The sequence below is a fragment of the Cyprinus carpio genome, chromosome B13, assembly GCF_018340385.1.
Source record: "Cyprinus carpio isolate SPL01 chromosome B13, ASM1834038v1, whole genome shotgun sequence".
Taxonomy (NCBI): Eukaryota; Metazoa; Chordata; class Actinopteri; order Cypriniformes; family Cyprinidae; genus Cyprinus; species Cyprinus carpio.
The window spans coordinates 7,896,974-7,969,062 of record NC_056609.1 but is presented as its reverse complement, the minus strand read 5'-3'; the positions used below and the strand labels follow the sequence as shown (position 1 = coordinate 7,969,062).

General features: G+C 37.6%; 1 protein-coding gene across 1 annotated transcript; it reads left to right on the top strand.

Annotated features, from left to right (window-relative positions):
- Positions 1 to 19,710: 19,710 nt before the first annotated feature.
- On the top strand, positions 19,711 to 48,059 carry LOC109101022 (extracellular tyrosine-protein kinase PKDCC-like). Its single transcript, XM_042736332.1, has 7 exons — positions 19,711 to 20,872; positions 30,220 to 30,342; positions 35,793 to 36,067; positions 36,151 to 36,230; positions 37,514 to 37,621; positions 43,993 to 44,166; positions 46,969 to 48,059. The coding sequence occupies exons 1-7, from the start codon at positions 20,168 to 20,170 to the stop codon at positions 47,061 to 47,063; spliced, it is 1,560 nt and encodes a 519-aa protein (XP_042592266.1). The 5' UTR covers positions 19,711 to 20,167; the 3' UTR covers positions 47,064 to 48,059.
- Positions 48,060 to 72,089: the final 24,030 nt, after the last annotated feature.

The window sequence follows — 72,089 nt, the reverse complement described above, 5'->3', positions numbered from 1 at the left end:
CATAGACATGGCATAGACATGACAGACATGACATAGATATGACACTATAGATACACTCTGCAAGGAGGCCCCATTCACCTGAGGTTACAGTAGTTAGTTAGTTTGATTTACTACTGATTTCTTAAGGGGAAAAAATGGTGTAAGGTTTTGTGTGCTTCAAATATAGCAAAAAAAAAAAAAAAAAAAAAACCCGGCACAAGTTTTCCTCCAACCATTTGAATAAAATACATGATATGTGCAGGTTATTTTATATTCATTTTTTTATATCTATTTTAATTTCACTTACACTTTTTAATTTTTAGTTTAGTTTTAGTGCTGCCAAAATCTCTATGCTACATCGTATCATAAATAGCAACATTACATTTCTCAAGGCTGTCTAGTTTTAATGCTAATGTCATCTACTTGCATGTTCATATATTGTCAAAACAGCTAAAAAAATGTAAACAAAATAAATAAAAATAAAATCTCATAATGTATTTTGTGCCTAAATAGTGAACTCCATTTCCACCACTAAAGAAAAAAAAAGAAACAAAAAGAAGATAATTGCGACTTTTTATCTCACAATTTATTATTGTTTTTTTCTGAGGTAGTTTTAGAGACTTCAGAGACAGAGGATGTATTTTTATTTTTCAAATTACTTCTTATTTGAATAAATTTAGATAAGTAGTTTTCACTGTTGCTGTAAACAAAAGCAGCTCCACAAAAAGAAAATTGCCTTCAATTCAGTCTGATATATAGTGTCATTGCACTCTCAGAAAGAGATACAATGTACTAATACTTTAATGTGCTAATATGTACTCTTTAGGGGTAAATGACAATTTTATTTATTTATTTATTTTTTTATTTATTTTTTTATTTTTTTTGTGAATAGGTGGCATATGGCTGGAGCAGAAACTGTTTATGATGTTTTAAAATACTGGTGAGAACCATCTTGTGCTGAAATTGGTGGTTTCATAACACTTTATGTAAATTTGCTTAGAAACATTCTGTGAATCATGACTCCTCAGCGCTCACTTCACTTACATCAACTGAATCATCAAAACTTTGGTTCAGTCAATGAGTAAAATCTCTCCATGGCCAATCAAAAACAGCACCAACGTTTTCTCAGCATGCCCCGCTCTCTTTGCTCTGCCTGCCAAAGTGGACTTGGCAACGTCAGAGGCAGTTTGAGTCTTCGGACAGATCACAAACACACACACATGCTTTTACTCTCATGTGCTTCCAGAGCCTTTAGTCAAACTAAGCCTTTGCGACACATAGGAAATGGGACTGTGACGCCCACAGATTTTATGCATACCATTCAAATTCACACCAGTCAACACTGTTCGTCAATGTCTTTGTATGTTAGTTCAGTGGTTCTCAACTGGTTTTGCTTCAGGACCCAGCTTTTACATTGGACATTAAGGGGAGAAACCAAAATTGTTTATTGTCCAAAGATCCTAAAAACCTGAAATCTGAACCCCTCCAACTTGTTGTTTAGATTTCCATTAAGAGGTTCAAGCCTTAAATAGGGGGATCAAACCACATAATTTGCACCCTGTCCACATAAATGGCATATCAATCATAGTGATGATTTAGCATACAGTACATGTCCTCAAGCAGATCCTTGCACAGATGGATGAGTGGTGAGTTAGTTGGTTTGATTGCTCTCAGTGCTCTCACAGCATGCTTCATAAACACTCGCAGGAGCTGCGTGAATCACTGTTTGCTTTGGGTTTTCTTGTCTATTTGCTTGTCACTACTCAAGTCTCTTTATAGTCATAAAAATGATAAACTAGTGAACAAATGCACTGGAGCTGTGAAGAAACTCGTATCAATCCATTTCGCTATAAACGTGGGTCCTGATCACCTTTCTGAGGTTTATTTGGCAATAATAACCAATTATTAGTAGAAATATTGATTTGAGTTATCAAGTTGCTCACTTTTAGGAAACACAGAGAAACTTGAGAACACAAACGCAAGCCTCATTAACCAGAAAGAATTACAATTACCATTCACAATCATCAAAAAACAAAAATATGAATATCAACATCTGAACAGTCAAAACAAACAAAATCAACATCCTCATCCGCATTTCCTATATTTTAATATATTTAAGCTACATTTATTTGATAACACACAGTAAAAACAGTAATATTGTGAAATATTTTTACAATTTCAAAAATGATATGCTGATAATATGCTGATTTGCCTGCTCATGTATTATTATCAGTGAAATAAATAAATAAAGGATGCTATGAATGTTACAAAAGATTTAAATTTCAAATAAATGCTGTTCTTTTTAACTTTCTATACATCAGAGGATCCTGGAAAAAATACCTTGTTTTCCACAAAAGCTTTAAGTAGCAAAAACATTTCAATGTGGATAATAATAAGCATTATTAATAAGTGAGCACCAATAATACTTGATAATAACTGAGCAGCTAATCAACATATTAGAATGATTTCTAAAGGATCATGTGACATTGAGGACTGAAGTAATGGTGCTAAAATTCAACTTTGCATCACAAGAAAAAAAATCTCACATTTTAAAATATATTACATTAGAAAACAGCTATTTTAAATTGTAATAATATTTCACAATATTACAGTTTTTACTGTATTTTTGGCTTTTGAGAGACAAGTTGTGTTTGTGTGTGTGTGTGTGTGTGTGTGTGTACCATTCAATAATTTTAATAGCGAAATCTCTGCATCTGGTAAATTGTGTGTTTCTGCTCAACAAGAACACAGATTGAAGAGATCATTGGATAGCATTCTCTCTTATATAAGTCATTTATTAGTTATTTTGGCTGCTTCAGTCGCTCACACACAGATGAGGCATGTCCTGTCCAATGTCAAAGGAGGGCAGTGTAGTGTCAGTAGGGTGAGAATCAGACTGGCTACTGTGTGTCTCACAGTTTCCCAGCAATCCTCCCTCACTGCAGTCGGCCACAGGAATGCAGAAAATAAGTGATTCTCCAGCGTTCACACACACTCGTCTTCAAACACACACATGTACGAGGCTAAATGCCACGGCATACATCGGAAACACACTAGTCTTGCAAGATACTTGATGGGTCAGTCGTTCACAGAGAGGCCTGGGAATATTTACAGTGAAATCCGGTTGTTAGTTGTATGTTGCCATTTGTTCCATAACATTTTATTAATTTTAATAACCTCATAAATACAGTGTAAACCAATCTATTAGGTCTGTCCTGTTTCCAAACAAAACACTGCAGATTTGAAGCCTTTTTGTTAAGAAATCCAAATTATTACTATTGTTAATATTATTACAGTAAAATACAGTATAATACTTTAACCTTAACTTTAACAATCAAGTTAAAAAGAATGGCAGATAAATAAAGATTCTAAAGTCTTTTAAACCATGCAGGCCCATTCAAGTCAATCTCTTTATTTTCATACAGTAACAGGTTACTTAGTGTACTCAGTCAATAAACTAATTACATATGTTGACAGTTGAATTACTGTTACTGCTCTGTGTCACTACTTTCACACCATGACAGACAAAGTACATGTACAAAAAAATACTAAATAGCAAGTTACAAATTACAGATATATTTGTAAATAAATAATAATAATAACAATAATCTAGCAATATACTGTATCATATTTGATATGCAAATTACTAAGGCCTCTGAATTATCTTGTACACAATCTACTACATGACTACATGCCTTTATTTTTTATTTTTTTTATAAAGTAAAAGTAAGAATAATTGTTTTATTGTTAGTAATATTTTAAGATTTTTATAAAGTAAAAGTAAGAATAATTGTTTTATTGTAAAAAACATACTAATAAAAGCCTGTTGTATGTATCAAATATGATAATCATTGTCTGCACACACAGCAACTTACTTGACACACAACACACACACACACACACACACACACACACACACACACACACACACACATTTAGTAAAAGCCTGTTTTATGTTTCAAATATGATAATCAGGCTTTTGAGGAACATTTATTTATTCATCAATAAAAACTATAGAGCTTTGATCATATAACCAATAAGAATTTAAACGTCACAAATTAAATAATTATCAAGACAACTGATATTTACATGCATTTTATGTATGTGCTGTAGTCTGCTATATTGTTATGAAGATCATTTTTGACTTATATACAATTTCCTCTAACATTTTGGCCATAAAAATATATGCGAATTGCATATTTTATCTCAATTTGTTCCTCTGAATAAAACTGAGGTGTTTTTTTCCTCCTTGAATATAATCTCCATATTCACTTGTATCATACTATATGAAACACAAAACCAAAAATTAAAAAAAAAAAAAAAAAAAAAAAAACAGCACATCCAGACTTTTAAAATATTTTCAAAATAGTTTGTGTAAAGGTTCAATGCAAAAAAAAAAAAAAAAAAATAAAACAAAAAAAAATTTAAACATTCTAGATGTGTAGTAAACCAATGCAGATGTCAACACAGTGCAAATATTATATTTGTGCATATTCCAAGTTTCTAGACACTAGATGCTGAGGTAGTGCAAATATTATGAGCATGCACAAAATGTTAACAGTTAAGTGCAGAAGATCACATCAACAGTAGTGCAGTACAGTATGAGGTGCTTACAATGTCAGCAGCAATGTAATGATTAGTGAGTGGAATTTTGATTCTATAACAATTCTGTGATAATGATTCCACAACAAACGTAATTTGGATAGAAAGGAGGCATGTTTCCATATGCATAGACGTTAACCAACCCATAGGGCTTGGTCAAGTTGAACTGCAGATATAGTAGATAATGAAAAAGACTCATCGTCAAACCTGTTATGACAAATAACAGAATCATAACTCAACCCCAGTCAAAAGCTGACTCGCCTATTTATTTAACCTTCCCATGAGCCCCTGCTTATACCAGCCACAGGAGTCCACGCATTGGCAGCAAGACAAGACTCAAAACTCTAAACACATTCACGGATGATCTGCATTTGACAGAAATCAAAAATACACCCTAGCCAGCCAGATCTCTTTTTCCCGTGAGGAAACTCAGTATTAGCTGTTATCGTCAGTTACGACTTTATGAATCATCTGCAAAATATGAAACTGGGTGTTGCTTTAAAGCTTTGAGTATATATTGATCTGTAGCTCATCATCAGAATCACTGCTGACACTTCACACATGTAACAGATGGTCTGTTGGACATTTATAGGAGGATCCGCTGGAGGGACTATCCAAATAAAATGCTTCCACATCTCTGCATTATGAGACCTGCCCTCGGATACACGCACACGTAAGAGCTCGTATAATCAGACTTATCCCAGGTCAGCTGGAAGGGTTGATTATTGAGTTCTGATGTGGTTGGCAGAGAGATCCTTCATGTCTTGTTATATATAAAACTAAGATTAAATACATCTGAAATGTTAATCAGATGCTCCCAAGCCAAACACACTCTATCACTCATGAATACACACAAAAGCCTTTCCCCCTGTGCTCCTCTTTGAATAACACTAGCAAGACTTTGTGGTTTTTTTCACAGAAGTATGAGTGTGTGTTCATGTTGACTGAACTTTGAGTGTGTTTCCACTTATCCAGAGGAGACTTCAAGATGAGTCCTGTCAGATCAGACCACTTACTGTAGTCAGTGTGTAATGATGTGAGCCAGCGGGAGATCTTTACAGTGAATCAGGAGGAACCACTTTTATATTTTAAGATATTTTTTCAGCTATGGCCACTTTTGGCCATGTAAAGTTTTGGAAATGAAACCGAATTTACTGGTTTTCCAATTATGTATCTGTCAACACAATGATATGGTTTTCATAACCTAACCTTCCAATATTCAGATTAGTGCTCAATCAAGCATATTCTGATTTCATCTTTATTCTATGTAACTTAAAGGGTTAGTTCACCCAAAAAGGATAATTTTCCCATGTTTTACTCACCCTCAAAGCATCCTAGGTGTACAGTATAAGACTTTCTTCTTTCAGGTGAATCCAGTAGGAGTGATAAAAAAAAGTCCTTGCTCTTCCTGTCACACTACTGTGCCGGAAGGAACACAGAGTCGAGAGTATTCGAGAGAGTCTTTAATAATCCAACACAAGGGTAAATCCAACATGGAACACAGGAGGAAGACACACGGACTGACTTGTAGACCCGACAAAACTAAACTGAACAGACTAGGACCTTTATACATAAGAAAGTTGGGGAAACAGGTGAGAGGAATGACTAAATTAACAGGGACATGGAACACATGGGGCAAAACTAGACACCTGGAATAAAATTAACCAACCACACGAGACAGAAACTGGGTCACAGGGGCAAAAACACACATAATGAGTCCAGGGGTGTGACATTACTCCCCCCTCCCAGAAGGTGTGACCTTGCACCGTAGAAACAACAGAGGGAGTTGTGGGTGGGAACTTGGGAGGAGGTTCTGGTGGAGGACGGACCCCGGGAGGGGGCCAGCAAACAGAGACCACTGAGGAAGGAGCCAGGGAGGAGACGATGGAGGGAGGAGCCAGGGAGGAGACAGGAGGGACCTGGAGCAGGAGGACCCCAGCAGGACCCAGGCCACAGCCATAACGACGGCCCAAGGTGGAGCCCACGGTGGGAGGAGTCAAGGAGGAGGAATGGCCGCCGACTCCAGGAGGCCGACCAACAGCGGCGGAGCAGGTGGAGGAGGAGCCCGAGGCAGAGAGCCGAAGAGCCAGAGTGACAGGGAGGATCTGGAGGTCCTAGGCAGAACCGATGGTGCCGGCGATCGAAGCAGAGATGTGGATCGGGAATGAAGGAGCCTGACAGAGCCTGACGGAGCCAGAGGGACGGAGGGACGAGGCGAAGCCAGAGGAGAGGAGTCCCGAGGCGCAGGATTGTCGACGCCAGACCAAGTCGGAGCCGGAGGGACGAGGGAGCCAGATGGAGCTTGTGGACTGCCGGGCCACGGTGGAGAGGAGGGAGCTAGGAGCCATGGTGGGGCCAATGGGTCAAGGGGCTAAGGCGGAGTCCAGGCCTCAGAGCCTGGAGGCGGAGGTGAGGGAGACTCCGACCAGAGCTCTCACGCATTTTGGAGGAGCGACCACAAGAGGGCACAATGATGGTGGGCTGAGGGTGAGCAGAGGGGCTGCCAGACGACAGCGGTGGAGGAAGCAGGAGCGGATGGGGGGGGCGGGCATTTTGGAGGAGCGACCACAGGAGGGCATATTCTAGGAGCAGGCACTGGAGGACACATTCTAGGAACAGGCACTGGAGGACTTGAAGCCCCCTCAGGGCTGGACGAGGAAAACAAGGATGAAGGAGGGCTGGACGGGACCAGCGGAGACGACGGAGAGATAAGAGGGGGCAGTTCAACTTTCAGTTCAGATTCCCAGTCTATATGATCCACCTCCTCATTTTGGCCCTTTTGGCGCGCCATATCCAGCTCACCCTCAGCCGCGGTGCAGGGGGCGGAGCTCACACACCTGGACTGACGTCACGGCGACTTGCTCCGCGGCAATCCTCAACTCTGTCACTCTATGTGGCAATCCTGGCGAGATCCTCTATAGGGCAGATGGTGAGAGGTGACCCGGGCTCGAATACCCCCCCAGCACAACAGGGAGATGGTGGGCTGGGCTCTGGGTCTGGAGTGGACCTGGCGAGATCCTCCATAGGGCAGATGGTGAGAGGTGACCCATTTCTCGCCAGAGTCCACTACACAAATTCCTCCCGAGGACCATCTTCGGACGACAACGCTCTGCACTCGGTGTTCAGGCTCGCTTCATAGAAAGCTGGTGTTGTGAGCTAGCAACAAGAACTGTCTGGTATGGTCCTTGAGAGATCGGCCTTCCTGCTCCAGCAGGAGGAGGAGGAATTCGGGGCGAAGGAGGGGATCCATGAAACACTACGGAAAGAAAAAGGACTGAGGAAAACCGGCAAACAAACGGAGGGGAGACACACAATTTTAACTGTCTAGGTCAGGTCTTCTATCACACTTCTGTGCCGGAAGGAACAAGGAGTCGAGAGTAATCGAGAGAGTCTTTAATAATCCAACACGGGGGTAAATCCAACATGGAACACAGGAGGAAGGCACACGTACTGACTTGTAGACCTGACAAAACTAAACTGAACAGACTAGGACCTTTATACATAAGATAACTGGGGAAACACGGAATGACTAAATTAATGGGGACAAGGAACACATGGGGAAAAAAAACTAGACACACCTGGAATCAAATTAACCAACCACGGGTGGCAAAAACACACATAATGAGTCCAGGGGTGTGACACTTCCAAGCTTTATAATGGCATAGGCGTGTTTTTTTTTTTTTTTTTTCAACAGTCCAAAAGTAGTCAAATAACGTGTATCCATCCATATTAAAACATGCCTCACATGGCTCTGTGGGTTGAATAAAAGCCTGCTGTAGCATTTTTGTAAGAAGTATATCAATATTTAAAATGTCATAAACACATTTCTGGAAACCAAAATATTGGTTTAATCAGGTTGTAGCAAACAATATATTTTCATGAAGCATGCATAACCAGAATATGACCTTTTAAATGCAGTCATCAAGAAGAACAATCTTATACTGAGCAGAATTTGGCCATATTTCAATTATGCAAACTGTTTGTCCTGGCTGCCATGATCTGATTAAGCCAATATGAAGAATACTTTTGTGCAGTGTATACCTTATTCATAATATCTACGCTAAATCAGTTAATTACTCTCCAGTTTTCTTTACAGTTTTCTATTTTGCCTTCTTATCTAGTGACTTGTTAGTTAGTTATATAGCAATTTATGCTTGGTTTATGGCTTGTTTGAATAGGTAGCAGTTTCTTTTGTTCACTAAATTACCTGTTCTTTGAAATTGGAATGCTAGATTAGAATAAAAGAATGACTTGTGTAGTAGAGCTCTAGGCTTTCTCTGGTTTGCTACATGTCCATTGTTGTGTTTTATGTTTTGTGTTAATCCAGTGTTAATCAGAATCAGATAATTCAATGAATGAAGGTCTTATGAATTTGGAACATCATGAGGATGAATAATTTTTATTTTTGAGTGAACTAGCCCTTTAACTATCCATGTCTTTGTTTGTTCAGAATATGCTGAATACATATTCAAGAGTATCTGTAAAGCATGTAAACTTTAGAATAATTTTCAGAATAAAGACTTAACCAGATTATGGACCTTAATGTGTAAACATGTTCAGGGTCTATCTATATAATGAAGGTTAAACACATGTAATGACACTATGTATAGTAATATGTATTGAACCTTCTACTGAGGTTTTGATCTGACAGACGTGACCCCTGTCTGGGTCAGTGGTTATCCATCACAGCTCAGCCCCAGTACTGAGACACTGTACCCTGTCAGAGCATGTAATTTCACCCCTCTGGGTACTGGATGCAGGGGACACTGTAACTGAGCCCCATACAGAGTCCAACAGAGCCACTAATCCTCCTATTCTAAAGCACGTCTTCACCCTCCCCACTCCAGCTGTGTCACATCCATCTATGTCCACTGCCAGACACACGCCACCTTCATGTGTCCACCATAGCAACTGTCAGAGAAATGAGTGTCCACTGATGTCCTGTCATTAGTGGCCTAATGGTTAGAGAGTTTGACTCCTAAGGTTGTGGGTTCGAGTCTTGGGCCGGCAATACCACGACTGAGGTGCCCTTGAGCAAGGCACCGAACCCCCAACTTCTCCCATAAATGGCTGCCCACTGCTCCGGGTGTGTGTTCATGGCGTGTGTGTGCTAACTGCTGTTTGTGTGCACTTTGGATGGGTTAAATGCAGAGCACGAATTCTGAGTATGGGTCACAATACGTGGCTGTATGTCACTTCACATCACATCACATTATACAGACCAGAAAGTGATAGTTCATCCAAAATTCAAAATACTGTCATTTACTCTCACTAATGCTGTTCCACTGCTCTGTTTTTAACACCAGCCTATTTGGTAAACTTAAGCTCTTTATTAAATGTTTACTGTAAATGAGAATGGGAAATTGCAGGATAAAGCCTAAACCAGTCAATTTCAGGGGAGTTGTGAGTTTATAAAAAGCTAATAATTAATTCAATCAGATGTAATATTAAAATAAATAAACAGGGCTGAGCAATGTATTGAAATAAAACCGAAAGCACAATATAATTTATAAATATCCTTTTAGATTTTCATTATAGAAATGTTCAAATCTCAATATTTGACAAAATTATTGCTACACACACACACACACACACACACACACACACACACACACACACACACACATTCCTTTATAAATCCTAAAAATATAAAATAATATATAATTAAATGTTTTATATAATATAATATAATATAATATAATATAATATAATATAATATAATATAATATAATATAATATAATTTTATACATACATAGTCCTTTATGAATCCTAATTTTATATATATTGTGTGTGTGTGTGTGTGTATATATATATATATATATATATATACACACTGTATATATGTTATTATATATGTATATTACTTGCATACCATGTGACCATTAACCAACGTCAGAGAACCATGAATATGCAAATGTGTTGTCAAATTAATAAAATATTAACTTAAATTCTCAGGGTGTATTTTAAGTAAGGGGGGTTTGACTGACAAAAAAATTTGGGAACCTCTGGCCTGAACTGGAGTGTGTGCTTGTGAACATACGGGTACATGTGTGGATTCTCATCATCTGCCTTTGCATGTGTTTATGTTAGCATACACGTGTGTTTTAAGCGCTGTCTGAGCACCCTGGACTCCGCAGTCTGTGGCGCCTTCCGATATGACAACGGAGCTCCGCAGCAGGGAGCCCTCATCACATGCCCTGAGAGAGAGAGTAGAGTAGAGTAAACTGAGCTTAGTTCTGGCACCAGCCGTGTGGAGAGGCCAGAGCAGGATGATCACTCTGTGTTTAGCGTGGCTTAGCGCTGGCCGTGATGGATCTGAGGGGGTGGGCAGAGTAGTATAACAGTATATTGATTTAGTTTCATCTGTACTGCGTGTTGTAGCCAGATGTTCAGAAACCAGATTGTAGCATCAGATACAGATTCAGCTTAGCGAGGCCTGATGCTGCCTGATCTCTTTCTTTTAAAAGACTTGACTGCTTCAACATACAATATTGAAGAAAATTTTTGACTAAGATGGTATTAACATGCTTAAGTCATATACATCAGCGCTTTTACTAGAAGAATACTTCGAGCGTACTAAAAATGCTATTAAGTTTAACTACATTTCAAGCTTGATACTGCAATTTATCATTAGATTTATGCATTTGGCACTTTTATCCAAATTATACTATTGTTCAAAAGATTGGGTTTTTAAGCAGATTTTTAAATGCTTTTTATACATACCAAAGCATACTCTCACTGTGTTTTTTGTATGTTTTTTTATTTCTCCAAAGAAATTTCAGAACAAACAATATATTTGTTTCTTGGTTTTCTAAGTAGCTTTCCCAACCATGGAAAGCTCCTTGATCATAAAAATTTTAACACTTTAGTATAAGGATCAATTCCCACTATTAACTATTGCTTATTAACATGCCTATCAATAACATATTGACTGTTTATTAGTACTTACAAAGCACATGCTCTGCATGACCATATTCTACATCCCAAATCCTACACAATGCAAAAAATTAACAACTACCTTACTAACTATTAATAAGAAAAAATTGTGGTTAATGGTTTGTTAATGTTGAGAATTGGTCCTCAAAATAAAGTGTAACTGTGACCTAAAAATTCTTGAAAACAATGAAATGAGAGTTGTGTTATCCCAAAACGCCAAACGTTTGCATTGTGTCTTCAGCCCACACACCTGTACAGAGTCTCATTGGCAAGTATGACACACAAATGGACAGAATGCGCTTTCTGTCAGGCCTCAGTAAATGTCTGTTCCCCTCACAAATAGACAGATCCCATGAGAAACCATTGCCTCTCTTTCATTCTATCTGTTTTTCACTCTTCTAACCTGTGTGATGACCTTCAGGTGCACTGACTCCATACCTTCAACCTGGACATCTGTGCGCTGGCAACAATGCTCCTTTTCCTCCACCCCGCTCCCCCTCTCTGTGCTGCTCATTCTGTGTGTGTTGCTGTCTGGGTGCTGAGAGGCCCCATTGTGAGCACTTGCTCCCCAGGCGCCCATTCTGCTGCTGCAGGCCGGCGCTCTTTGCAGTCATCCCCCCACCGATCAGGTTCCCCTTGTGGCAGGACACAGACCCCCAGTCCCCTGAGCATCCTGCCGTGGCGGTCACAGCCCAATAATCCTGCCATCTAAAGTGGCTACATGGCGGTCTGTCAGTGGCCGGGCCAGATGGCTGTGTGCGGTTTAAAGCGTCCCGGCTTCTTTGTTGACCGAAGGGAATGATAGAGTTTCAGCTGACCAGATGTTTGACAGTGACCTGAACACTGTCTGGAGATACCATACGTTACGTTTTACAATTTTACTGGTAACTGAGTCTCACATATATATTTTTTTTCCTTAGACTTTTAAAAATCATTTTAAATTTAAATAAGAAATATTTTAGTAAGTAATATAAAAACAAATCAATAGATATTGTATAAAGACAATGAAGCCTACTTTGATTTTTTTTATTGCATCAAGACTTTATTTTATCGCATAAAAATATGAACAATTATGATAATGCATTACATTTTATTTTTTTAATTTAATTTCCAATTTTTGTTTATTCTCATTACTGTAATATAGTCATGTTTTCTGTTTTGCAACAAAAGAAAAAAAAGAAAAGGTTGTATGACAGTAGTATGAATTTCTGAACTCTTGAAATATTTTTTTCTTCCCATTTTTAAGGGTAAAAATGTTGTAATAATTTGCTAGAATCATTTAATTAGAGGTGAATAAACTTAAAAATAAATGTTCTATTTAGAAATGTTCTAAATGTTCTAAAGTGGGCTTAATATTCTTTTAAACAAAAATGTTTTTTCTTCCTTTTTTATTTAATTTATGTATGTATGTATGTATGTATGTATTAATGAATGAATCAATGAATGAATGAATGAATGAATTAATTAATTAATTAATTAATTAAGAAGTACAACCTGGATAAGTTCTGGCCAGCCCAAAAAGTTGTAATATTTTGTTAAAATTCTTTAATTAAAGGTGGATAATCTATTTAAAAGAAATATTCCAATTAGAAAATGTAATCTTCCTAAAAATATACTTAATTTTCTTTGAAACATCATATAGGGGTAAAATCTTGACTGCAAAAATGTTACAATAAATTGTTAAAATCCTTAAATAAGAGGTGGAATTAGAGGTATTCCTGTAAATATTCCTTTTAGAAATCTTAATGACACTAAAATTGGTTTCATTTTTTTTCTCCTAATTCTTTAATTAGAGGTGAATAGCTCTATTTTTTTCTTCAGTTAGAACATTAACAGCCTGATGCCATAGACAAAATACAAAGAGCTTCCTTATTCTCTAGGATTTTTCTTTTCTTTTTTTTTTTTGCTTGTATTTTGAAAACTATTCATTTGCTGCCTCATAGAACCCTGAATCCAATATGCTGATCTGAAGTGCCTATCATATTTTTTTTTTAAATCGCCAAAGAACAAGTGAACTTACTGTGAACCTAATTTAAAGACTTCGGCTCATTAAAGCCGTCTGTTGTAATAGATCACAAGAAAGTTAAAGGGATAGTTCATCCAAAAATGAAAATTAGTCCAAGATTTACTCACCCTCAGGGCATCCTAGGCATGTCTGACATTCCTCTTTCAGATGAACACATTTGGACTTTCGACATTGTCCTGTCTGTTCCAATCTGTATAATTGCAGTGAATGATGCCCTTGTTTCTGAATCCCAAAGAAAAGTATCCATCCATCATAAAAATACTCCACACGGCTCCGGGGTGTTAATAAAGACCTTCTGAATCAAAACGATGTGTTAGTTTAAGTAAAATATAGATTCTTAAAACTTTATAAACTGTAATGTCCAGCTTCCGATCGCTTAAGCAGGCGTGTTCACAACAAGGCAGTGTGTATGACATAGGCGTAATGAAAGGAGCAATAAGATCCAGGGAGAGAGTGACGAATGCGGATGCACAGAGGAGAAAGCAAAACAAAACACCTGCCACAAACTTATTTAAACATCCTGGGTATTGACACAAATGCACCATTTTCACCATATGCTGAGTATGCTCTTCTGTATCATCCGCGCCACAAGGATGTGCTGTTTCTAAGTGTATTTAGCTTTGATTTGAAAGAAAATAGTGCACTCTTGTGGTGCTGCTGATACAGAAGAGCATATGCAGCATACGGTGATATGGAGAGACACAGAGGAGACTGCTGACAAAGGAATTGTTGAATACAGTCATTATTTTTGTTTTCTTCGCTTACAAAAAGTGTTCCCGTCGCTTCATATAACCCAGATTGCATGTCTGATGGCAGGTTGAGTATTCTGACGACGACTTTCATACCTTTTATGGACCTTGACACTGATATTTACTTGGCAGTCTATGGGACAGTCACAGGCCTCCCGGTTTTCATCCAAAATATCTTGTGTTCCAAAGACGAACGATGCTTTTACGGGTTTGGAACGACATGGGGGTAAGTGATTAATTACAAAAATTTTCATTTTGGGGTGGAACACCCCGAATCCGTGTGGAGTAGTTTTATGATGGATGGATACTTTTTCTTCAGCTTCAGAAATGGGGCACCATTCACTGCAATTATACAGATTGGAACAGACAGGAAAATGTTGAATATAAGTCCAAATGTGTTTGTCTGAAAGCAGAATGTCAGACATGCCTAGGATGCCTTGGGGCTGAGTAAATCTTTGGCTAATTTTCATTTTTGGGTGAGCTATCCCTTTAAGAAAGGATGTCCCATGTGCTTAATAGCAGTAAGCAGGTTTACCCTAAAGATTTGCACAACAAACGGTTCTTCTGAACTGTGATCAGTTTTCATTTAAAGTACATGTTTTGCTGTATTTTTGTTGTTTATTTTAAGATCATTACCTAGTATTCTGCATTGTGTTTTGCCTCTCAGTACAGGAAGAGAAAAAGGAAAATTGCACAAGATCCGCAAAGATTGTGGCAGCATCCCAGAATGCGACTGTAAAACCACAGGGACTGGTAGGATGATGCCCGATTAACTGCAGCAGTGAGGGAGCATCATCCAATTTTCTGCCTCACTGCCAGAGTGAAGCAATACTGTGCGTTGATACAATGACCTGAGCTAACCTCTTTATTAGACGGTCTTGATTGAAAACATCTGAATTCAGCTTTAAAGACATGCTTAGAGAGGGGCTCCTTCTCGCTCTTCCTTACTTGGGCACAGCCAATGTTGAGATCAACAAAATCCACTTAAACTCTTTTCCTGAAATCTGATTGCTAAAATATGCATCAATAGAAGGCCTAATAGTTTAGGGTGTATGTCACAAAGCTGCTTTATTATTAACTGATGTGGTTTAAATAGAAATAATTGACTGACAGTGTTCATGGAACGCATGCAGGTCTGTCTCATTAAACCATGAGGTGAGCTCACCATAAATATGCTGCCATATATATGGCATGAAAGCATTAAAAAATATTTGAATACAGTTACATAAATCTTGTGTTGACGTCTGACTCATTTTGTCTCTAAATCACCTCAGCAGAAAGCAGATGAATCATCCAGGTTTGCAAAAAAGTATGCAAAAGTATCTATAATACATCTAAGTAACGGTAATACTGTAACATATTATTAATATTCAATAAACCATTTTGTATTGTAATATATTTTAAAATGCAATTTATTCATGTGATGCAAAGCTGTATTTTTAGCATTACTCCAGCCTTACTGTCACATGATCCTTCAGAAATCATTCTAATATGCTGATTAACTGCTCAAGAAACCTTTCTTAATATTATCCATGTTAAAAAAAAAAAAGAGTAATACCTTAAAACCATGATATACTTCAAATGTTTGGGGAAAGAAAGGAAGAGAGAGAGAGCAAGAAAGAAAGAAAGAAAGAAGAGTTGCAGAGATGAGTGTCTGCCATCAGTGCCTCAAGGAGAACTTCAAACTGATAAGACACGGTCTAAACTGTCAAACCTGATTTAACCTAAAGATGGGAATGTGTTTGCAGTTTGGGTGCTTTACGTAAGCTAAATGCTTTTTTACTCCCTTTCTCTCTATCTGTCCATCTCTCCTCTTCATTTCTTTGCATCAGTGACTGTGCTGACATTAGCTATAAAGTACAAAATCCAAACAAAACAAATGTACACCAGGCAAATTGACCTTAAGTCACTGTGGTTTCAGCAGCTATGAATCATAAAAATTTTGGTCTTCACCCTTTTTTCCCCCACCCTGAGAGGAAAAATGAAAACTGTAGGCTATGCATGACCGTTTTCTATAAACATAAATGAAAGTTCGTGCTGAGGAAAGCCAGACATGCGCTCTGGATATTCACAAGACGCACTTCAGATATTGCTGCTCAGCATATTTCATTACAAACACAGTAGGTATGACTCAAGAATGAGCTCGACTCCAAAATGCAACTAAATGCTTTGTTTATAAATGCTGAATTATGATGTTTAGCTTAAAAATGCTAACAAATGTCCTGATAAAGTACATTAACGATAATTAGTGATGTTAAAATGCGCTACAAATGAAAATATATAACAAAACAGTCATTTGTGTGCGCTCTAAAATACAACAGAAAAGAATAAATTGCTCTCGCCGCCTATTATCGCAAACACACAGATGCTCCACCCTTCCACATGCTTTACTAAAGGTGGCGTAAAATGCAATGGAAATGTGAATGCGGGTCGATAAACTCCCCAATAATCCACTCAATCACAAAAACGTCAATCAAAGGGAAACTCTCCGTGCCTGCAGTCACTCCAAATGAATTTATATGTTAACGTGCGTTTAAAAACACAGTGGGTTTGGGGAACACAGGGTTTGCTCCATTGTCTAGGGAAACCCCCAAGAAATTGAATTTTTCTTAAGGCGGATTAATGCGTCTCCACCTGCCCAGCGAACCGCCCCGGGGTTAGAAATGCTAATTGTTAAATGTATTAAATATTAAAGCAATTTCTACAAAGTTGAGTAAAATGCCATTTCCTCTCATGTAACGTAGTTTTAAATTTTATTCTGTTCGACTAGAGTTTAGAAATAGGCTACACTATCACAGCACTGTCACACGGTTTATTTGCCCCTGGTCTCTGTATAGGCTATGCGTCAAATAGGCCATTATATTATATTATATTATATTATATTATATTATATTATATTATATTATATTATATTATATTATATTATATTATATTATATTATATTATAACCAACTGCATGCTAGTTTTTCTGAATCAGTCCTTTCTCTTGAAAAGAACAATGCAAATGTTCGCTTCTTGTGTTTTCGTGGGGGGTGAGATGACGCGACCACCTCTGCTGATATTAATGAGCCATTATCATGCAGGCAGATAACATTGTGTGTCTCTCTGCATGAGTCCAAATGTCGTGCATAGCATTCATTAGCAAAACTAACATTGTCTAAACAGGATTATTTAAGTGTGATAGTCATGCTGGACATTTCTCACAAGTATGAGAGAAGCGTATTGGACATGTTTACTGTATAAACTTAAACATTTGTTTATTGGTGCACTTATTTATTTTAATGCAGTAGCATTATATCTATATATATATATATATATATCTATTATATATATATATATATATATATATATAATTATATTTATTTATTATTTATTTATTATTATTTATTTATTTATTTTGTTCTTGCGTTTATTATGTCTAAATGTTGAATATATTGAGCACAGTTGTCCTGGTCACGTAGTTAGGCCTACAACAAATGTTGCTCACGTTGAATTTGAATATTTGTACAGTATAGCATTGATAAGTCAAGCTTTCTGTACACGTTTACATAGTCAAAAAAAAGTATTTTCAACTATGGTTACGTTCATAATTTTTCATTCTTATTCTTGTTTTTATTAGTATTATTATTATTAGGCTATTATTATTATTAGGCTATTTGAACGTCCATAAGATGGAGCTAAGTGTCTCTTTTCACGATCTAGGCTATGTACTGTCTACAATATTAAGTTGAGAGTTCTCAACATTGGCAAACATATGTTTTTATTATTAGCTTGTTATTGTAGGCTATTATATACATTGATAAACCATAAATAAACCATATTATTTTGTATTAAACTTTCTATTACAGTGCAAGGCCCACGTTTAAACCTGTTTGTTACGACTTAACCCCACGACAACCATCGCAAGCGCATTTTCTCCAATCAAGTTTTTTACATTAGATTTAAACTAACATCACTTAATTACATTAGCTTAATTGGTGCTATAAATAAAACTGGACGCATGGCAACACTGAAAGCGCCCCTGAAGCGGGGCTCCTGCTGATCTGTTCTTATTGCTCTGGTTTCCAGGTTGATTGTATTTGTTAATTAGTTGCTAACAGCATGGTAATGCGTGTTTGATGGATAGCTGTGTGTGTCCCTGGCATTCGGCCCTGTTCTATTCCTGGCCAGTAATTTTCACAAGCCCTCTCGCTACGAGAAAAAAATAAAAAAATAAAAAATAATAATAATAATCATTGCATAATAATTGTAATTGCAAAGTATCATAAAGACTGTTCTTATCCGAAGCCGCTGTAGTTTTTGCTGAACTTTCGGTGCCCTTACGAGGTTGTTGATTGATTTTGCCATTTATTTACTCCCAGTCTACAAACACAACAGACTTAATTTTGGTAGTCATGGAATTCCTTATCTCGCGCGAGTTTAACAAAGCTTACAAGTGCCATGTTTACATCATTTCTCTCCCCCTTTACCCGCCCGTGTCTGTTTTTCATTTAACTTTTACTTCTCCGACCCTAGAGACATAATTATACACATTTTTCTTTCCGAAAGTCAGAGGGACTTGCAAACTGAGCCGAGTCTAATGCGGTGAAAAAACACAATTAAATGCTTGCTTAAAACATTTAGTAAACACATAGACATGCAACTAACTGTATCGTGTGGATGTTTAGTCATGTATAGGCCTATACCTAAAAGAAACAGACAGGGCAACTTCGGTAAGTTTTAACTGTAAAGCTTTAAATATATTACACAGAATTAGGTGTTAAAACCTGAAGGCCTTAATTAATAAACTAACAAATAAACAAATGTATCTTCTCGAAAAAGTTATTCTGCTGCAGATCAGTAAACTAGGGCATGAAGTGTTATAGTAACCCATATATAAACACACACACACACACACACACACACACACACACACACACACACACACATATATATATATATATATATATATATATATATATATATATATATATATATATATATATATATATATAAAACAGATTTTTTCTAAATAACATTTTTTTTTCTAAAGTACATGCACGCGATTATTATTAATATTATTAAGAGTATAAAGGAAAATATGCCATTTATGTTAATTTACTCGTGCAACTTCCTTCCTTGGAACAAAAGGATACATTTTGAAGAATGTGCTGGTCACTCTTTTTCATGCGTTGTCAAAGAATGAGGACAGAAAATTTCCAGATCAACATAAAATATCACAAAAGCAGTCAATAAACCGAATAAGCGTCAGTGGGTCTTCATTTTGGTCTGCTCCTCACATAATATGACTTCCAACGATTTAAAATAACCTAACACATGATGCTTGCGTTTCTTTTTGAGGCTTGATATCAAGTCGATCACCATTCATTGTCAAAGACATTCTTCGAAATCTATGCTTTTCACATAAGAACGAGCGTCAAGCTGGTTCGGAGCAACCTGAGGGCGAGTAAACGATGACAGAACTTTTATTCGCGGGTTAACTATTCCTTTAAAAGTCTGAACCACAGCTTTTCCATAGCAGCAGGGCCGAGCCAGCTGCCAATCAAAGTGACGTCAGTCTGGTTCGAGTCGCGCTGATCGAGGCACAGCGCCGGTGCGCGCTCCGAGACCCCTGTTAACTGGGCGCACACGCAAGTGTCACCATGATCAGCCTTATATGGGGTGGATCTTAAATCATAACTGCAAGATGAAGACGTGAACATACGGCACATCCTTCTGAGCGCAGCATCATAGACTTCCCTCGCGACTCTGAACGCTCCGCGCTGCACAATACTACACTACGGCGCGGCCAGACTGCCTACAGCTGCCAGGCGGCTAGGCGGAGGCTGGAAGGGGGAACACATCTATTTTCTGCTGATAATAATAAGCAACAAAATGAAGCGGAGAAAGATGGTGGTGGCGGCGGGCTTCTGCCTCTCGTTCCTCATGGGCACGCTGATGAATTTATTGTTTATACCGGGATTTGAGCCCCACGGCGAGCGCGTCCATCGCCACCATCACGAGAACCGGCAGCAGCAGCCCGACGCGGACGCTCCCGCCCGGCTTCACGTCGACGAGCTGCCTCCCATCGAAACGGCGACCGTCGGGCGACTCCCGGAGCTCCAGCGGCAAATAAGCGAGCGCCTGGACGAGGTTCTGCGGTACCGGCAGAGACGGGCGCACTGGGTCGGCACCGGACCGCTGGAGCGCAGGCGACTCATGGACCTGGAGCAACGCGGCGAGGGGGAAACATACAAAGGAATCGGGAAAAACAATAATTACGATCAGTCTCAACCGACTGTATCCATAGCAACAAAATCACACCGGGAGTTTACGCGCGAGTCGGTGCTCGGCTGCAGCAGTATTGATAACGTGACCAATGTCCAGTATCTGGGCTCGGGATACACAAAGGCGGTGTATAAGGCGACTCTGAACAGCAGCTTCTCCGTCGCGTTAAAATCGGTGGATTTTGGGGGTCACGATATGGAGAATTGTGTGAAGAAATATGGGTCGTCTACAGACTGCTACAAACTCGCATCCTTCAAAATTGTCAAGGAAATGACGCTGATGGAGAGACTGCAGCACCCTAATATTCTCAAGGTAGGCCTAATACATTTGATTTAATTTTAATAAAGCAAATTTAGATCACATTAGCTCATTTATTACCAACAAACTTTATTTTAGTGTGCACACTTTGAAACGGTTTTGTCATTAGAACACTGTTTCCATCAATTTAAATAATTTCTATTCTATCAAATTTTTCGAATTTTCAATTAATTTTACAAGAATTTCTAAACCAGTAATTTCATTCAAAGCTGCTGAATCGGTGCAGTAGCCCACGAATTCATTACTTAGATTATACTACTTAAAGGACAAAACTAGTTTTACATTTTAGTGGATTAATTTTCTTTAGTGTGTATTTACAAGAGTAGCCTAACATCAATATAAACAACATTCATATAATAGCCTAAAGAATTAGGTTGAACAGCTTGCACTGCTATGTAATATCACTCGCGGGCAAATTATAATTTTATCAATTAATGGGCTCATTAAAGCAATATCTAGAGAGTATAATTCAAGTAACCCAACAAGCAATTCTAGGCTAAACTTGCGTGTTTAATTACTGTGTGTGAATCTCAAGTGTGAATATTTACGCCTAGAGTATCAAAATCAACACTAGTTCGAGGCGTGTGTGTGTGTGTGTGTGTGTGTGTGTGTGTGTTTTAGTAATTAGCCTATCATTCAATCAACAAATGGCTAAAAATGGGTATTGGCTGGTTGTCCGCGTATTTAGTCCCCAAATTTAGGGCGCTCAGAAAGGCTCTGCTTTGCCTTGTGTGTCATTTATTTGACATGAGCGGTTGTGTAGTTGTTGAAGTCGTAATCAGCTCTTGTAAACATAAGCGAACGAGACTCGGAAATTAACAGCCCTCGTTTATCTTCTGCCTCTGTCTTCAGACAGTCCTGCAGCTCCGCCAACCTCGGAAATGAACCAGGCTATGTCCAAAGAAAAATAAATTAAAATATACTTACAGACTTACTTAAAAACTGTATGTGAATGTAATTTCATTAATGAATTATAGATTAAATTAATTAGTTTAATCTGTTATCTGAATTTAACCTTTAGAAAATTATTTTGTAGGCCTTTCTAGTTATGGGTTTAATGCTTCTACGGTTTTGATTAATAAATAAATCATACAACAAAAAAAAGAAAAAAACCTCCAATAAATTATTATAAAATATATTATTTTTACTACTTTCCCCCCAAAACATCCAAAAAATAAAAATCACACCTTAATAATGAACCTGTTTTCAGTCCAACCACTGCAGAATCCATAGATTAAAACAGTAAACATGTTTAGTTGTGCACATTATAATATCCAAGATAAATCAACAAAACTATCTCATAAGTTTGATATGTATTTGGCCTACAGTGGAACACATCCCCCACAATTTAATATGGCCACAGAGGCATGGTTTATTTAATTTCAAAAGCTGTAACCGTTGAGATCCTGTTATTGAAGGCTTTATCAGAAGCTGTATGTAGATTGGGGCCGCCGACCTGATTTCATTCTGTGTGCTCGCAGCAGGGGACCAACGGTGCAAGACCCCAGTTAATGAACTCACACAAAAGACACAGTTTATGGGCAAAAGAACATCATCATCGTTATATCTCACCACTCACACAAAGATATAATTCTTTGAAGAGATCATAGACAGCTTCCAAAAATTCAGAATTTTTTAGTATCTAAAAATGTAAACATAAAACAGAACAAATTCACAAAGCAGACATTCCTGGTTTGACTCAACATTCCTATGTTACACACACACACATATATACATATATACATATATATATATATATATATATATATATATATATATATATATATATATATATATATATATATATATATATATATATGCATTAGGGAATAACATAATATTTATGTATTTTATATATTTCTTAACTATTGGGTGAAACCTAATTAAATGCGACCACAGTTTGGTTTTGTTATTTTTATCGTAAGCCTACACCTTTTGCTTGACTTTAATTCAACTAAACACACTATATGAATATGGAAAATATTTAATATTTAGGCTTATTTACAAAGCGTATTAAGTTTTTTTTTTTTAAGCTTTGTTTCTTATTTGTCAAAGAAAGAAATGATCTTAATTTAAAGAAAGAACCAGCATAAACCTATAAAATATAAACAAAAATCATTTTGGTGTAAATGCAAAACATTTTCCAGTGAAAAGTTTCTTATGTTTATTTATGATCTATGTATTTACTGTCTATTTTACATTTCAAATGAACTTTGTTAAGCTTGACATAATAACGCCTGATTTAGTCATTCATAACCGTGACATTGTTCGAATAGCCAGTTGACATGTTTTTAAAACTTTAGTTGTGATTACACAAGCTCAGATAGATTGTTTACCCATTACATTTCAAGTCTATTACAAATATCAATATGTGCAATTGTTGACTTGAATATGGGCGTCAGCTCCGTGTGCCTCATTCTGTAGTCAAGTGCCACGTCTCACTTTAAATTTATCACCACTAAGAGCTTCAGACCAATCGGTTGGCTGCTATCAGGCCAGAGTTTTTAAAACTTTAATAAATCAGCAACATTACTCCCATAATACCTCTTTCTATAAACCTATAATGATGGAACACATACACAGATATTCCTCACATTTAAGGATTAATAAACAACCCGTGTAGTCGGCATCTTGCTTGGTTCTTCGCCCTCGCACCTAACCAATCAATCCCAGAAGTGTTGCTTTTCATTTGCTTTAGCAGCCGCCACATCAGACAAAAATAAATGGCTCTTATTTTATAAGTTGCGAGGTCAGAGGTGAGAAGATATGATACGGTGGGCTGATTAGCACCAGGCTGGGTTCACCCAGAGTGCACACAGAAAGGATCTACACAGGTCTGCCTGCTGTTGGCCTGAAGGAGGGAGGTCACACTGCAGTGCTGTACTCGGCTTTCCAGGGCAGATTCTGAAGTCTTTAACTAACATGTCTGTCAAGCAGGTCCCCGTCTTCCTCTTACAAGCGAGGGCAACACCTGTTATATAAACAGTCATGATTGGTAGTGGTAGTGCTGGATCTGTGTGGACAGGGAGAGTGGGCTTATTCATGTACATTCACCATGTAAGCACTGATGTTCACAAGATGCATTTGAAGACACTAGAGAAAAAGATGCAAACAGTCTGTGCCTGTTTAATGACCACCGAACATCTCTAGTTAATAGTCCAAGTAAGAAATTAAAAGAATAGTTTGCACAACAATGACATTTTCTGTCAACTTTTAGTCAATTCATGATTTTTCAAACCCATATGACTTTCTCTCTTCTGTCAAAACTCAAAAGGAGATATTGGTCAGAATGTTTGAGCTGCTTTTTTCCAGACAACAAAAGTGGATGGTGATTTCAGCCAGTAGTATACTTAAGTTTTTAAGCTTACACTAGGGTATGCATATGGTGTGCATGACTCAACTTTGTGCAGATATGTATAAATAAATTTACACTGTTTTGTTTGTCCACAAGGTGGCAACACTGCTGAGGCCTGTTGTTTTACAGTTGAAAAACAAACAAATGAGACGGAGCAACAACAACAAACTACTGGAGATGCAACAACAATAGACGTGCATGTCGTGTGAGAGGTTTAAAAGATATTCGCAACTCTATTTTAAACAAGTACAAAGACATCAGTCATATCAGTCATAACTTCTGGAGAGAAATAGCACAGACGCTGGACACTGATTCTAGTGCGCATGTGTCTTTTTAAGCTTTTACATCAAAACTGAAGAGTGCTGTGGGCTTGGCATTGCCAAGCGCTGTCTGTCATAGAGTCATATGGACTAATTTTATAATGATTTTTTTTTAATCTTTTCTAGAGCATGACAGTAAAAATTACCATCTACTTTCCTTTTGCGATTAAAAAAAAAGCAGCTCAGATATTCTGTGTAACATTTAGTTTTCTGTTTCATGGATGTAAAAGTAATCAAATAGGTTTGGAACAACATGAAAGCAAAGAAGGGATGCCAAAATGTTAATTTTATGTGTGAAAGTTCTCTCGAGTGTTTGTATATGGAAAGGCAGTTGTAATGGTGCGTTGGGCAATCTGCAACACAGCTTGGGGGCCTGATTAGGGTGGTCTTGCACTGGGATTATGTTTACATTAGCATGTCATTCTGTTAACTCTTCAGATTCTTAGTCGAGTCCCAAAATACACACACACACACACACACACCGCAGGGTAATCAGTAACCTGCTAATGTGAGCATGTAACATGTGAATGTGAAAGCTGGGTGTCCTAAACACAGAGGCCCCCAGGGTCATTTTTAAGATGGGAGTGAGACGGAGAGTTTTAGTGCTAGACACAATTAAACACGGGTTAATACTTTAACCTCTTAGTTTGTAGGAAGAAGGCGACTGGGATCCAGTCAGCAGCAAATGTGTATCTGCATTTAAAGCGATAGTTCATCCAAAAATGAAAATTCCCTCTAATCACCCTCATGTCCCTCTAAAACTTTATGATGTCATTTTTCCATGGAATACAGAACCAGTGTAGAACTCGCACTGATTTGAACTTGTTCTTTTGAGCAAAAATAACATGATTGGTTGGACGTCTTTATCTCATTGTGTGTTTGTGGAATTTCTGAGGTTGGGATTGTTAAAGACTGTGTTAAAACCCCGAGTCCTGAGAAAGAGTTCAGAACAGGAGGATTGTGGGAGGAAATGAGTCGAAGATGGGGATGAATTCTGCTGGAAGAACTCTGAACGCATTCTACATCGCTCTGCTGTCTGTTTATTTTACTAGGCAGGAACAGGTTGATGAGGAAATCAGCTTGTCTCCTTCCATCGTGCGATCGTTTTTACTAAAAAGATCCATGCGACTTTCAAAGGGCAGATTCACAGATTGAGGGTTCAGAAAATAAATAAATCATGTAAACAGTTCAAGATGAATAAATTTCATTGCGCTTCTGTCATAGTGTTAGTTTATTGGAATTTAGATTAGAGGTGTTAGTCATTTCTACCTTGAAAGATGCCAAACTCATCAGCATTAACAACTGCTGAGTCACGTGAAGCACCAGGCACAGAACCAGGCACTTGAGTGAAAACTTCTGAAGCCTTTGAACACTTTGGCAGCAAGATTTAACAATTTTGCATTTCTCTGTTTGGGCCTTAATAAGTCTCAAATCTGTTTAATGTTCACTGATCAATTTTAGAGGCAAGGGAAAATGACTCAGAACTTTTTCCAGCGGCCTTCCTTCAGAAACTCTGATTAAAACAAGGTGGTAAAGCTCATTCCCTGAACTCATTTTATTCACTTTTCCCTCCTCGCACACATTTCAGTCTGATCCCAGCTATAACTCAGCTCGCGGGCCGTCCAGTCAGTGTCAAGACCCTGTTACTGAGCAGCTCTTGTTCCCGTGGACAGTCCTGTCCTCTCTGACCGTAGACGCTGGCTTTCACTGCCCACCACTATTTCATCTCTGGGCAAACATGGACGTCTCTGTGGCCATTTTGATTTGTTGCCAGGGTGTCCTCATTAAACGATCGCAGTAGGGTTGCGAGTGAATGTGTAGCAGTGTATTAATGGCAACTAACAGAAATGCTTTTGTGAAAGCTATTGAGCATCTGTATGTCGGCACACGTGGCACCAGTGAGGAGAAGAACTGATGTAGATGCTAGTTAAAGTCAACGTGAAGTATAAAATAGCTAACACTTTAGAATAAGGAACACATGATATTTAGATCAAAATATAATAACTTAAGCTTTCAGTGACACAACAGATTCTCTGGAGACGTATGCTGGACATTTAGTCTGCTTAAACTCTACAGCTTACTTATAAATTGAGAACAATCTCACATTCAGATCTGCCTTCATCCAATCAACAAATGAACATCTTTGCTCCACATTTTTCTTCTTTTTCAATGATCCATTTCACTTGGATGTGCATCACAATTATGGAAGAAAAGATGTGTCGCAACTTCTGTTTCACTGTGACTTTAACACTTTATATACAGTATATGTATTAAAAGCATACTCTTTTTTTATGAGAAGAAGAGATTTTTTTAACCAAAATGCATTATTTAAAATTCCTTAAAAATTATTATTATTATTATTATTATTATTATTATTATTGTGCAATTAATTTTGGAAAATTATTTAGAAAATGATTAGAATAAAAGTGTAGCAGAAAAAAAAAATGTTTGTAAAATCTAATGTAATCATAAGTTATTAGTGATATTAATTTCTACTTCTAAACAGCCTACAGTTAATGGATTTACCACAAATATTTTGTGTAAATGTATTTTTTATTGAAATATTATCTTTTATCATATTGCCATATGCTGTTGTTTTATAAAACAAGTAAGACATGTTGCATTACAGTGATTTTATTCTTTACCACTTATCTGTGGAAAACCATGGCAGCACACAAACTATTGTAGCTCGATGCTTCAGTGGCTGCACTTCAGATGTCTGTATAAAAAATACTGTGGTGGCATGGTAAAGTCATAGTATCAGAGGGTATGATGGTAATATGATATACACTGATGATATATACTGAATGGTGACCATATTGATATACCACAGTACTTTAAGGAACACCATGGTATGTGAAAAAAAGGTAAAAATCAAGTGTGTAAAAAAAAAAAAAAAGTGTGAATCAAGTCTGCGAAAGATGTAGCAGAGCCTGATTTTACCAAGTACAACATGTTCCTGGATCAACATCTTTGTTGACCCTGGAACAGCATTGTGATTAACCAATCAGACTTGAAGAACCAGTTTATAGTTTTTGTGAAGTTTAGGCTAACAATCCATGTTTGGGACTTGTACATCATTTCCTCTGACTTTAAGAAACTGAAAAAAGCACAAATGTCAGGGCATGACGAAACTTCTCCAGGCCCCAAAAATACCCTTAGATTCCAGAGGGTTAAGGTTAGGTTTAGGTGTAGGTATATGGTCAAGACTAAATTTTTGGATTAAAATGTTGTTCCAGGGTCAACAAAATATGCTGACCTAGGATCTAAAAATCGAAATCAGCAAAATCAGGACGTGTGAAAGATGTAGCTATTTTTTACTTATTTTTTTTTCTTTCGGATCATACTAGGACACAGTCTGTTGGCCACCATTCTTCACTCCTCCCTTAATGATCCCGCTTGCTCAGTCTTTCCTGACAATTGAGAAAAAGCTTCCTAGAGATCAAACTGACTGCAAAACAAACAATTAAATACTAACTTCACCCATCTCTTTTGTATTGCTTACATGCACAAAAATGAAACAGATCTGGAATTCAGTCAGTGCAGCTGGATGAAAACTTTCAGACCAAAAACTATCTGAAACGAAAAAAAAAAAAAAAAAAAAAAAACCTAATAAAAATCTCTCTGGTGCCCTTGGTGACATTAGCATCTGGTACAAAGCAGTTCTGGACAGATACAAAGTCTTCGTTGTAAATGAACTGGACAGGCGAGTTGACCTTTGAGCTTGCGTCAGTCAAAACGGCACCGTGTGGCTAGACAGACAACAGCGTTCCTCCATGTGCAGATCTGTTTTATTCCCAGCAAGCAGCCGTGGAGTCTGCAGCACAAACACACACACAGTTGCTCACATTTTAGATGAATCGTGCTGATAATAGTCATTAGAGTGCATTTAATCTCAGATAGGGCCTTTGCTTTCTCGGAAAGGCTTGCTCTGCACACAGATCTTAGATCAGATTGGTCCGGTTCCTGCTTAATATCAGAGGCTAAACTTGTTCAAGATCCTCCCACAGGGACAGTTTTAAAGATCCAGAGTTGTTGTCCTAAAGTTGACACTGATGGCGATAGCCAAATGAGATTGTATCTCAGGAGCTGTCAGAAATCACATTGCTGATTTATACATTGCAGACTATGAGCCAAAACTGTTTCTGAGCGTACGGCAGCTTCTGCTGATCACCAATTAAATCTGCTGCCAAGACAAAATGGTTAAAGAGCCAGCAGCACCAGCTTCCAAAAAAATTTTTTTGTTGTTTTTTTTTTGCCACCAACAGACATCTATAGCTTCGACTGAGATGCCCACATTAATTTAACAGGGAAAAATAATAACAGCACTGCGAAAATAAATAAATAAATAAATAAATAAATAAATGTAGTATAATTTTTGGTATATTGGTATATTTCAATATATTTGGTATATTGGCATTTTGTTGCTTGTTCTAAATATTAATCTATCAAAATTCACTTTTTACTTTGTAAAAAAAAAGTTCAACTGGGTTAAAATTGATCCAAATTATAGAATTCAGATAAATTTTAACCCAGCTGATTTTTTTTTACTTAAGCAAAAACTGTATTTTGTTAGATTATATTGTTATATAATACTTATATAATACTCCATTGGCATATAAGCATTTTGTTACTTGTTTTAAGTGTTAATCTAATGAAATTCTGTTTATGCTTAAGAAATAAAAAATCAAAAATCTTTCTCAATTCTATTTATTTTATTTTATTTTCAATATATAACTTAACTAAAATGCTTTTTGCTGTGTGTGTGTAAATCATTCATAAATACATTTATGAATTATAATATTGCAGCACTTAACATATGAATGTCTTTAGAAACAACATAGATTCCTGCTTGTTGGTGTTTCTGGAATAAGGCACAGTGTACATGGACTTTGCTAGGCAACAAAACATCAAGTGTGTCGTCATCGGACAATTTTAGCATTGCCAGTGTGTATCAGTTGGAGGTGTTATGCATTGTTAGCAAGTGTGAATGATGTGACTAAATTAAGGAGTAGGTGTTTGCATGTACCAACGCAGATTTTGAAGGTTATAATTACGACCCAGATGAACATGGAAACTAACTTGTTAACTCACACAACCGAAGCACCCTTTTGGCGTTGCAGAAATATAATGGGCCTTTCTCCATCCGCCCTCCCGACGTTACTAGCCGGCGTTTCTCCTTTCATGCTGGTGATGGCTCTCGCGGTACAGCCGGTCGCACAGCCATAGGTTGTTTTCTTTTTAGATGAAATTTCATGCTGTTTAATTTTAACTAGCTTCTTTGGCTTGAATTAGCTTAGGAAAATGTTTCTGCAAGCAAAGAGCCAAATTCTGCACCGCTAAGAGCCCGTCATGGCAGGCTGAAGGAAACAGCCTGATAGCAGCGTCCGTAACATATAGACCTCCCCCACAAAGCAAACAAACACATACCAGTGCAACGTTTCCTGATTACAAGCTGCAGTACGTCTGTCTGTCCACTCCCATAATGCCTGCTACAATCCCATTTATTTGCTTTGATTTACTGGACATTTTTAATTCTAATATTTTGTCTCATGAAATGCTTTAGTCAGCTTGGCTTCTCCAGTCGAATCTGGGGTCAAAACAGTGCATGTCAACACAATGCTGTTATCTGACGGATGCTCTCGTGTCTACGCTCTCTCCTGCAGCTGTACGGCTACTGCTACCAGGATAACAACGATATAAAGGACACGGTGACGGCCATCACGGAGCTGGGCAGCCCTCTGGAGATGATCCAGCTGCTGCAGACGCCCTGGGAGGAGAGATTCAGGGTGAGTCACTGCTCATATCACACATTCCATCTTGTGCCTGTCTGGAGCTCCAGGGAGGAACACGGGGCTTCAATTAGCCTTATCAACATGAACAACTGCGAACAAATTGAGTCCGTGATTTTTCTAACATTACTGTAATGAAGGAATTAAAGGTTGATGTCAATTAAAGATCATTCATGATATTGTAAAATATGATTTACAGCCGGGCCTAAAAGTCTGAAACCATATTAAAATATGATTATTTATTTAAACCTAGGAATAAATAGAAAGTTTAAGAATTAAAAAAAGTTATGAAATACATTCATGTTTTTTTTTTTATTCTACCTTTGCATGCAATGTAATAAAAGAAAATAAATGTTATTGTCAATTAAAGATTATTCATGACTTTGAAAAAATATTGTATACAATAACACCCATATGTTTGTATCCTAATGAACATCTTATTGATTGATTGACTGATTGATTGATTGGTTATTTATTTATGTATTTATTTACTTATTTAAACCTAGAAATGAACATTTTGAAAAAAAAAGTTATAATAATTTTTCAATTTAAATTTTTTCTTTGTTCAACTTATTAAATTAATTAAAGGTTACTGAGAATTTTAGATTATTTATGACATTGTAAATAAGTATGTACAATGTGGCCCAAAAGTCTGAAACATCTGATTAATTGATAGATTTATTGATTGATTGATTTAAACTCAGAAATAAAAATAGTTTTATATATAAAGAGAATTAACCCTCTGATGTCGATTAACGCGTATACGCGTTTTGGGGTATTTTCTCCTGATAACCCCGAAAAGAACTTAAATTACACTTTCAGTTTTGATCGTACAGATAAGAGCAATACATCAATCGAATCTGTAAAGGGTCTACTTTTTTTGTATACAGACATAATAACAACAAAACTTTTTGCACTTATAGAATAAAGATAACAAAAAAGGAGAGCTGTCTGCAGCCTTTGTCTGCGCTGATCTTCATTTACAAACACGTCATTAAAATGAACTGTAACTCACTGAATACTCAACACAGAGACATCAGAGAGATATCTATAGAAAGCCTGACATGTCTACTTTTAAACTAAACAAGTGCTACTGAAAACAAATATTCTGTGATAAAGTAATCCATATGAAAACTACGTGATGTTGGCTACAAGCTCCAGTTCTCAAAAGTCCTGGGAACCAATTTTCTGTATGTGTTTTATTGCCTTATTCAAGTGATTTAACATTTTTAGTTTTACACTAACCACGCATTACATTTTTTTTCTTAAAAACACAATCATGTACATACATGCTGCTCACATATTATTATAGCCCAGTTTGTGCTGATTACAGTGAGATTAGACTTTATCCATTTAGATATTTATAAGAAACTGAAAAAGCACAAATGTCAGGGCATGACAAAACTTCTCCAGGCCCCAAAAATACCCTTAGACTCCAGAGGGTTAAAATTTTAGAATTTTGAAGAAAACAAAACAAACATAAAAAAAAAAAAAAAAAATTTCATTCAACTTATTAAATTAATTAAAGGTTATAGTAAATTAAAGTTTATTTGTGACATTGTAAAATATACAGTGGGGCTTCAATGTCTGAAACCACATTGAAAATCTTATTTATTTATTTATTTTATTAATTTATTTAGAAATAAATAGAACGTTTTTAAATTTAAAAAAATAAATAAAATAAAATCATGTATTTTCAACTTTTCAACTTTTCATGGACATTATGCTGATAGTATAATTTGTGAAAGGGAAAAAAATACATTTGGACCCCACTTATTATATATTATTTGAGAAAGATTAATAGATTGGGAGAGGCCCGAAGATACAGCTCATTTACCCCAAATAAACAAACAGGGGAACCAAATTACATTCATTTCATAAAATTACTACCATTTCATAATGCACTGTATAAACATTTTTAATGACTTCAACCCAGTCAGCCAAACTCTAACTATGTTTTCTGTGAAGCCATGGGACAGCGGTTCATGCTTTTGCCTCCTACACAGTGCTCATGTGGGTAATAAATGTGACATATCCTCCTCTCTCTGCCCCTAATAATTCCTTCAGCAGTGTTTCTCTATAGTGAAACACTTACAAAAAAAAAGAGCCCATGCTGGTAGAGCGCTTCTGGAGAGCTGGCTGTGTGGGATGTCCCGCACTCTGCTCTCTCTGAGCTTGCCTGATAGACCCGTCTGATCGTTATCGCTATGGCAGCCTCCCATAATGATTTGCCATGACTTCCTGTGTGGTGAGGATGAAACTGAATGAAGTCTCAATGAGCCCTTCCGCTGATAACAGACAGCTGTTGAGATAAATTTAGAATTATGTATAGAATTTATATGTTCAGATTATGTGATTGCAAGCCAACAGAGACTAAAGCTATAGCCTTCCCTAGTGTATTTTACTGGCCTGTCACACACTCACACACCCAAACAATGATTCACAAACACAGATCAACTCACTCGCTGCACAAAAGCGCAGGCACTTGGTAAACATTCATGCTTTGATAGGGAACACAGCACGCTTGTCTACATGTCAACACTGCACTGTACAGTTCAGCAGAACAATTCATCACTCGGCTTTAGTTTCAAAAGACTTTCAGTATTACCAATTCCAGTCTGTGGCAGCCTTTCCATTTCCATAACTCATAGCTACCATATTATTCTGCTAAATGTATTTATTAGGCTTATATTTCAGAGTGATATTTGAATTGAATTGAATTTCCAGTCTAGAACAATGAAACCCTTTTAATGAGAATAAGACAAGTGTATTTCTGTCCCTGCTGTTGATGGCCTTCTCCTTTCTAGTCTTTCTATTTTTAGACATTTTATGAATTCCTTTACACAATTTAACAGTGAGAATGTAGCCTATTAGTGTTTTGTATGTGTGTGTGTGTGTGGATTGTTCCGTCAGGTATAGTTCTGATTTATTTCAGTCAATCCTTTGACAAAATATGTCCAGTTTTTTGACACTATATGATAATTTGCACACATTTTTTATGAATTATATGGAACTGACTGTTTGCTATTATTTGTTTAAAGGGATAGTTCACCCAAAAATAAATATTACCTCATAGCCCCTTTCACACATACAGACTTTGCATGTAAATTATCAGTAAATTACCATTAAGAAATCATATGTGGACAGGAGCTTTTCAGAAATACCATTAAATCCGTTTCGGCAATTTACTGGTATGAAAATTGTAACATTACCAGTAATTTGCCGGAATGATGCTGTGTGTGAACGCAGAATGAAGATTACTGACATAAGATGTATACTCTGGGCCAACCCAGAGCCATTGAAATTCAAAAGTAAACGGGGGTTGAGATTTTGAAGGCCACAAAAGTGCATCCATCCATCATAAAAAGTACTCCACACAGCTTCGGGGGGTTAATAATGGCCTTCTGATGTGAAGTGATGCGTTTGTGTAAGAAAAATATCCATATTTAAAACTTTATAAACCATAATCTCTAGCTTCCAGTAACTGCCATACATTTTTTTTTTTTTTTTTTGATATAACTCTGATTGTATTCGTCTGAAAGAAGAAAGTCATATACACCTATGGCTAGAGGATGGGCTAAATCATGGGGTAATTTACACTTTTGGGTCAACTATTCATTTAAATAGTGTATTCAGTTTCCATAATATGTACACTGGAATTCATATTAAAGATTGCTTATTAAAGATGTGAACACAATAACAAGAGACATTCTAATAATGACAAATGAGCCTAATAAGTTCTCATTTGTCAGCGTGGAAAATGAGAAACTGGACATCTTGCCTCTGCAACATCAATATGAGAGATGTTAATGTATTTTAGACATTTAGTCATATGCTGTATCCGAAATCACTCACATTCCCTGTTTACTGTTTATTGAATGTGACACAGTTTGTTTTATGGGTACGGGAGAGCAAAAATTTGCTGCCTGTCTGAACAAAACCATGTAGTCATGTTCATTCCATGTGTTTATAAATGCTAATGCATCCTGTCTCTTTAAGACTGTCCTCTACAGACACACTCCCAGTGCGCTGCTGGGCTCTTTTTCTCTGTATGCATGTGGAACAAAGCAGAAACACCCTAGCAATGCTTTAGCAACATTTGAATTCCGTATGAGGCACTAATAGACTCTGGGGAGAACATCGAATCCGTTGACTTCCAAACAGCTCATTTAGGTCCAAAACCATTTCCTCTGTGCGCTGACGAAGGCTTTTTTAACATGGGGCCCAGGAGCGACGACACACCCGTTCACACACCAGCTCAACCAAATACGTGACAAACAAGCAAACATTCACACGCTTGCATTTGTATACCAGTGGTAAAAAAAAAAGCTTGCAGCATTTTTGAGGAAACCAAATCTGTTGGGGTATTTTAGACGGCCTTGCCTCCCTTACAATGGCTTTCTCAATGGTTTTACCAAATCTGCCCCACGTTAAGCAAGACAGCAACCCGCACGCAGTCACACAGTGTGAGGGGGCTGACCTTTCCCAGTAGTTGCTAATCCGGAGTGTATTAAAAGCAGCTTTTGTCTGTTGTGAAAGGCATGGGCAGTGTCTCCTCCACCCCCTCATCTCCTCTCTGTTTGCTTCTCTTTTATGTTCTCCTCTCCTTCTTTCAGCTGCGTTCACTCCTCTTTGCGTCTCCATCCTCCTCTTCTTTCCCCGCAGCCGTCTAATCCTCTGAACTCTGCCCTTAAGAACGTGGTAGATGTACGTGTCGCTTGAATGCGAGGTGTCACCAGCTGCCAGAGCTTCAGCCTCAGTTCTCGTACCCTCACACACAATAAGAGGGCTTATCCTCAAGGAACACACTTCAGGGAAATTTACTAAATATCTTCATGGAACATGATCTTTCCAGGGTCACTTTTATTCATTTATTTGTTTGTTTGTTTGTTTGTTGCATTTTCCATCATCTAACAGTCACTTAATGTTTACATTAATAATTCAATAACATTGTTGCCTGTAATCTTTAGGAAGTCTCAAAATGAATATATATTTTTATACAGTTTATTATGTTTTGATGCATATACTATTAGAATTTGAAACACTTTTAGATTTTAATGGTCAGTTTTGAATTTATTTACATATAATGATATAGGTTATTGGTTATTGTGCATAACATAACAAATAATCATTGGCTTATCAGTATCGGCAATAATTTTAACATTTGTGCATTTTTACTTTTTACCCAGTTCCCCGCACATGAAATGTCATAGAAAAATGAAATAATGTGGCCACAAATTAGAAAATTGTTCCCACAACTTGTTATGTAGTTGTATTCAAATAATAGACACATTGTACTAATTAGCTGCCTCATTTTAATTTAGTTAAATCGTAGCCATGTTTTTTTTTTTTTTTTTTGGTTTAGGGTTATGAACTTTCTATAATATGTTTCATAATACAAAACAATAGATTGCTTTCCATATTGACATTATTGCATGTCTCTGCAGATCTGTCTGAGTCTGATGAGGCTGCTGCAGTATTTGGCTCATTCCCCGCTGGGGTCCGTCACCCTGCTGGACTTCAGGCCGCGGCAGTTCGTACTGGTTGGGGGAGTGTTGAAAGTGACCGACCTGGACGACGCCAGTGTTGAGGAGACGCCTTGCTCCCCATCTTCTCCTTCAGACTGTCTCATGGAGTTCCCCGCCCGCAACTTCACCCTCCCCTGCCACAAGGGCCGTTGTGAGGGTATCAATGAAAAGAGAAACATCTACAATGCTTACAGGTGCGCATTCATAACCTGAAATCTGTGCCAACTTGTGCTTAATATTTGTGAGATGTTGACAGATTTTTTTTCAATTTTCCCAGATTTTTCTTCACCTACTTGTTACCTCACAGTGCTCCCTCAGCACTGAGACCCCTCCTGGACAAAATCGTCAACTCTACAGGTGAGTGTGATTTCATTTAGATCTGTTCTTATCTCTGCTGGAAAAAGTGGGTCCTAACAGCTTAAGATGGCTTTAGTAACTGGTCTAAACAGTCAAAACTAAATCCAGCAGATGGTAATTCAACTGATCAGCCATCTAAGCCAGCTTGGATCAACTAATGACCATAAATGACTAGCTTGGACAAGAAACCATGCAAACCCAGATACAGTACCACCTGAAACTGGTTTTAGCTTCAGGGCTTGACAGTGTTAGCCTTTAAATTTGCATTTAAACTAAAAACAGATTTGTGTGAACTGTAAAATGTATTTAAAGCATGTGTGTGAATAAAAGTCCCTGCAGGTCATTCATAAGTCAAAAAAGCACAAAAAAAATAAATAAATAAAAAATCTAGTTTTATAAAATTTAACGTTGTTAAAAAGTCTTAAATATCTTGAATGATATATAACAAACATCTTAAACTCTGCTCATTTGCAACATTTTCTTTTTTATTTACCGTTAATTAATTCTAACCAATTTTCCCCGTATTTTGGGCTTGTAAATAATTAGTCCTGCATTATGCATAGATATGTTTTTTTCCCAAGTTATTATTTGTATTTTTGTTACAAAATAAACTGTATCTGCTATTTAATTCCATGCAGACTGTAAAAATAAAGACTAAGCACATTATTTAACACATATTATTCTCTCTCTCTCTATATATAGTGTTTATACACTTAAAGTAGATCTATAACTATTTACATAATTATTAAAGTCAGTTGCAGCGTAAATATTTAAAAACCTAGTGTATATTTTGTACTTAGTGTACTATTTTGAATGGATATGTCTCCTTTAATTTGTGTTATTAAAGAATAACACATATTAATTGATGCATTTTCAATTCTTCCCATTGTTCAACTTTCATATGCTGCCTGGAAAAAAGCAAGCATCAAGCAATGCTTTTTTTGTTTGCTCAAACATCCTCTACAAACATTCCTCCACTTCACATCCCAAGATTTCTCTTTCCGTCCCTCCCAGATGCCTTTTGTGTCTGCCCTTAATTCCTTTCCTTATGCGCTCTATCGTCATGTTCATCAGTATAATGGCATGTCAGATAGTGTTTGAAATCTGTTGAAATCTGACAACAGTCCGTGAAGCCGCGGGTAGCGTGGGTGGCCCAGCCTCGATCCTATCTTTCTCTCCCAGTGTCACGAAACGCCCACTTCAGCATCACTATGTAGGCATGTTTTCTTAATGACAAAATGTAAACCGTTATTAGTTGTTAATGATGTATGAATGTGTTTCAGGGGAGCTGATATGGGGCACAGACGAAACTCTGGTTCACCTCGAAAAAGTGCTGGATATCTACAGGAATGGACATTACCTCAAGAATAACACACAGACACACAAAACAGGTGAATGACCTGGACAGATACCAATATACCTTGACCTTTGACATTACTGAACACACTTGATAACAACTCATTTAGAAATACACAATTCTTATCTGGTCGGCAGGGAAATTATGCAGACTTTTAAGATACCTAACTTGGCAACATCACATATGTGACACTGGAGCACAAAACCAGTCATAAGTAGCACAGGTATATTTGTAGCAATAGCCAAAAATACACTGTATGGGTCAAAATTATCGATTTTTCTTTTATGCCAAAAATCATTAGGATATTAAGTAAAGATCAAGCACCATGAAGATATTTTGTACATTTCCCACAGTAAATATATTCAAATTAAATATTTGATTAGTAATATGCATTGCTAAGGATGTCATTTGAACAATTGTAAAGGCAATTTTCATAATATTTTTTTATTTTTTATTTTTTTGCACCGTCAGATTCCAGATATTCAAATATAATTATTCAATAGTATAGCATAAATATTTAATGATGTGTGGATTTTGAAAAAATTACCCTTACTGGTTTTGTGGTCCAGGGTCACATATGTTCTTCACAGATTAAGCAAACCCTGAATGTACTGCACTGAGTACATTCTGTTTTTTTTGCACATTTTTGTAATTCAAAATTGCAGACAGATTTGAGAGAAATGTTTACTGTATAGTAAATAGATTTCAATCGATACAGAGCAATTTTCATTTAATTTGTAAAATTACTTTTTTGTTTTAACATGACTGATTTTATTTATTTATTAATTTTTTTTTTTTTTTTTTGCTAAGCATCATGTGGTAGCACCAAAATCTTCTGGAATACTATCTGTAAGAGTTAGCCAGATCGACCTTTTGTGTGTTTCTTACAAAGAGTTGTAAATTTACATGTAAAGTCAGCAAAAAGTTTTTCAGATCAAGTTAAGTGCAGTCAACATTTAGAAAACTTAAAAATACTACAAAAAGTGTTTTTTTTTTAACTCAGTATTTTTGTCCAGTAAGATATGAAAGATATGAAATCATTTACTTGAGGAGCAAAATTACATTTAGGTCTTTTTTTCTATTCTAAAATATATATAAAAACAAATACGGTGAAAAAGAAAAATTGTCTGAAAAAGTGTTTCTTACTTCATTGGCAAATTTCTTTTTTTATAAGTGAAAAAATTAAAATAATGGTACATTTTCAGAAAAAAACCCCCCTCTGTTTCTCACTTGTAACTGTGGTGGTGTTCATCTGCTCATCTCGTAAGTACAGTACAATTATTCTGAAATGACTAGACGGCAGCAGAATCCTGGCAGTGAATGGGTTTAAACAGTTGTTCAGTCAGCGTGGAGAGAGAGGGAGATTTTGTGTGTGCATGTAAGGACAAATGAGAGGAGATTTAGAAGATTAGAGTTTATATAACTGGTGAGCAGAGGGGCTGCTCACAGGCCTGACGGACAAAACAGCCATCTCAGCACTCAGAAACACCTCAGCCTCTCTCCTCACTCCACCCCTGTTTTTACCATTCTGTCTCTATTCTCTTTTTCTTTCTTTGCTATCTCTCCTGCTCTTCTCTCTATGCTTCATTGGCAGTCTATAGCAGACAAACTTGTTGACTGATGAGAGCTTTAAGCAAGTGAGGGCCATCTTCTCCAGAGCCATTTAACTCTTTCCTCTCTCATCGGTCCCTGTCATTGCCATCTATAGTCTAGAAATTCAATTTAAAAGAGTATTGTTCTGCATTATGCTTCATACCAAGTTAATATACTTCATCATTTCTTTGTAGACCAGTTCTATGAGAATGGTTAACATTCAGTATCAAACTTGGTATGAATAGTTCTGTAATGAAAAAAAATGCAAATAACTACAGTAGTACAAATAACTAGTTACTGCACAGTAATAATTGTGCTGATATTCCCAATACAACACAATAGAAAACCACCCTTATTTATAGCGCATATTTAAAAACAACAGAAGTTGACCCAATGTGTTTACAGATTAATAAAACAATCAATTGAAACATTTAAATACAGCATATTATGATATTTGGCTATTTAACGATTGGTGTTGTATGGATACAGATGGGGCTTCCCTGCGGAATTCACTCCTGCCCAACACACATTAAAATCCCAGCATGCCTCTGGCTCACTACATCACCTTCTGTCTCATTTCTCCCGTGTTTTACAGGAACAACCAAAGAAAGAAAGAGCTCCATAAAGCATTAATTAGGGCAATAAAGAGTCTAATAGTTGCTCTTATTTACTGGCTTCGAGCTCCACTTAGTTGCCACGTGCGGCCCTCGCTCTCCTCGATCCCACCACGCTCACTCATCAGAAAGACCTCATCGAGGGCAGCTTGCCCAGTGACCTTCATTCAGAGCTGAAGAGAAATAGTGAATCACGTCAGTAAAGCCCATCCAGCCATATCCCTGAAGAGCCAGAGAGGGAAAATTCAGAGACTCAGAGATTCCGACATTTATAGTCTAGTAGTTGACATTTGTAGTACACAGTTAACTAGGCTGTTCTCCTTTTATCAGACCCATTGTCACAGTCCTGCGAATGAGGCCTTAAGTTTACATAACATCTTTCTCTGAGAGCGTAAAAACCAAGAAAAACTCTACAGACCATTTGAGATGCTTTCCAGAACCAGCAATGCAGCAGTGCCATATTGACAGCTCTCCAACTGATATATCCTGTCCACAAAGTGGACTACCCTGGGATCGTTTTTCGCGAAAGCGTACGAATACATGACCACATTGTCAGCATTTTTGCCAAAGGCATGCGGTCCATGACAATGTATCCATCGCCATTCCACTTCTAAACTGCACATTGTAAAAGAGCCGCATATGGATTGTGAAAACGCAGGCTGGCTGTATTTCAGCGCGGTTGACCGGCAGTTGGCGTGTAACCAAATGCGTCCTTCAATGTTCTTTAATGGTCATATTAATGGTGTATTAGCATGAAAAAGAGGAACGTCACACAAAGTGCTGTCAACAACTCAGTTTGATAATAGTAGATGAGTATGTGATGCAGGTTTGCTTGCTGGGTCTTGTCACAGTGTGCTAGCCAAGGGCTGCGTTCATATACTTTAAAGACAAGTGAAGCTCCTTTAAACACAATAATGCCGACCATGCTGACTGCTTAAAGGTGAAATATCATTCAAATTGGACTTTTTCCAAGTTTAAGTGCTATAATCGGGTCCCCAATGCATCTACCAACCCAGAAAACGTGGAAAAATAACAACCCAGTACATTTTTGGTAAACCTTTCTCTGCAAGCTTGTGAAATAATGAGCCGTTCAGATTTCGCTTCCCCCGTGACACATAAAGAGGATCTTATTATAATATTACCACCTCTTAATCTGCACGTTTCCATCCACAGCGCTGCTATTCTGTTTTCACAAGTGACAACAGTTCTAACCTCTTGGCTTAAGTTCAAGCAAAGCATGCTAACTGTTCTGTCGTTGGCACAGATGAACACAGAAAACTGTTTAGAGTCCCAGCCTTGGAGACAAGAAAGCAGTGGATTTATTGGTTTATTTACTGTATATTATGCTGCTTACGCTTATAATATTTGCTTATAATTAAAAATATATATTGTATATTTACTGTATTATACGCTTACCCAAACATGCAATTTCGTTCCCAGCTGTTTACCTTCACAGACATGACTGTTTTTGTAACTCATGTGTGTTTTAAACATAAACTTGTGTGTATTTGACAGTTTAAGCGCAATAAGACAAGAAAGAGAACTTAGGTTAGTACTCACATGCTGCATGACAGAAGGGTTATGTGCGCATGCTTCGGATGTGTGCATTCAGAAAACCAGATATCAGAAGTTTGAAAAGCATAATTTCAGCGTGATAGAAATGATTATCAAAACCAAACAGATTTTTTTTTTTTAAGCAGAGTATTGGCGGTATGAGCGGTAAAGGCACAGCCCTGTTCTGGAAAAGGGGGCAGGGAGCAGCAGCTCATTTACTTTTAAAGATACATCCACAAAAACATAGGCAATGCAATAGGCATATTCAAAATGATATAATAAATGATCTTTGGAGTATTTTGAACTGAAACTTCACTGACACATTCTGGGGACATCTGAGACTTATATTACATCTTGCAAAAAGTGGCATAATAGGTCTCCTTTAAATGATATTCAGTTGCTTTTATTTTTTGTAACACTTTATACAATACAGACTGTGTCAAAGAAGTTTCACAGCAGAATCAATTATGGAAAATCAAATATGGACACAATTCAGATTCTGCTGTAAAAGACAATAGTGTCATTGTTTCTCTCAAGTCAGTTCAGTTTTGGTTCTCAGAAACGTAACCATGTTTAGTGACTTTTTACCAAAGTCTGCCTTTCAGCAAATCAGTTAAACACGAAAGGCATGTCCTGTTATGAATATTTGTTTTGCTGTATAATGTGCCCCTTCCACACACACACTTTTCAGATTGTTCCTACTCGCCGTTTTCATCAAATCGAGTGGCTTGCAGCTGTTGAATTCATACGGGCTGAAACATATATTCTTTCGCTCATCTGAGAGAGAACAGCTGCCCCTTTTCAGTAATGTAATGTCATACATTCAGTATTACAAACACAATGTTGGGTTAATGTGAATCACGTCTTCTAATGTTGACTTGATACAACATGACTGAGATGAGAAACAGAAAGCTGCACTTTTTATGACAAAAGACACACATTAAAGGTCTGGCCATCATAGCTGCTGTGAGGAGAATGTTGGCAGCGTTACAGTGGTCTGTTCCTCACACATCTCTTCTCATTAGTTACTCCTGACATGTACTGAACTCATGACTCTACCGCCCACTTTAGTTTAATATCATACTGTGATGGGCAATCGATTAGGATGTGTCTCTTTTAACCCCACTTAAAGTGAAATCTCTTTTTTTTTTTTTTTGCAAGTTCTGCTGTATATTATCTAATATGCACATATTGGTTATGATTGTGACACAGTATTTTTATGTGGACAGACAAATTACTTGTCAGGACATGCTGGTAGGAACTATGGAGGCATTAATATATTACAATATAATCATCAATATTAAATATATCCTTATTACCATAACTAAAAAAAAACTGACATTGTCATTACTGTAATGTATAATGATATTATGTAATATTTTTTAATAAAGTATTTATTTGACATTATTATTATTGTTGTTGTTAAATAACATTATTTCAGAATATTTACTAACAATATTTGAATAACAATATTTAATGTTTATGTTATATAATATTATCCATTCTTCGACTGTGTATCCTCTGTAGGATCACAAAGAACCTAGAGGCTGTGATATTATGTTTATATAATTATTATTTATTATTTAAGTTATTTAAATGAAAGAACTTTTACATCATGGTAGTATTTAGTTATTTATTTATTGCTGTATGTGTATTTCAGTAAAGATAATCAAATGAGAATCACCATTACAAATAATAGGAATTGCTAAATTAAATTAAATTAAATTAAATTAAATTAAATTAAATTAAATTAAATTAAATTAAATTAAATTAAATTAAATTAAATTAAATTAAATTCAGTTCAATTACAAGTAAAGTGTACATTATGGTAAGAAGATAAGATTTTACTGCATCACAGTAAGGAGAATTTTTTTTTTCTTTTTCATTTTTTTTTTCTAAAACGTTTGTGTTTCTTTAGGTCAGTGATGTACTGCATTGTTGAAGGCCTGACAGTGCTGTGATAGGTGACAGAACGAGAGAGACGGGGCAGATGAATGTGTGGGTGGGACAGATGGGAGGGACATTGTTAGTTTTGTTTTCTTTTTTTGGTCGTCACTCCTCACATCGCCCTCTATTTATCTGCCTTTCTCTTTTTTTATCTGCTTCCCTCTTTCTCTTGGCCTCCCTCTGACTGTGACGGAGGCATTTATTGCAGTCGGGGTCATTTTGAGTGACTTTTAAAGTGTGTGTATGAGTGAGTTACTGAGGAAGCAAAAGATAAAGGCAGAATCAGAAGACACATGTCAAACAGCCTGAAGACTCCCCTCGTCAAAGAACAAGACAGCCCTCTGTGTTAACACAATGATGGAAATTGTTTCACTGTGGGTTAACCTCCTACACACAAAGACACTATGCTTTTCTTGGACAGTTGTTATGCTTTTGATTTATTGAGCAGTGTGTGTCAGTGCTGTCATGGGGGCTGTCAGTTTGGCTAGAAACACTGAACATGAAAGATTTACTTAGTGACATTCAGAACAGTAGCAATGCAATGAAATAAAATTAAATCAAAATACAATAAAATAAAATAAAAATCTGTTTGGTATTTCTCATAAATAACAAATATTTATAACTATATTCATTTCTTCAGTCTTCATTAGAATAACATCTTTTCCCAGATCTAATTCTTCCTTTTCTCTTTTGACAGAGTATAAACGTGTGTTAGATGCCTCGATAGCAGCGGAAAACTACCGCTGCTGGCCGTCCTATCAGCATGATGGATGCCTGCTGTCAGTCTTCAGCATCGATGAAGCTATTGACGTGTGTGAGAGCCATGCCCAATGCAGGGCTTTTATTATGACCAATCAGAGCACATGGACAGGTAATGTTGCACAGTGTTACTCTGTTTCTATATGTGACCCTGGACCACATAACCAGTCATAAGGGTCAACTTTTTGCAACTGAGATTTATACATCAGCAATAAATCAGCTTTCCATTGATGTATAGTTTTTTTATGATAGGACAATATTTACTGTGGGACAAATATCTTATATCTTCATGGAACATTATCTTTACTTAATATCCTAATGATTTTTGGCATAAAAGGAAAATCAATAATTTTGACCCATACAATGTATTTTTGGCTATTGCTACAAATATCCTTGTGCTAATTATGACTGGTTTTGTGGTCCAGTGTCACATATGTTCAGTTCATATTCTGATTTCAAATCATTAATTTACATTTGTTCATTTAGCAGTTGCTTTTGTCCAAAGTGACTTAGAAATAAGAAATGCAAAAAAGCTGTTCATACTAAAGCAGCTATGAGAGTTTTAAACTTGGCTGCATCTGAAATGGCATAATTTTTTGAGTAGGTACTTCTTTTTAATAAGTAATTACTTTGTAACTACAAAAAAAATTAAGTTCTATATCCTGACCCTTTCTACTATGGTAGCGCCATAACCTAAAAAACAAAAAAAAAACAACCGGATGTACGATGCATCTCCACTTCCTTTCGCTATAGAAAAGTGAAGCCAAAATATCCCATTATGGCTGCTGTAATCTTGTTCCGATGACCACATGGAGCCCGAGAAGTGATTCATTTAGAGCCTGTGGCTGTGCAGCAGTGATTCATTTGGAGTGGAAGTCTGTGCTGAAGTGATTCATTTGGAGCCTGAGTCTGCGCAGAAGTGGTTCATTTGGAGCCCGAGTCTGTATAATAGTGATTAGTTTGGAGCCTAAGTCTGCGCAGAAGTGGTTTATTTGGAGCCCGAGTCTGCGCAGTAGTGATTATCAGCTGGAGCCAGGGTATCAAAGTCCCCTCCAAACTCCCGCAGACCCGATCACAAGCTCACAATCAAGACACCACACCCCGTTTGTATAGCATCAGATAACTACTGTAACTAAAGGCAATGTTATTAGAAAAAGCCAGCACTTGAACATAGATTGGCATGTTAAGAACCCTCTAAAATGACGCAAACCATTTATTTGAGGGAAAATATGAGGGAAAATTTTATATAAAGTACAATTAGATTTGTTTGTTTTTATTTTTATTTTGGCTCATGTCCAATTCATTTACATGGAGAGGGTGGGGTTTATGACCTATACTGCAGCCGAAACCAGATGGCAGAAATACATCACAATACTAAAATAAAGTCAGTCGCAACTTCTGGTTTATGCTGACTTTTATGTTAAATATGCTACCATGTGTGGACTTGCTAACATCAAACTATAAAATAAATAGTTGGCACTATTTATATGTTGCACAGAGTTGCTGCCTATGTAGATTGTTTCAAACCGGTCACTTGTGAGGATCCATTTCAGTTAGGATGCCTAAGAGACAGCTGCCTATGTAGACAATAGACAGCATGGCAGCTCACTAGATTTTGAAACAGAGCCAATGTAGTGTGTTGTAATGTTAATGTAAATGTGTGCATGGATTTGTGTGAATGCACGTCCTTTGGGACATGATAAATGTCGTCCTGATGAGTGCTCTAACTGCCGTGACAATCCACTCCTCACATCCCACTCTCATTCCTCTCTTCTCTAAGCACCACACACAACAAAGGCATGTAGACCAGTGGTTCCTAAATGGTTGTCACAAACCCCAATATGAGCTGGAGATCTGTTCTTACAGTCCAATGCAACATTTAATGGCTCAGAAGTTGCCCTTTCAAAGCTCAAGATGTCATCAAGGTGTTTTAACGAAAGGTTCTTATAGGAGGAATAAAACTAGACACAAATGGGACAATGGTAGACATATAGAAGAAATATAGAGCTACAAGATTGATGTGGATAGCATTTCTCTGAACATTTCTCTTGAAAGAACTAGATGAGTACATATTGAAATCACTGACTTTTGATTAAAGTCTTTGTCCTGGAATCTGAAGAGTGATCATATCTGAGTATGTGAAACATGAGGCACATGAGATGATTGGGTATTTTTGTCAGGAGAAACATCTGAGAAGGAGGTTCCCCATTCCATAAACTCATTGTCTAAGAAAAAGATATTCAAATATTGAAGAGATTTTGTTTGCAATCCTTTTTGTTGTTGATCTCAAAACCTACAGTATTTTGCCTCAAATTTATTCATTGTTTGATAGAAGTGAGTGAGTGAAGTGTGGCCAAGTATGGTGACTCCTACTTGGAATTCGTGCTCTGCATTTAACCCATCCAAGTGCACACACACAGTAGTGAACACACACCCGGAGCAGGGGGCAGCCAATGCTGCGGCACCCGAGGAACAGTTCGGGGTTCGGTGCCTTGCTCAATGGTCTCACCTCAGTCGTGGTATTGAAGGTGGAGAGAGCACTGGACATTCACTTCCCCCACCTACAATCCTTGCCGGACCTGAGACTCAAACCCGCAACCTTCGGGTTACAAGCCTGCTCTCTCTCCATTAGGCCACGCTACGAATCTACATGACCAACTTGAACCCGTTACGAAATTCCCGATTGCATGAATTCCTATTGAAATGATGATTTCTAGAGTGAAAATTCGCCAAACATCAGTAAATGTGTACACACCTTTAGATTGGATGTTGTAGATCCACAGCACTCCCATATTTCTAATTCTCCCATTTCCTGTTTCTCACATCCTGTCTGTCCTGTCTTCCGTCTGCTGTTTTGTAGCAGGAAATGGCCATTCTTTCTCACAGCCTGTTTCACTCTGCTTGCTCTCTGCAGGTCATCAGCTTGCGCTCTTCAAAACCGGTGCAGCCAGCATGAAAGCGGCTCCAGGTAAACTTGCGTACATACGAGTGGGGGCAGCTGAGAGCTGAGAAGAGAGAGCGCCGTACAGCGTTGGTCAGACATCATCAGTATCTTCAGATCGTCTCCCTCTGAAGACACTCATGTGCTGTTCCCGAGGGCATGCTGCTCTGGATTCTGGAGGATGGTCAAAAGAGAAAGCACCTTTCAGGAAGTCAGAACTTTCTCGCTCAGGCAGAGGTCAGCTGTCAGCTATGTGCAATACTGCCTCTTTGAACCTGGGATTGGACTGTGAATGTGTTTGTGTACCTGGCAGAGATGCAGAGAGGCTGTTTGTGCTTGTCACGGCAACGTGTGTGTGTTTAATGAGGTCTCCTGTCAATATCGCTTTCATTCTTTCTTTCTTTCTCTCAATCTGTCATTGATTCTCTTTCTGTTCTGCCCACACAGAATCCTCCTTTATTTGCTCTGATATTCAGCACTTTTTCATCACGTGAAACAGGGTCTATTTGTTAAGCTTTTAAAAGCATTTGCTTTGATTTTTGAGATCTTTTTAAATATTTGCTAACGTAAAACAAATTCATCTGACAATTGATTCCAAATGCTCACTTAGACCGGTCTAAACAAGTAATTTATTGGTTTAACGAATGAAAATGCCTCTTCCAAACTGTGAAATCATTTTTTAAAGAGTTTGCTGAAACACACAAACAGATCAGCAGCAAATCTGGAAATTTATAGTAAAAATCAAAGTTTTTTTTTTGGTCTTGTCATTAAATCTTTTCATGTTTGTTTTTATTTTTTGTTATGGCAAAATGTAATGACACATTTGAGAGGTTAGTTGTGGTACGTCATTGTTAGATGGTGGTGGATGGTGGTTAGTCAGCCAATCCCCTTGTGGTGTGATAAAGTTTCCCAAGGAAATGTCATGTCAATCTATTACTTGACTGGTGAAGGAGTTCAAGAGTTTTCTGCTTTCAGCGAAAGCACTGAGATGTACATGTACATGTTTTCTAATGAGTCTTATGGTTGTGTTGTATATGAGAGTGATATTTTTATATTGAAATATAAAGTTATGAGACTTCAAAATGTGTCCTGGTCATTTTTTTGTGAGTGATTAACATTTTCAAGGTCAGGGTTACATTATATGAGTGTTTCAAAAAAAAAAAAAAAAAAAATTCAGGTATGAAGTAGGACTCAACATTTTTACACTTAAGGTTTAAGGTTTTATTTTTTAAAGAAATTTGTTCTTATTCAGCAAGGACATCTAAAATTAATCAAAAGTATTATTTATAATGTTATAAAAGATTTCTACTTCAAATAAATGCTGTTGTTTTGAACTTATTCTTTATCAAATATTCTTGAAAACAATTACAGTATTACCACATAATATTAACCAGCAAAAACTGTTTTTCACATTGATAATAATATGCACTATTCCACTTTTCAAATTCAATATTTAGGTTTTTTCAAATGTTTTAAAAGAGACGTAAACTACTTTCAGACTTGTATGTGAGAAATATATTAGTTTAAAAGTACTTTACAAGCAGTGTTGGGAAGGTTACTTTGGAAATGTACTAATAGGTTACAAATTGCAAGTTACCCTATTTAAATTGTAATATTAAATTGTAATATTGTATTAAGTATTGTAACTATTTCAGTTACTTTATTAAATAATGTAACTGATTACATTTGATTACTTTTTGATCGCTTTTCTAAATTTCTAACCAATGTTTTCAATTGTTAATAATTTTCAAACATTTGAAGCAGGCGAGGTTAACCTTACAGTAGGTCTCAGCACTGGTTATTATAAGACTTTCCAAATCCTTCATCACTTGAATTAAGATTATAATAATATAATTTTAAAGCCCAGCCAACACAAAACCCGACTTACTTTGAGTTCATTCTGAGGTTAAATACAGATTTAAAATCATTACAAGAAACACTTTACAGTAATAGATATGATACTGTTTATTTATTTATTTATTTATTTATTTATTTATTTATTTATTTATTTATTTATTATTATTATTATTATTAAATATTTGCATAGCTATGATAGAAAGCATTGGCATCTAACCATGCCTTGGAAAAAACAAAACAACAACAACAAAACAGTTAATTTAAAAAATAAAGCATATACATAAACCCAAATAGGAAATAAAACAGTTATCGAAAAAGCATGTGTCCTAAACTCCTGAAACATTGGTGTCTCATATTTTAGAGCAGTCAATGCAATTTGGGAAAGAAATCAATCAAATCTGTATGTGGGTTAAAATATTCAGACGTAACCCTCTTTAACATTTTCATAAGTAACTGTAATTTAATTATATATATTTTTTTTTTCTCAGCAACTGTAACAGATTATAGTTACATTTATTTTGTAATTAAATTATGTAATTCCATTAAATTATGTAACTAATTACTCTCCAACACAAGCAAAATAAATTGTGATTGGTCCCTTTATATATCTGTCAGATTGTCTCTTCCTGTCTAAGTGGCTGGTTCTTGACCAGAATAAGCAACAAAATGGACTAGTCTTCATACCAAAAGTCAAAAGCCTGTCAGCATAGCCAGATGAGAGAGGCACAAGCCTTTAACCCTTAATCAATTTTGTGCATATGCAAGATAAACAGGTGCTTGCTGTTTTTGTTGTTTGTTGATTTGGACAAACACCTGCACAGAGCTCGTGGACTTCCTGTTTCAGTTTCCTGTGAGGATCCCAAAACCAAACTCAAATAAACTTCAGTCAACAGAGTAATTTGTTAACCCGAATCACCTGCTCTGTCCAGCCTAACATTCCCAACGGTCCTCAGCAGGTACAGAATCAGTGCCAATTTTCCTCCTGACACACAGCTGCTCTCCATATGCCACCGTATAAATCCTCTTTCCACAGGGGCTCATTTCTACATCGTGACTGATAGAGAAAGATGGATCCACAAAGACTTGAAAACCCAGGCCGGATCAGATCTTTAGAAAGGGGTGTGTGGGGACTCAACGCTCAAGTGTGTGTTAATGTGTATGTGTCAGACTGAGAGATAAGGAGGGAAAGTGAGACACAAAGACTGAGAGAGAGTGAGGGACACATCTGTCTTCTATTGGCCTGAGGGATTATGGCTTTTCCTGAGGCACGGCTCCAGGCTGTGAGAGAGACGGGGCGAAGGAAGGGCTTACAGATGAAGAAAGGGTGAGAGGGATTGTGGGTTAGCTGCAGCCCCGCTAATGAGATACAGACCCCATGGTAAAAATGTCACCTCAAATGCTGTAACGTGCAGTGGTTTTCTGAAATGAGGAGAAAACATCCACCTTTCTGCATTTTGGTTTTGTTAGTTCAACTTGTTTGAGTGTATCATTGGTCCTGAAGGTGAGAGCGACTAAATGATGACAGTTTTCAATTGTGAACTATCGTCCCAGTGCTATCATTCATTACAGTATAACTTCCAACTAAAGTGACTCATGTAAGTGGAAGGAATTTCTACCGATGTAAAGAAGCAATGGAAAAAAATTATGTAGAGTGAACGCCAGCTGGCATATTAGCAAAACTAAGGCAGGGTTAGTTGTACTGGATTTTACATGGATTTTTCTTTTTCTCTTCTGTTAAACACAAAATAAGATATTTTGAAGAATGTGGATAACCAAACAGTTGCTGGTAGCCATTGACTTCCATATTATTATTATTATTATTATTATTATTATTATTATTATTATTATTATTATTATTATTGTTTCATTGAAGTCAATGGCTACGCCAACTCTTTGATTACCAACATTTTTCAAACAAAATGTATTTTTTTGTGTTCAGTGGAATAGAGAAACTCTTACAGGTTTGGAACAACTTAAGGGTGAGTAAATAATAATAGAATTTTAACATTTGGGTGAACTTTCCTTTTAAAGGATTCATATCATCTTTTATTATTGTATTTTCCCACTTTGTTTTGCACTGGTAAAAGTCATAAATGAGTTTTATGACCATTTTCCATCCTTTCTCTGACCTTCAGAATTAAACAGGCTGTTTTGCTATTTTGCCATTTAGACCTTTATGTAAATGCCTTCTTCATGTGTCCAAGAAATAAAAGCCCTTATGAGGCATGGGTAAATGAATATGAAAACCATAAAAGTATCATAAAAATATAATAAATGTAGTCCATACAAGTTTGTGCACTATATTATAGAACTATTTTATTATATGTGTGCAATGTCCTTTTAAAGACGTTCAGACATTCAGTAGTTGTTTAGCTAGTACTGGGATTGCTGTTCTTCATGAACTTTAAAAGCAACTGATCTCTAAGTTTTTTACCTTGAAATATCAGTTTCAAGATCATTCTGATGGTTCACTGACTTCTAATAAGGTGTATGGCTTCTGTTTCTTTCCCAATTAATTCTTTACTTGCCAAATAATCTTTTGAAAATCTTTCCAGCTTGTTTTTGCTGTACCAATGTTTATGCTCATGTTTATGCTTGTTTATGCAAACACTGCTGATTCAGGGATTTCTAAACTTTTTTGTCAGCCAACATTAACATTTGGGAAACCCTGGTGAATTGTAATGTTTAATGCATTTCATGGACATAAAATGACTAACTACAATTTTCTTCATGTAATTTGTAATCAGTAATGGACCACAGTTTTCAAGTAATCTACCGAGATACAAATCTGGCTTTTTTTCTCAGAATTGTGAAATATAAACTTGCAATTGTGAGTTATAAAGTCAGAATTGTGATATATGGAGTCGCAATTCAGAGAACATAGTATTTTCCCCCCTACAAATTGGACTTTATAACTTACAATTGCGAGTTTATATGTCACAATTCTGAGGAAAAAGTCAGAATTGCAAGATATAAATTCACAATTCACTTTTTTCTCTCAATTACGAGTTTATATCTCACAATTCTGACTTGTCTGACTTATCTCAGAATTGTGAGATATAAACGCAATAACTTTTTTTTTTTTATTGTTATTCAGTGTCGGAAACAGGCTTCCATAAGTTTTAGTTATTATTTTTTTTTTATGGTTTTTGTTTTGGTTAACAGTATTAACCCTGAGTACAGTACATAAAAACATTTCAAAATTTCAACATTTTCTTTTTTAAGACGCGACCCCTGTAAAGAAACATGAAATGTTGCTCTTAAGTATAACAGCAAGTTTTGGTGCAGCTTTGAGTTTTTGTCTCGGTCATGTGCATTCAGAAGTTTGGCTTAGCAGAGTGGGAGCAAAGCAGGTCAACGTGATGGAGCAGGAATGCGAGAGGAATGCAGACACAGTGGTCATCACAGCATGAAAGAAACGCGGGGGGATGAGAGAGAGAAACAGAGAGGGAGGGAAAGTAATACAACGATAAAGGTCTTTTAGGAGGCACAGACAGTGAGCTTATGTTGACTGGACATACACGAGAGACAGCCAGATGGGAAGAGCTCCAAATGGGAAAATGGACACGCACACACACACTCATAGCTTTGCCATTTTATCCAGTTGTACCCGTGTCTAAAAGGGAACCAGCCGATATGGGCGGCAATACAAGTGAAAGTGAAGTGGAGGACAATGTATTAAATGTGTCACTCACACACACAGCTTGCTGAGGTTATCCAGAGGTCATATGGCTGTCTACCAGACCTCATGACTCTCCTTCCATCACAGCAGAGAGAGAGAAGAAAGAGAGTTTGTCATTCCATATGTAAAAAAGGTTTCTTTAACATCTCAATTATGGAGCAAATGGAGAAGATTGATCAAACGTGGAGTCTGTGCATAAGACAAACATAAGACATGCGGTGTGGAGAAAGGATGATTGTTGTCATGTAGGTTTCCTGAACACTCCTACCTGTTCATCTTATGAAGTGATCATGCCTCTTAAAAAGACATGGATTACACTGCTCAAACCATATGGACTATATTTATTATGTTTTATCTGACATTTTGAAACATCAAAATTTTGGTTACCTGGGCTCAAGGGGAAGAGATGAATGAAAGTCTTATGGGTTTGGAGCAATGTGAGGGTGAGTAAATGAATACAGACTTTTTGGAGGATGTACCAATTCAACCCCATTCAGACCCTAAGAATGTTTATGAACAAAAGGATCATGCAGAACCTTTGCAAACACAGATTCTACAGGTTCTACAGTGGTATGTTTTTGTTGCAATTTTCTTATACATTTTAGATACAATGTTCCTTATCAATACTTCACTTGTACTGTGTCTTCTAAGACGCTATGGGGTAAACTCCTTTTTCTCCAATGACTGAATCTGGTAACACTTTAGAATATTGTTCCATCATTAATACATAACTACACAAGAACACAATATTAGCACTCAAGTAACTACTAATATCTAACAAGAAACTCTTATTAATGAATCCGCAAGAAATAGTGCTTAGTGGTAGTTCACTATTAGCTAATCAGTAACTACTATTTTTTCATACACACCCAAGAACTACTAAGAATTACTGTATACAGGTTCATAATTAATATGAATAATACATAATGTATAATTAATTCTAAAGTGAAGGTCATGGTAACCCACTAGTCATGACTCAAGTATTGCCAACTTCTTCAGATGGAATGCCTAATTATTTGGCTCAGTATTCTAAAGTGAAGATCACGATAACTCCCTAGTAATGACTGAAATCGTTGTAAGCTTTTGAGGGTTTTGTAAAGTATTGGATAGTAATTATTCAGGTGTTACTACATCCTTCTAAAGGAATTACTTTTTTTTTTTTTTTGTGTGGATCAGTATTCTAAAGTTAAGATCATAATAACTCCCTAGTAATTGCTGAAGTTATTGTAAAAAGTTATTTATTTATTTATTTTTATTTTTTGTAAGGTTGTAGTTAGTTATTCATTTTGCTAGATTTGAACATTTAAATCATTACTAGTGGGTTACCGTGATCTTCACTTTAGAGTACTGATCAAAATAATTAGTAATTCGTTTAGAAGGATGTAGTAACAGTGAAGTCATTACTATCAAAACCTTACATACAGTATATCTCAAAAACTTACAATGATGTCAGCCAATATTATTGTTTTTCACTTTATAATACTGATCCAAGTAATTAGTATTTCATTTAAAAGGATTTGGTAATACTTGAGTCATTACTAGTGGGTTACCATGATCTTTACTTTAGAATTAATTATACATTATGCATAATTCATATTAATTATGAACCTGTATACAGTAGTTCTAAGTAGTTCTCCAGGATATATGAAAAAAATAGCAGTTATTGATTAGCTAATAGTAAACTACCAGTTTCACCTGAGCGCTATTACTTAGTAAATCGTTAATCAGAGTTTCTTGTTAGTTAATAGTAGTTACTAGAATGTTAATAGTGCATTAGTCATTTGTTCCTGTGTAATTATTTATTAATGATGGAACAGTATTCTAAAGTGTTACCCTGAATCCTTTTCAATAACACAGTGTAACTGCAAGGCCATTGGTTTGTTCAGTGAATTTAAAACAAACCAATGGCTAGGCAACGGAGCTTCTTCTCCTTCAGTGACAACTGCAAGATCTTCGTTCTACGAGACTCAAAGCCTTCAATGTGAACAAGCCTCGCAGCGGATCAAGACCCCTTCCTGCTTAGCTGACTCTGCCGCTCCCCAGCGTCTGCAGCAGCTGCATTCTTCTGGTCGCCTGCCGTCATCTGGCGATTTTTCTATCAGAGCAAATTTCTAAAAGCAAGCAATTTTCTCTGTGTTGTTGCAAATGATGCGCTGTTACTGTCGCTCTTGCAGGGCTCCCCTGCTTGACACTGACAAACTCGGCGAGTGTGTTTAATGCTGAAACTGCATTCACTGAGATGGAATGTCCTCATTGCGGGGATATGAGTCCCACCTCTCTGCCCTCATAGTTAGCTTTCTTTTCAGAAATCAATTCCGCTCCTCGTGCCCTCTCACTTCCTTCCTCCCAGGAACCTAATCTGCGGGACAGGAGGAGGAAGGGGCCAAGTCTCGACATGGTCGGACCACCCCCCAAGCAGCCTCTGCTGTGCATCCAAGCACCCCGTTCAGTTCTGCGTGCCAACGGCAATGTGTTTGTGGTAAACACTGTTTTGAAACACTGGGCCTGTTCAAATAGCGTCCACACAACCGGTCACTGTTATAGCGAGAAAAATAAAACACAAACATTTTCAAAAAGAGAGTAAATTTCCTCTTCCACTTATCACGAGTGTCAAGTCCCCTCACCGCAACCCACCACCTGAACTAATTTGCCCCTTGTCACAAGGGTCGAGGCCTGGCAGGCCATCCCTGGAGTGTCAGATTGGGTTTTGGGGATTATAAAACGAGGCTACTCACTTCAGTTAGCTCGAAGACCCCTGCGATTCAGCACGTGGTCCCCACCTTAGTGCAGAGCACGGACGCTCATGTCCTGCACTCCAAGGTGATGAATTTACTGGCAAAAGGAGCTGTACAGACGGTTCCGCCAGCTCAGAGTGAGTCAGGCTTCTACAGCCGTTACTTCCTCATCCCCAAATGGATAGTGGCCTAAGGCCCATCCTCAATCTCAGGCACCGGAATCCCCCCTCATAAGATGGCCGTTCAGGATGATTACTTTGAAACAGATCCTCTCACAAGTATGCCCAGGGGACTGATTATTTTTGCTGGATCTGAGAGATGCCTACTTTCACATCCACATAGCCCCCCACCACAGACGATTCTTGAGATTCACCTTCAAGGGAGTGGCATATCAATACACAGTCCTCCCCTTCGGACTGTCCCTAGCTCCTCACACTTTTACGAAGTGCATTGATGTGGCTCTTTCCCGACTGAGACAGATAGGAATCCGCATTCTGAATTACCTCGAGCTGCGTAGCAGGTCTGGCCCCTTGGAAAGACCCTCAGTGGATGAATTGGGGTGTTCCCCTGGGAATGGTCTGCAGAAGGAAGGTGGTCTTGACAGACGCTTCCAACACAGGTTGAAGAGCGCTATGCTATGGCAAACAGGCTTTCGGCCACTGGTCAAAAGAGAATGGTCGGCTTCACATCAACTGCCTAGAAATGCTGGCAGTATGTTTGGGCCTTCACATCTTTCTGCCAGAACTAAGGGGACACCACATTTTAGTCTGCTCAGACAGCATGATGCTGGTGTCCTATATAAATCGCCAGGGCGGTCTCTCCTCAAAGCACCTCTTCATTCTGGTAGAGCATCTCTTGGAATGGGCTCAGCTCAACTTGCGTTCACAGAGAGCAGCGCATGTGCCAGGCAGGTTGAACCGAGGAGCAGACATGCTATTTCGCAGCAATGTCCCCTTAGAAGAATGGATGCTCCACCCACAAATGGTTTTAAGAATCTGGGAGATCTTCAGCATGCCAGAGGTCAACCTCTTCGCCTCAGAAGACAACACTCATTGCCCAACTTATTTTTTGAAGGACAGGGATGCGTTGGCCCATGACTGGCCCAACCTCCTCCTTTATACTTTTTCCCCGATTGCCCTGATCGAATCAGGTGAATCAGGGAACAGAAACACAAGGTTGTGTTAGTGGCCCCACTCTGAAGGGACCAACACTGGTTCGCAGCCCTGTGGCCCATTCCCCTGAGACGGGACCTCATCTCTCATGCAAACAGATCGATATGACACCTCCAGCCGACCAGTGGGCTCTGCAACTTTGGCCTCTCGATGGGAGCCTACGGTCCTCCTCGAAAGCATATGGAATACAATCTCTCAGGCTAGAGCACCGTCTACAAGACGACTCTATGTCCTTAAGTGGTCTGTCTTCTCTGCCTGCTGTACAGCCTGCAGCACAGACCCAATTTCTTGTAACATATCTCTGATATTGTCCTTCCTGCATGAGCTGTTGGATAAGGGTCTTTCCCCTTCCACGCTCAAGGTCTATGTTGCAGCCATAGTAGCCTTTCACACTCCTATATCTGGCCAATCAGTGGGCAGGAACAACCTATTTGCTCATTTTTTGAAGGGGACTGGGAGGCTGAACCTGCCTCGCACCATCACCGTCCCTAAATAGGATCTGCCCACGGTGTTGAGGGCTCTGAAGAGCCTTCCTTTTGAGCTGCTACAGTCCATTGAACTTCGTTCCCTGATGCTAAAAACTGTTCTGTTACTAGCGTTAGCATGGGTAAAGCATATGAGATATCTGCAGGTGCTCTCTGTGAGCCCCTCCTGCCTTGAATTTGGGCCCAGCACCTCAAAAGTCGTCCTGAAGCCAAGGCATGATTACATACCTAAAGTGCTCTCGACTTTCTCAACTAGAGGCGACGCCTCTTCCTGGGCTTAGTCTAGCAGTGTGTCCATTGCAGTGTGTCCATTTGTGTTGTGATTAATGTTGAAACCCCTTTAACATCAAAGACATTATAAAGTTTCTCTGCTTTAGTTTTTTAAAGACCCCCAATCTAATGCATCTTCTCAGAATTTTGGATTAAGTGCTCAACAATGTCTCAAACTATGTTCAGATTTCAGACAAAAGTATGCCATCATAAGAACATTTTTCATTATAATCTTTTATAATGAAACATTTTACATTAAAATTATCCAAGAACAAATTATCTGCTCTATGTAGCCACATTATGTTTTTGTAGTTCTATACTGTATTGACACATTTATAACATTTAACTCATTTGTTGCTGTATTTATCTCTCCCAAGGAATTTTGGAAGAATCATGTGAGACAAAGTTGATACTTAAATGAAGCCATGGAGGACATTTGCATTTATGTATTTGGAAGATGCTTTTTTTCCAAAGCATTTTACAGAGCATTCAAAGTATGTATCAGTATGTGTGTTCCCTGAAAACCAAACGCATGGCAGTGCTAGTGACCTCTGAGCAATAAAATGTTCCTCTGAGAGAGAGGAAAAGATGAATGCATGCTGAGTAATTTAAAAAAGTAAGAAATAGATGCCATTTTAAACTGCTTAATGCTGTGCTTAATAATTTTAATAGTTGGGTTAGGTTTCAAATGCTCTTAATGCTTTATCAAATGTCTCATAGTTGAACAGTAGTAGATTTCATTAAGCTACATGAAACTATGAGTTAAACAATACTGATATGCCTAAAATTACATTGCCCATGAAAATGGAAATAATTTTAAGGAAAGACCTTTCTGTTGGCACAAAACAAAAGGGAATAGAAAGCAAGACTGACGCTGTCATAAGGAGGAATTCACTGAAGTCATGAGGAAATCATGTTTGAGACTACAAATAAAGCTTGTTTGTGGAAAACCAGCATGTTTATGTACTGAGCAATGCTTGAGTCTAGTGCATTTTCTTTTGTTTCCCAGGTTTGAGTTTCATTTATTCAATGACATCTGGCTTCCTGTTAGATACTCAGGGCTCAGACTTTGATATGGGTGAGTGCATCTACACAAGGAGCAATCAGGGCATTGTGAGGGTACAGCGGGCACAGCATCATGCTCACTGCCAGTGCATGTGTCACCCACGTTCAGGTTATCTGAGGCTAGTCGACCCTTCAAGGTGAGCGAATGCTAAACTGAATAGACTTCCCTGTGACTACAGCCAAAAATGTTATTGTTGTTATAAAGGTGTGGAATTTTTGGCTGGGAAAATCCAGTCATTTTAATAGGAATCCACACAATCAGGAATTTCATGAAGAATCTCCCATGCAAATTTCACAACACAGTCAAATTCATTAGGCCATTACTCCAATGAAGCCCATTTTAATGCATGAATGTGTGTGCGTTCAGTCTGGTTTAGGATGTGCCATAGAAATAGTTAAGAATAAAAATATTTAATATGAAACACGATGCATGCATACACACACACACACACACACACAAGGACACAGGGAAAACTTTTGTATCTCCTGTCCAAACTCCTGTCCTCTCTTTTCATAAAAAATCTGCCAGCTCAGTGTTTCTTCTCTGTGTTCACTACAGAATCTAAGCCTTCCCATATCCAAGATAAGCTTCTCCAAATACAAATACATCATGTAGATGTTTTAATCTGTTCAAGACATGAAATCCCACAGAGAATGCTGTTGAGAGCTACAGGAGACCAAAGGCTCTTTTCCATTTGTTTTCAGCAAAGTATCACCCTGACCTGAAATATTAAGCACACACTGAAACACACACTTATTTGCATGTTAGCCAGCTAAACGGGGCAAACCATAGACTTTATTGTTTTTATATTTAATTTATAAATACTAGACATAGCCCAATCATAACACATTTTCTCTTCTTTAATTTTATATTTCCAGACGTGCCCAGGTGAAGGGTGTGTCAGGTTTAACTAATTTCTGGTGACCAATTTATCTATATTGTACTTTGAGATGACATCTGATTTGTACATAAATTTTAATGCACACTACCATTTAAACTTTTGCAGTAAGATTTTTAAAATGTTTTGGTCACCAAGTCTGCATTTATTTGATCAAAATACAGCAAAAACAGTAATATTGTGACATATTATTACAATTTAAAATAACTATTTTCTAAAATGTAGTTTATTCCTGTGATGCAAAGCTGAATTTCAGCATCATTACTCCAGTCTTCTGTGTCAGTCTTCAGAAATCATTCCGCATTTCAATATGCAGATTTGCTTCTCAACAAATATTTCTGATTATTATTATTATTAAGAATAATTTTTAAGAATTTTTTGAATATATATACACACATGCCTCTTAATTAATATACAAAAATGCAGAAAAGTTTGAAGGTTTGGTGTAAGGGATAGGTTTAGAAATGTGTGTGTGTGTGTGTGTTCATGTGGTTTATGAGGACACAAATTTGTATAATGACATGGATACGACAGCTATTACAACGTGAAGGTGATTTATGAAGACAATTTCGCTGTCCCTGTAATTCAAAGGTTTATAAATAATTCAGAATTAGTTTTTTTTTAATGTGAAAAGTTTCCTGTGAGGGGTAGGTTTAGGGGTAATGCTTGTGTGTGTGTGAGAGTGTGTGTGTAACTGAATGATTATCACCTGTAACCTCCTTTATCTGTGGGCACAAACGTGTCACCCAGAGCTTCAGATACCCACAGCACTATGTTCTGTGAATCAGTTCTGACAGTCTTGATATATCAATCTCTCCCGAAACAAGTTTAATTCAGTGATAACACACAGTCCAATCTCTGCGGACACCACCTCTTGACCTCCTTATCTCCTCTGCATTATATGAGGAATGTCTGTTGGGAGGACAGAACTGCTAAAGGGCAAAGGTTGTGATTTGGTGTGGGTGTCTCCATCAGACCTGTGTTTATCTACTTTACTATCTCGCCCTTAAGAGTGTAAGAGCACAGACCTACAACAAGGTCACTTCCTTTTCAAGCAGCCACTGCTGAGACAGAAAGCATTTATTTGAAATATGTGCAATCACCCCATGCCATTAGTTAACGTTATGTTTATATATTCAACCATTTTATTAAAATAATAAATGATTATATAAGCATCATTATAGATGTCACACTAAAGTTACAGTCTTTTATCAATGTGTACAGTTTGTTGTCCACTAGATTCACCAAACCACACATCACATGAATCCTTCAAGGACAGCACATTCTTAAAATGCATTTTGATAAGATCAGTATGAAATGCTTTCTGCATGTGAAAGATGAAAAATACTGCCTCCACAGGCAGCATACAGAGGCATGTCCGAATCCAGTTATCTCAAAAATAAAGATACTGTCTGTATCTTGCATTTGGTGGTCAGTTTGTGTGTAAATGTACATTTTCAACTAACTTCTTCCACTCATTTTATAGTAAGAAATTAGTATAGTAGTAAAAACATATTTACTTAGTTATCACCAAAGCACTCTCTATTTTGTTGTATATCTTTTGTAAGGTAGCTTTGTGCATAAATGCAGCCATTAAAATAAAAAAAAAAAATAAAAATAAATCACTAAACACTATATCCCTTAACACCACCCCACACCATAAAAAAATACAGCTTAAAAAAAAAAGCTGAAACAAATACAGTTGAAAAAAAAAAGGCTGCAGAATCTGCAAAATGTTGATTATTTTACCAAAACAAGAGGGATCATACAAAAATGCATGTTATTTATTTATTTAATTGTTTATATCTTATTCAGGTTAGTAAAAAATAAAAAATAAATAAAAAATACTTCCATTTTGTATGATCCATCTTATTTTGGTAAAATAATTAACATTTTGCAGATTCTGCAAGGTGTATATAAATTTCTGGTTTCAACTGTACCTACTAACTATATGATGTTGCTAAAAATAACTTTATTTTGTGTATTTGGTGTAATGCAATGTGTTTATGCGGTTCAAGGTTCAAAAAACACATTATTTTCCATATAATGTTCATTATTGTTTCTCCTCTATGCCCCGCTTTTCTGAAACATGTTGATTTTTACCAAGCTCAGTGCTCTGAAAAAGCGAGGTGTGCTCTGATTGGCCAGCTATTCAGTGTGTTGTGATTGGCTGAATGCCTCAAGTGTGTGACAGAAATGTTATGCCCCTTAACATACTATGCCTTCTCCTAGGCCAGCAGCATGAGACTCAGTCCAGCTGCTCTGCTCGTGCACATCCCATCATCGGGTCTCTTTTAGCAGTTCAGTCAATGTACTGTTAGGAGTAACTGAATAACTTCTGATATTGGTTTATTTCGCATCAGAGGGAGTGTAAGGCACGTTTATAAACCAAATGACTTAAGTAATTTGTGGATTAGTGTGTACTGGAGATGCGAACCGTTTCAAATGACTCAGTTCGATTTGGTGAACTGGTTCGACTGGTTCACTAAGAAGATCCGGTTAAATAGAAAGATTTGTTCACGATCCGGACATCACTAGATAAAACAAAACCAATACAACCCATTACAAACTAGGCATTTGTTGCATCCAGTAGGGACATAATTACTGATTATAATGACTTATACTGTGTTTTTAAGCATTGCGTATTGCACTGTGTAAACATAAAACCATGTCTGCATTTGTGATCTGAGAAACAACAAACTACAAGCCTACTCTACTGCTCAAAACTCGCGTTTGAATCATCATTGGCAAATTATTTAAGTATAAAAAACATACCTACAGTCTGTGAGTCAGAAGCCCCAGACTGTCCTCGCACAGTTTGAACTGCCCAACTTTATAGAAACAGCCTTTGTACCACAGATGCATTGCAGGCTACTGGTTCAGGAAACAGTCCTCATCCCCCATAAAATGCACAGCACACATCTGAATATTTGGGTTGAACTGTCCTGGAACAGAGTTGTAAATACAACTTAACCACTGATTTCTAGTTGAGTCCTCTTTTGGAAGGCCAAACAAAGTAGTTTTGCTTTCACAATGAAACACACAGCGTCTCCACAACATGGCGATGGCAGCAACAGCAAGAATAAATGTTACGCCTTCTATAACATTTGGGCAGCGTTATGCAAATCTTTCCACATAGTGACGTAGACTTGTGTGGGCGTGTTAGAATGAGCCATTTTAGGGGTGTGTGGTTGACTCTTAACTTTTATAAAGAATATCTCTTTGGATTTGAGAATTTAGTCTTTGCAACTTTATAGATCTTCTTTATGCACCAAGAGCTTGTAACACTCCAAAGAGAAAGGAAAAAATTAAATTGCATCATACGACCCCTTTAATAATCAGCAAATATGGAGTTTATTGAGGCTAAAGTCAAAGTTAATAGTTAGTAGTGAGAATTGGACTCCAAACTAAAGTGTGACCATAATTTGAATACCAAAGCATTCAAAAAATAAATCCAATTAAAATTAGGTGTTTTAGGATGTCATTTAAATAGGGATCCATGTAATTGTAAAAAAAAAAAAAAAAAAAAAAAAAAAAAAAAAAAAATCCCCACACAGATTTCGCAATGGGTTCAAGTAGTAATTCGTCATGCTGACCAACAGAAACCTGCTTGGTTTGAAAATGACTTCATTGCTATACTCAGGGCCAGATTTTATTGTGACATAGGTAATATTAATATATAATATTGCCACCACAAAACAGCAAACAAAAATACATAGCAATCCATGTTAACCATTTTCTTTATCATAAGAAGTGCAAAGCCTCCCGCTGGCAATTACAAAACATAATTTTAGAGCTAGTAATGGAGGCTTGAGCCTTTGAAATGCAGACTTATGAAGTTATTAGAAAGAATGGAGTTGTTAATTTAATTGCTTCAAGAACAGCAATGAAACATGGAAATAGTTTGTCATTTTATCCTATTGTTCGTTCTCTTTCTTCTTCCCATAATTAAGGCCCTGGCTACACAGTTGACAATATATAATGGACCTTTTTAGCCACAAAATTTTGCCAAATTTCAATAATGTGGCTGCACATTTATAGGCCCTATGTTTCTGTGTAGACAGTAGAAAACAAAGCATCTCACTAGATATAAAAAAAGAACCCTAATGAAAGAAAAAAAATTGTACACTTTCTTGGAGATTTATTTGTCTTATTACTTTTTCATTGTTATATTTCTCCAGACTTTTGGCTGAGAAGCAGCCAGTATTACATCATTGCACTGGCTTTAGTTCCAGACATAAGCGGCAGTCCCTCACACGTTCAGACACTGCCATGCTGATATAAACACGCTCATCCATCAGTACGCCGAATCAGCCAGGTGCTCCGTCCACAAAGTCCCACACATCTTTTGTTTTAGAGACAGGGCCGACTTGGCTGCAGCCTCCAGAACCTCTCAGGTGTCAAGCAGACCAGTGTATAATGCACATGTACATGCATGCATATTTTCATGTTGTGGAGAAAAAAGAATAAAAAAAAGCAAAACAAAATCCCACTCCTCACATACTGTACATGTGTAGGCTTGCTAACACAGATGTGGTACTGTACAACAAATGTGCTTCTTGGTAGCACAGTTTGTGTTTAATAACTTTGTCAAACTGGTAGTTTCAGAAATGCATATTCTTTTGATAAGCATTTTCAAAACAGTACAGTTTGTGCCTGAGGTACACAAGAGTTTTAAACAAATAGTTTGAAACTCTTTGCTTTTCCCAGAGGTTTGCAAGTGAACACTAGTTACCCTAGATAGGATTTCTCTTTCTCATGACTTAGCATGCAAGCTTTCCCCTCTATGGACTTTGAAAGGGTTCGATGATCTGTGTTTGTATAAGCCAAAGGGACACAAGTGGGCTGAAAGCCGGCGCATTTCATCGTTTGATCATCTTGTTCCGCGTCCTTTCACACGCTGGAACCAGTACAGACTGACCTTTACTTTGGTTCACTGCATGCAGCCTTTTTAAAGAAGGAACTGGTTGGAACAGTTAAAAATCTGTGAACAATTAAAAAATAAATCTGAAAAAAAAAAAAAAAAAACAACAACTCTGTTTTGCTTATATGGCCTGTAGTCAAACAACATGTCTGCTACATCTAAGGTTGCCAGTTGCCTCAAATTTCATCTATCTATCTATCTATCTATCTGTCCGTCCGTCCGTCCGTCCGTCCGTCCGTCCGTCCGTCCGTCCGTCCGTCCGTCCGTCCATCCATCCATCCATCCTCTATTTTTTGTAAATTGTAAAAAAGCAAATGTACCTTTGTGAAAAAGTATAATAATAATAATAATAATAATAATAATATATACAGTATTAGTGTGTGTGTGTGTGTGTGTGTGTGTGTGTGTGTGTGTGTGTGTATTGAAAAATACCCTACAGTTCAAATAATCATCAGGTACTTTACATGTGCTGTAGTATGATAGTCAATTAAGGTAAAACCTCATTATTAAAGTAAATTATTAAATTTGTGATTTAAAATATGCATTACAGTAAAGCATTTAGTATGGCATTTTTAAAAAGTGAATTTTTTAAGTGTACTCAAGTGTGTTATGAAACAGTCATGAAAATGTAGAATTAACACTGGGCCTTTTATTTATTTCATGTTATATTATCTGCAAGTGCAGTTAAAAATATGCTTTGATGTACATTCTTCAATTCAGTTAATCACACTTTTTCACTAAATAGTTCACATTTAGTTTGTGTTTTGATTCTATATCCAATTTTAAAACACCATTGCCATAAGTCTTGAGTAATGCATGCTGTGAATTAAATAAACAACATCCTTAAGGACACCTACATTTGATCCATTATATTAGGCAATAGCTTATCAAGGATTCAGACAAGTAATCTTTTTATACACATTCATTGATGCCACAGACATAAACGTTGACTTGGGTTTCTGTTTGTTTATATTGTACTTAACTGTCACATGCCACCAACTGTTTACTTAAATTACAAAGTACATATGTGGTATTAAGAAAATGAGAGTGTCCCTTTTTGTTCTCTGCTGATGTTGGCAACCTTAACATGTGCATCCAAATAATTTTGTGACCATTTCAAACATTTCGAGTTGCAAACAAGAAACAAGTGGAGTCTTTGATGCTAATGCTAACCATGCACTAGTCAATATGGCCTCCGACATTTGTAAACACTATTTGATGTTCTGAGCAAAGAGAAATGTTGGGTTATTCCAGTGTTTTTGAGACCTCTGTGCTACATTATTCCTGGTCTTTGTCAGTCAAGGAGATGCATTCCCCCCTCTCACAAAGCATACAGACACATTTAATGGCCTGCCATAACACAATTCATGTGTCTAGAGTCCCACGGCCGAGTAAATGTTAAACAAACTGAGTAATGTGTACACTTGATGGACAAACTGAAGCGAATTTGATGGATGAATGAAAAAGCATGCAGAAAAAAGCTACTAGCTGCAGTGGCGAACTTCATCAGAACAGTGCTAACATGCTTTATCGCTAATGACCTGAAAATACTGATACAATCAGGCTTCTGCGGCTTACAGTGTCTCAGTGAAATCAAATCATGAGTCACTTAGCCATAAATCAAATCCAGCTTAGAAAGGGAGGCTTTCATCAGAGACAATCGGCCAGGCAGAAACACGTGGCTGTAGAATGCAGACGGCATTGACAGCTGAACATCTCACTGCCTGCTTTTATGAAGCTGATGTAACCTATCGTGTTGTTCTTGCTCAACAATAGCGGCCCCCCAAGTTGTGTTGGCCGTTCAACCAGCCCAGGCCTTTCAGTGATGCAGGTCCCATAGCAGGCGTGAAATTCCCCATTACTGTGCCTCTTTCACTGGCCGTAGTCAGGCCTGTCTGCTGCATGATTTCCAGCCCGATCCTGTGGACAAGATCAACATTGTGCTCTGTGTGGGACTGTCTTTATGGAGTCTCTCAACTCAGACTCACACGCAGAGAAAGAGATTAAGATGGGCCCGCATGCAGAGCAAAGGCTTAAAGAAAATCAGCATCACATGATAAGGTGACACCAGGGCTGCAGGAACTATCCTACTTGATTTACTAAAAAGGCAGAGCTTGGTAAACATGTGCCAGGATTGACATTTACTGCTTGCACAATGTTGATGCAGTGGTTTTTGCTTGGTTTTTCTTTTTTCTTGTTCCCTAAAATCAGACTCCTAAAATTTGTGCTATCAATTCAATAATTTATATCTCATTATAAAAGGTATACACATTTAATCATTTTAAATCACCATCAGCACTTTTAGCTTACCACCTCCAGCACAGACTCAGGAGCTCTTTTATATGGGGTGCCAAGTGTAATTAAGCTAACGGGGAAGATTCTCACAATTTTCACTAATGTTTTGTAAGTTATATAAATGTTAGAATAAAACATTCTTAAAGTAATGTTTATGGAATCTTCCTATATGTGCCATCTTTAGAATTCTGTCTTTGAACTTCCATTTTTGTCTTTAACAAACAAGTTATTAAAATGAATAACAAACGAATAACAACGTTCATTCATACATTTGTGCAAACTTATATTCACGCAGTGGAAATACGAACAGAATACAAAAGACAACAAGCACAGCATTGAAAAGGGGCTGAGCTACATAAGGTCTATAACTTCTATTAATGTTTGATATATACGTTCTTGGAGCATGCTTATGATGTTATTTGTGCTTGAACGTTCTAAAGAACACTTAGAACCTTTAAATACTGTTAGAATCGCATTAAGAAAATGGGACATTTTAATGTTCTTTTTAGAACTGTTCACTGAAAGGTTCTTTGAGAAACTAAAAATTATTCTCCTTTGATATCACTTTTGTTTTTAAGAGTGACAATACTGAAATTAAGGGTTATTTAACTGTATGTGTTTTTGAAAGGACAAGACTTTCTACCATTTAATGTTCAGCTATGTTGGAGATTTAGAGATTTAGAAGTGTTTTTTTATTATTATTATTTATTTATTTTATTTTTTTATTATTTTTTTTTTGTGGTTACTATTGTATTTAGGAGTAGTGCTTGTGTTTATGGGTGATTAGACAATGACTACATCTATAGCTGTACTAAAACTAGTGCATTGACAACTCTCTTTCCATACATCGCAGCAACAAAGCACAGAACATGTGATGGAAGACTAATTAATTTATGCACACCAGTTATTTTGGACCGTTCATTCACTTTTATGTCATTGTGCAGTGTATGTGTTTTGTGTGTATTTCTAACACCTTAGTGTCATATTTCACACTGGGAGAGTTAAATAAAGCCTAAGTGTGAATTCAAATTGCTGATAATTACCTATCATTCACTTGAGCTAACAGTGTTTGATTTCAGTTTCAAGTGGCCTGAGGCCCTGGATTACAGGGAATAATATTGTAAAAAAAAAAAAAATTAGTTTCTTGCACAAACCAATCGTTTAGCTTCATAAGACCTAAACATATTTGGAGTTGTTTTTATTTTTTATTTTATTTTATTAATTTTTTTTACACAGAGTGCCTGTAGCCGCTGACTTGCATTTTATGAATCTCAAAGGGACCACTGTTTCGGCTTAAAATCTTCTTTACTGTTCTACGCGGGGGGCAGACTTTAAATATTGGGTGATTTAAATACTGGGTAATAGTTTTTTTAACTGCAATTAATTTAATTAATCAGTTTAATAAATAAATTGATTAAATTACAGTGGAGGGGACATGTCCCTCAGTTAAAACATGTTAAAAATTGCTGCAACAACCCTAGCTAACATACAGTTTTGGGGAAAGTTACTTTTAAAAGTAATGCATTACAATATTGTGTTAAACAAGTTACTAACTGCATTACTAAGTTACTTTTTACATTACTTGTGCATTTAGTCATTTAGCAGACACTTTTATCCAAAGCAACTTACAAATTATGAAAAGAAGCAATCAAAAAACTACAAAAGAGCAATAATATGCAAATGCTATGACAAGTCTTGGTTAACCTAACGCAGTACACGTAGCAAGTTTTTTTTTTTTTTATACACTGTATATAAATATTACTATATGTTACATATAACGAAAAGAAAACAAGTAGATAGAATAGAAAAATAATAGAGAAGGCTAGTGTTCCTCTTCAGGAACTCGAGCTGCTTCGAGAAAAACTTTGGGAATGCCCCTGCGTGACCGCGTTCTGAAGCACATGTAAAATCAGTCCAATGGAGCAGCGAGCCAGGTGACGTGAGCAACCAGGAAGCATAAAAGCACATCCGGCAGAGGGCAAGTTAGCTTCTGCTCTTCAGTAGGGCCCTGTGTATGTGTCAGTCTTATTTACTCTTGTCTGTCAGTCCACAGGCAAAATATGTCAAAATCCAAGTCAAAGTCTATGGTGAGCAAACGGCATCACAGGCATTGTGTTCCTCCCTGCCCACTATATATCTGGCAGCGGGGGATACACATGATCTGTGTGTTGTTTGTTTAGGAGCGGAGCATGTACGGTCAGCTCTTGAGGGAGCTGATTGTCATGACTCCAAGTTGCTGTCGCTACATGTGCTCCGCTCTCGCCTGGCCATTTTTGATGAGAGTGGCCAGGCTAATGATCCTGCTGGCAGCAGTCCGGCTGTTGCCAAGGTGCAGCATAGACTGTTGTCATGGGAATCGCAAGTGGATTTAGCAGAGGGATCCGAGACAGGCTCGTCCTTTCCTCGGTCCTCACCTGCTAGATCCACGGCTCCCTCTCAGGAATTGGAAGCCCACGCTACAGTTTCTTACCCCCAGAGACAGAGCCAGACACGTCATCTATCTTCCTCCGAGGAGGTGGATGTGATGAGTGTCGAGACAGAGGATACTGTGGACTTGCCAACACAGTCCCTTGCATATGAGGAGCTTGTAGAGGTTGTGACTCGTGCTGTAGCTAAATTAAATATTGATTGGCCAGCCGAGAAGCAGGACGCTCATCCCAAAAGTAAATTTTTTAAATTTAGTAAATTTAAAGCGTTTCCTGAGAGACAGATCACAGCCTACATGACGGGGCATTCCGTTTTTCCCTGATCTCCATGCCGAGGTGTCGAGATCGTAGGAGAAACTGCATACATCCCGTATGTACAGCCCCACAGTCTCAAAATATTCTAACATCGTGGGGCTGAATGAAAAGGGATATGGGGCGATGCCAATGGTGGAGCAGATGCTTCCGAGTTATCTCTCCCTATCCTCACCATCATCCCTGAATGCCCTGAAGCTTCCCACCTGGCCGGTGAGGCTGACAGCAAGTCTGGTTGGGAAAGCGTAAACAGCGGCAGGTCAGGCTGGCACATGTTTGCATACCATGGCGGTGTTACAAGCATACCACCCTCACATGCACATGGACCACAATGACATGAGGAATCCAACGTAGAAGAGGTAGCCAAACTATATCGGACCACAGATTTGTCCCTCTGGGCAACCAAAGAGGCAGTGGCAGCAATGGTGGCCACGGAGTGGCATCTGTGGTTGAATCTGCCTGATATGCAAGATAAGGACAGATTCTTCCTCCTAGACACCCCGCTCTCACCCTCTGGCATCTTCGGCGACGCAGTCAAAACTGTCGTCAAGAGGTTTCATGAGGCGAGGAAGCAAGCGGCGGCGTTCCAATGTTTCCTCCCTCATCATTCCCAGGCCCATGGGGCTGCTGAGCAGGAGCTGTAAAGCTCCTCATACCTCCAGTCTCAAAAACAGAGCATTGCAACCCACACCCCTCCACAGAAAGAACGGGAGTCGGGCAACGCTCTCAGTCAGGGTCTTCTAGACTGAAAACAGATCTGCGGTCCATTATTTTGTCAAAGAAGACCTCGACTAAGCGGTCCTGACGCCACCATTGTCAGGTCCCTGAGGGCAGCTCCACCTGGGGAGGAAAGGATAACACATCAGTATACAGTGCCCAATCCTTCTCAGTGACCTCACAGAGATTTACTGATTTCCCTGCCAACCTCTGTGCTTCAGGGCTCAGTGAGTTCTGACTAGCAAATATCCAAGCTGCCGCCCTGCGACGGTACAGCACAGGAGAGCTCTTCCCCTCAAGAGAGGGCACTACAGCTGTCAGGTTGGCCATTCCCTGCCGGTCATCCGCTTCAGGGCAATGAACTTGCTCCTCCAATAACACCAGCGGCCAGTCTCGAGAGGCTGGTTACCTTAGTAGATTTTCTGGCAGCGTGGAAACTTCTGCAAAATGTCTCAAAATGGGTCCTGCAGATTGTAGCGAGAGGCTACAGAATCCAGTTCGGTTCTCGTCCACCTCATTTCAAAGGGGTCATTCCCACACTAGTGGGCCCCAAGCAGGCTCTGGTAATGGAACAAGAAGTAGATACTCTCTAGAGGAAGAGAAGAAGGATGGGAGGTTGCGTCCGATCCTAGATCTCTGTCTTCTGAACCGCGCTATCAAGTGGCTTCGGTTCAAGATGCTCACTATCAAGTAGATAGTATCTCAAATCCCGTCAGAGGACAGGTTTGTTACGATAAATCTGTTACGTCCTTTGACGTGAGTTATTATTTGTATTTATTTATTTGCATTGGTGTATATTGTATATGTTGTATTGTGTGCAGTTCTCATTCCAGCCCCCCCCCCCCCCCTTCTGGCAGCGCTTGATTGGGACCAGCTGCAGGAGACTGCGTGATGAATGGGAGCATTTAAATCCTGGGAAGCAGAACAGTGTTGGAGAGCTTCTGTAGTGTGTGCGTTGTGAAGCTCCGCCACGGGTGTTGTGCCGTTCCATCCTCTGTCTCCTGCCCCAGAGACACATTTGAAAATAGTGTGAGTAATCATTCTGAGTGGTGCTGCAGAAACACCGTTTCCTGAACTGCAAGGACAAAGCTATATCTGAGTCCTCTGTAATTCGATCCCTAAGAGTTTTTGTTTGTTAACAAGTATTCATTATATGTATCATTTATTTGTTATTTGTAAACACCTATTCATTATTTCTGAAGCAGTAGGTTGGGGATTGCCATTTATCTTGTGAACGTCGTTTTCTCCTGTTTTTTTTTGGCCATTGAGGGAGTTAGGGAAGACATTATTATTTCTTTTTGGGAATTTTTGTTTGTTAGGTATTTGAACTTCTCTAAACCCTTAGTTAGTTGCCCTTTAGTTTGTGATTTTGGCCTAGATCCCCTTCCGAAGAGATGTGTTTCCAAACATCACTTTAAGATCTAATAAACAAACTTTTCACTTGTGAATAACCACTTGTGGTCATTGTGAGCTGGGACAGGAGAGGAGCTAAATTTTTCACACGAAAACTCCACGAACGATTGGCTTGGAATGCTTGGCTGTCTTTTGCTCTTAAGGAAAAGTTAAATTATAAAAATCCGCTATTAAAATTAAATCTTTTTTCTACACCGATCAAATTCTTCTAAAGTGGGCGAGAGAGTAAATTTAATTAAATTGAATTCCATATTAAACCATATGAATTATGAATTTCCTCCCCTACCAAAAGTTCAAAAACAGCCAAGCAAAAATGGTTAAGTAACGAATATAACAAATAGAATAAACAAGCGGACAATCCCCCAATCTACTGCTTTAGAAATAACAAATAGGTGTTTACGAATAACAAATAAATGCTACAAATAACAAATACTTGTAAACAAACAAAAACTCTTAGGGATCAGATTACAGAGGACTCAGATATAGCTTAGTCCTTACAGTTCAGGAAACGGTGTTTCCACAGTACCACTCAGAATGATTACTCACACTATTTTCAACAGCAGGTCAATAACAGCGTTGTTTAACAACACTACACAACCAACTGTTGTCTGGGGCAGGAGACAGAGGACGGAACAACATGACACCCGCGGCGGAGCTTCACACTACAGAAGCTCTCCAACACTGCTCTGCTTCCCATGCGTCAAAGACTCATACTTCCATGTTTTCATCCTGCCTCAACACTGGAAGTTCCAGAGGTTTGCTTTTCGGGGTGAAGCATACCAATATCGAGTTCTTCCCTTTGGCCTGACACTCTCACCCCGCACTTTCATGAATTGTGTGGA

Bases quoted from the DNA above. Each gene is read 5' to 3' on its own strand.
- LOC109101022 (XM_042736332.1), top strand. From the start codon at position 20,168: ATGAAGCGGAGAAAGATGGTGGTGGCGGCGGGCTTCTGCCTCTCGTTC. The intron at 20,873-30,219 runs GTAGGCCTAATA...TCTCTCCTGCAG, and splicing joins AGCACCCTAATATTCTCAAG to CTGTACGGCTACTGCTACCA. The intron at 37,622-43,992 runs GTGAATGACCTG...CTCTTTTGACAG, and splicing joins CACACAGACACACAAAACAG to AGTATAAACGTGTGTTAGAT.